This window comes from Panthera uncia (genome assembly GCF_023721935.1).
Source record: "Panthera uncia isolate 11264 chromosome A1 unlocalized genomic scaffold, Puncia_PCG_1.0 HiC_scaffold_17, whole genome shotgun sequence".
NCBI lineage: Eukaryota > Metazoa > Chordata > Mammalia > Carnivora > Felidae > Panthera > Panthera uncia.
In genome coordinates, this window is record NW_026057577.1 from 73657307 (window position 1) to 73729395 (window position 72089).

The window sequence follows — 72089 nt, forward strand, 5'->3', positions numbered from 1 at the left end:
AAACCACTCCAATGAACCACTTCAAGGGAAGTGAATGTCCATTGAAAATGACGTTTTTCTTAGTACAGAAGAAACGATAGTGGGAAAGGCTCATATTTACTTTCCTTCTCTTTGTATCCACCAGGTTGGTATAAATTGCACAGAAATATTCTATCACATAATAAACAGAAATCATATTTCAGCTGTGGTAGAAGAGTCTAAGGTTATTTTTCACAACATAAAATACTTTTCACAAAATAAAATTTTAAACCAAAATTTAGAGATAAATCAATTATAAATGAGACTTGTGTAAACCCTTGGAGGCATACAATGCTTTGAAAAGGAATTCTCCCTCTCAGTCAACTCTACTATGCCCAATAGTTTGGATTTGGATTTCTTGAAGATGAAAATTCAAACATTAGAATATTGGAAAGATTTGATAGGTTGAGCAAGGGAACAATATGAGGTTTTTTTTTAAGTGACTTAGATATAGGTTAAAACTATAAAATTATCTTCTTAGAAATTTGTAGAATTGCATGTATTCAGTAGGAAACTTCTTGATAGATATATTGAAATCTAAGCTTGTAATTTGAAAGACACCTGGGAAGTGAGCAGAGAGCTAAAAACATTAAGAACATATATGCAAGAGACAAACATATAAGCATGTCACACAGTGCCAAGGACCAAGACAGAGGCAGATAGGCAGTATCAGAGAACCAAAAGGATTTTGCCCCATTCCTCCCAGATGCCTACCTCCGGCACTGATCCTAGAAAAGATCCAGAAAAAATAAAGGAGGTTGAAAATGAAGGGGGGAGGGGGAGGTGCACAGAGCTGTTCCGTATCTCAACCCTCATTGACTAATGTCCATTTGATAAAGCTGGTTGCACAGTAAAGAAAAAAAGGAGGAAAGGAGGGAGAAAACTGAAATATCTTTTCTTTGGCTAATTTTTTTAATGACAAAAAAATACTTTGGAGCTAAAAATAAAAAATATCCCTCCAGGGAAGAAAAAGAACAAATCCTGGATTAAAGCTAGTATTTTATTTTAGTTTACCTTCTGTGCTCTCTTTCTAGACATTTCTAAGGTTTTTTAGTCAATAATTAACAGGTGTGAATAATACTACCGGCTCTATGAGGATCTGGTCCCTGACAGGACACTGACTTCTTTCCCCTTCAATTGATATGTGACCTCTTTGATCCTCCTTGTATCTTCTATATGAGTGGAATGCTTATCCAAATAATGGGAAAGGCTTCTGAATATTTAAAAAAATTTCTTTCAATGTTTATTTATTTTTGAGAGAGAGAGAAAGACACAGAATCTGAAGCAGGCTCCAAGCTGTCAGCACGGAGCACGATGCGGGGCTCCAACTCAAGAACTGAGAGATCATGTCCTGAGCCAAAGTCGGACATTTAACTGACTGAGGCACCCAGGTGCCCCTCTGAATATTCTTATAAACAGAGGAAAAGCACTCAAGGTCTGCATCTCGTTGAAAATTTTCTATTTAAAAAATGTGATTAGGGACGCCTGGGTGGCTCAGTGAGTTAAGCATCCGACTTTAGCTCAGGTCATGATTTCGGGGTCCCTGGGTTCAAGCTCCACATAAGGCTTTGTGCTGACAGCTCAGGGCCTGGAGCGTGCTTTAGATGCTGTGTCTCCCTCTCTCTCTGCCCTTCCCCCACTCACACTCTGTCTCTGTCTCTTAAAAAATGAATAAATGTTAAAAAAAAGTAAAAAATAAAATAAATTAAAAAAAATAAAAATGTGATTAACTTTAAAGCACCAACCAGTACGGGTTTAGACGGGAGTCTAACTAGTCAATTTCTAATATTCCCACTGATACAATGAAAGCTAAATACCTCCAAAGCGTAGTTATCCAAGTATCCAAATTTGATTTATTGGAATCGTATGAGTTTTGACCCCTAGTTCTCAACATATCAGAAATCCAAATATATATATAAATCTGATTATCTTAAGTCTGGTTAGTGCATTAGTCTAATTGCTTTTTGGATTGTGTTAATTTACCACAAGAAGTATGTCTGCATAAAGGGTCAGCGGTAGGACAAATGATTTTCTGCAGTTACATGTGTCACCACTAGATGAGGCTACCACTGCTTTTGCTCTCTTGTCTCGAGAGAAATCATTGGCTACTAGATGACAATGAGGTGGAATTTTAAATCCTAGGGTTACTGTAAGTTTCCTTGCTTTGAGGAAAAGGTGACCCATCTATTTTGATAATTTCAATAAAATTCAGAGAGCTAAGTGTTAAAGTACTCATAAATACCCTTAAAACTATAATCCATGACTTCTTTAGTTGGTAACTGTTTATTTTTAAAACATACCTGTCATCGCCTGCTGCGCACTGACTTTTGCACCAATTGTTGGCTTGAGGGAGGTACAAACATAGGACATCCATGGAAAGAAAAACCTCTATTTCTTCTAAGATAAAAATTGGGAAGTAGCTTACTAAACACATTTTTACAAGTATAACCATGAGCCCCCCCCATTTTTACATAGTTTATAGATTTATTAGTGGGTAACAGGTAGATCCAGGATTTCCACAGATGAGAGTCACAGGAACAACAATCTAGCAGGAGGAAGGAAGTGGGGGTGGGGCTTGTTAGTAGCTACATTTTTATATAAAGAACATGACCAGGTGATTCTTTGGATTGTTCAAGGAGAAGGGGGTGGTGAGTGTTGGGTTAGAGAAGACTAACCATGAGCAGAATTATAACTACTCAGTCTTCTGACCATCAGCTTTGTGCAGCTACTGTAAGGGGATCAGATATCTTAGCTGGATTGAAACAGTTCTGGTAAATGAGGAAGGTGTCCAGGCAAAAGCTCTAGTAAGACCCTTTCTGAAGCTTAAGGAAGTCAATAGGGGAGGGGGTGGAAGGGGGGGAGAACTAGGGTAGATGAGAGGGTCCTCTAATTGCAATAATGGTACACGATGTAACTGGACCAGTGCTCACAGTGAATACAACTGTAAACACTGACAAAATACAAAAACATCCTCTTTAAAGCCTCAAAGACTAAGAGTTACCGAACCAAGATTCTAGAGGGGATGGAAATCCAAGAGGCATTTAAGGATTCTTTTTCACCAGAGGCATTTACAGGTTTGGAAAAAAAGAAACTGAGAGGCTGAGCTAAGATTTTGACAGCCTCACAGGACCAAGGGAGGCAAAATCTGAGCCCAAGATCTGCTGAGCATAATGAGAAAGAGAAAAGCAGTCCCTGCTATCCTGGTACTCAAAACCAGGACTGGGTGTTGACCTGTTAAACACAAACAATTTCACAGACCATCATCAGACATACCCACTCCATGGCTATGATGGTTGAAGACCAAAAAAGGCTAACTTCATAATCACGTTTGAACACAGGCAAAACATAAACATTGTCACCACAAAAATTACCAAACACCTCCATACACTGACCAATAGGAGTGACTGCTGTTTCTTTACAAATTACAGCCTTAGCCTTGATCTAATCTCCCCTCCTTGTTAAGATACCCAGTTACAGAATTACCACCACCCTTGAGATCATCTAAACCAAACAGAGCCCGGCTTCATTAAGCCTTCCTCAATCACCTGATACATCCTTTAATAGGTCCTTTCCAACATTTTCCTTCTGAGACGCCCATGTTTCTCCATGGTGGGTGTTCCCCCTTACTGCAATGAGTAAAAACTCAGCTTATTTAAAAAATCACTACTCACCTTTTTACCTAGTTGGGCAGTGGCTATTTTTATCACTGTAATATTCTTGAGCTTTGTGCTAGAACCCAGTTAACTTACTTGAAAACAATTTGATCCTTTTGCATCTTTGAAGATTTGTGAGACAGGCCTGAAGCCATGCTTTATGTACAGCTTATTGCTCCTTCCTACTGAGGCAAGGCCCCTCTGGGTGTTCTATTTGTTGGCTTGTTGATCTTGAGGTTTTCCAATCAGACTGATGGATGCAGGCACTGTTTTCTGCCTTTGTGTGGGAGTCGGGTACCATTACCTCTAATCCTTTCCAGTGGTTCCATCTCTGACTTATGTATTTTCTGCATGCGCATGTGCTGATTGTTGATCAGCTGAATATTCAAGGAGAACCTTCAGCAGATCTCTGAAGCACCTTCTCTCTCTCTTCGCATGTGTGTGTAGCTCTGTCCTCTCAGTATTTTTCCTATGAACTGGAGTTTCCTTGCTTTCCCAGATTCTCAGCTGCATATCCTCAAGATAAAACATTGGCTGGGCTTTGCCCTGGGGCGGGGGGTGTTTCTCCCTCCATGCACAGCTGTGTGGAATCCCACAGGGCAGTAAACTGGGACAATCACAGGGCTGAACTCATTTGTTTCCTTCTCTTCTGGGATTGACCACTGCCTCCAGTTACCGGATATTCTTTGCCTTGCAAACTGTGTTTAAGTGAGAGGATAAATCCCAGTCCTTACTCTATCTTGGCCAGAGTGGAAGTTCTTGTAGACATTTAAGCTAAATCTTTAAATAATAGGAAGCCAAGCGATATGTTTTGTTTCAATCAGTTGGTTTTATCATTTGGAAGCATTAAAATTTCCTTTAAAATAAAGTATTTAAGAATATCAGAACCACTCTGGTTATTTGCAACCATTTTCCTGTTTGAAAATGTGTCATCAGTTTTTTAGACAGTATTTATTTAGAAAACAACAGAAACACCACCATTCTTCATTTGGCAATTAAATAAAAAATTTTTAATGTGGTACAATTTCAGTTGTCAGCTTTGCTTCATATTCTGTTCTGTTTTAGCAATGTAAGATTTTTAGTGTTGCATTATTCTGTTTTTGTTTTTAATAAATGTTGTGGAAGGCATAGTAAAGATACCAGCTTTTGGAAAACCATCTTCCTGTCAGTTACGGATTCAAAATTATGACATTAGCTGTTCTCCTTCTCTGCTGAAACTGAATGAGCTTAAAGAAGCCACCGAATGTGTTTATTGGCTGAACGTCATCTCCCCACCCTCACCTCTCCCCACCCCTTCCATATTGTGCATAGGCCCTGGGTCTCTGTAGTATCAGAAACTTTCTTTTTTTTTTTTTAATTAAAACTGTCAAAAGCATATTACAGACTCTTCTCTTTATTAGAAAATAAACAGGGTCATAACAATAATTCTGTGAAGAGCTTTCAGCGGGTTTTTAGAGATCCTTTGGAAAAGAGATGCAAGGCAGAAAAGAGGAAGTAGTTTTCAAAACTGTAAGTTGGCTGGGTGTTCAGAGTGATAGCATCAAGCAGAGACAAAGGTACCTATCTATGTCAAGGGGAGGAGATTCAACAGCCACACTAGCCAAATGGGAGAAGGAGTTTCAGTAACATGTCCTCTGTCAGGAGGCTATATGTCAGTCTGTTTATCCTGAAATCTCACCACCTGCAACACAGGCAGCATTTGGAAATAATTTTTAAGGCATCTGAGTGCCGGAAAGAATGTCCAACTGGCTTTATTTGTTCATTTTTCAGCTTGCAGCATGTTACAAAGAACAACCTTAACACAGGTCTAGGGTGGTGGAGGTTGGGGATAGCTGAAGGTAGCCATAGGAAGTAAATACAAATTTGATAATAATGGAGGAACTGAAATAAACTTTGTAGAGTACTCACAGGAATTGAAAAAGATATAGCAACACGGGGTTATTTATTACATCTCTTTTGCCTTGAGGGCAGCATTTTTTTAATGTTTATTTTTGAGAGAGAAACTGCTTGGACAGGGGGTAGGGGAGAGGCAGAGAGCTAGAGGGGGACAGAGAATCTGATGCAGATTCTGTGCTGACAGCAGAGAACCTGGAGCAGGGCTCAAACTCACAAACTGTGAGATCATGACTGAGCCAAATAAGGATGTTTAACCGACTGAACCACCCAGGCGCCCCTTGAGGACAGCATTTTATCACAACACAGCATAATCACTGATTATTACTTTAAACGTGACATGCATGTAAACAATTTTAAACTTTATAAAACATTTAGAAGCTTTTTCACATATTATCTCAAACTGATTCTGACAATGACAGTAATCCTCTGTAACAATCATGGAAAGCATTATTGTCTCTAACTTGGAAATAAGGAAGTGACTTAGTTTAAGAAGGTGACATGTTCAATTGCCTTGATTCTAGGTCCAGTTTATAGTAAAAAAAACTTGAGTCATTAAAGTTTAAATCTGTCGAGAACACTTGAAGGGGATGGAAACATTGATAATATGCTTGATAAATTTTCCATTAAAAATTAGCAAAATTCTTTGAACATTTTGACATGTATGCTTCAACTCTTGGGAAAGTTACTTTTAACTCATTCATTCTCACTTTGGTGAGGGCCTATGAGGTAATAACACCCTGTGCCAGAAAAAGGTAGAGGTGTGGTGTTTGGTCCCTACCATTCAGGAAATGATCATTTAAGGAAGAATATGAAGCACAAACCTGTTAGCAGAAGGTAAGGTGGACTAGCACTAACTAAACAAGTCCTTATAGTTAGTTAGGGACTGGAAGGGAGCATGTGTCACTTCCAAGGTGGCATTTGCCTTGTGATAAGTAGGTTTACACAGAGGACACTGAGAGAGATGTATTGCACATAGAGTGCATCTTTAATAAGAGGAGGAAATGCTGGGCACATCCATAAATGCAAAGTTCCCTTGCCTGCCTGAAGCATGGAGTGAATACAGGGCAATCTGAAAAGAAAAAAGGGGAAAAAAACTAAAAATATTGAAAACGCATTCACTCATTCACCAGGTATGAACTGAGAAGCCAGGCCCTGCTCTACGCTCTGGGCATTCATCAGTGAGCAAAGTAGACGAACTTCCCGCCTTCAAGAAGCTTATGTTCTAGCATAGAGGTAGATAAAACCAACAAATCAATACATCATGAAGTATCAGGAATTGATAAATGGTAAGAAAGAAAAAATTAAGCAGGCTGAGGTGATAAACCCTGGGTTGTAGCAAATAGGGGTGCATTCAGGTAGGAGTCCTGTTTTAGAGAGAGCCACTAAGAAGAGTCTGAGTGACAGAGAGTTCAGGAGACCAGAACAAAGTGAAAGAGTGAGATATATAAATTCCCTAGGTCACAAACATCCCCAAGCTTATTCTCTTACCAGAAAAAAAAAAAATTAGAAACCTTTTTTGGTGAGAAATAGTTCTAAGTAATTAGCTCTGAGGTCACCTGGACCTTAATGAACTTTGTCTTACAAGATTTTGCAGATTAATCCCAGAACCTTGTTTCCTCATTCTCCCTCATCACTTCTGTTCTCATGGGCAGGGCAGAGTTCTGAGAAAACACACACAACTGAGCTCAACCCTGTGGCAAGGAGTGTCATCAAATTACCCTCAGCTTCCTACATATCCTTCAACCCTTCCCTCTCTGCTGTAGAAATAGATATCCAAGAGATGACCAGTGGTGCCTCTTGTTCTATGTGCCCTTTCCCCCACTCACCTGTTTCCAGCTAACCTCGCCTCCCCATGGTGCCCCCCTAACTACACTAAGTGCCACTCTGAAAGACCCCATTCAACCCTAGGTATAGGCCACTTCCTTGACTTTTGCTCATTCTGCTTTATCAAATTGTTTATCCAGAATGAAATGATAAAATATAGTAGGAGAAAAAGAAATAAGACTTGAGAGTTAACTAGGATCTACTCATAGCAGTGGTTGAATGTTGAGCCAAAGCACAGGTTGCAAACTCAAATGCACACCAGGACAAGGCATGAATACCAGTATATGTAGAAGGTCTGTGAGACAATGAGAGCCAAGCTTGTTATATTTCACTTGAGAATAACACTTGTATGGCTCTATCACCCTTCAATGCCCTAGGATCTAAACAAAACAACCAGGCAGAACATGAAAGAATCCATGTGGCACATAGGCTGTCAGTTGGCCCCCCATGGTCTCAATATGGAGAGCTGCATCTGTGTGTAAACGGGAGGAAACCATGGAAAGGTTTTAAGCAGGGGGTGGCATGATCAAGCAATAGTGTACAGGATGAATCTGCTAGCTGGCATCATACTAGTAAACTTCCAGACCAGGGCTTGAGGAACTAGGGAGACCTGTTTGTGAGGAGTATTGAGGACCTAGATTGCTTTAATGACTGTGGGAATATTTTAAAAGTTGACTAAAAAGAGATTGAAAATGAGGAATCAAAATGACTTGGTAACGTAGTGGAGAGGGGCAGAATCAAAATGATTATATGGTCTAATCACTGATAATGGAGGAGGGTTTGAAGCAAGGAGGAAATATGGTGCTTTCTGAACTAAAGTTCTTGTCCTAAGCCCCATTCGAATATACAAAAATGAACCAGCCGGTGCTATAATCAGGAAGTATGCAAAATTCTTTTTTTTTTTTAATTTTTTGTAACGTTTATTTATTTTTGAGAGGGAGAAAGAGAGAGAGACAGAGAGAAAGGGAGACAAAGAATCTGAAACAGCTCCAGGCTTTGAGCTGTCAGCCAGAGTCCATGTGGAGTCAAACCCATGAACTGAAAGATCATGACCCGAGCCAACTGAGCCACCTAGGCGCCCTAGGAAGTACGTCAAGTTCTGAGTCTAAACAGAAAGTGAAATTAAAAGTAAATTCTGCTTCATTCAAATCTCCAACAGCGTGGATTAAGGTAACACATCAACATTTCTCTAATTTTTCTTAAAACTCAGAATTTTTCAGTGACGATGACCTGAACTTAGGGTGTAAAACTGCTGTATTGAAATCTTGTAATCTAATCTGAGGCTCTGGAGAAAGGGGATGAATCTGGTATTACTGCCTTGAAAAATATGTGAACTTAAGGTTGGGAATTGATTCAAGAATCCTTCTGTTGTAATGACTCAACTCTTTTTTGGAGATCTAAATTTAGCCTTTCCCAAACACTGGCTGCAATTCCTGTGTCTTCGATGTTTTGTTCACTGCAATGCTACTGAAGGTGGTCAATAATATAAAGGAAAGTTCCCTAGACTAAAGATCAAAGGACTGTATTTTAGTCCCAATTTTGCTTCAAATTCCCCATGTGATTTTGGGAAAGTCACTTCTCAGCTTCTTTATCTGGATGCCAAAGACTTACACTCGCTGGCCTAAGTCCCTATCAGATCTAACATTAAAGGCCATATGAGTAAATAGAAATGCCTTTCTCTTCAGTCTCACCAATAAAATACAGCTTTCCAGGAGTATGTCCATTACAAGTAGGGGAAAAAACTAATCTTAAATTTAGGCCAGAGATTCCAAGTTATAATAATTTAATATTTTACCTTCATTATGTGCTTTGTATATGCTAATTTCAGTGCTATGCCAAATTCTTCATATGAATTATTTCATTTAATTCTCCTAAAGTAAGGATGGTATGATTATTACACTGTTTTTTTAAGGTGAGGAAACTTATGCTCAAAAAAATAAGAAAATTTGCCCAAAAATCATACAGGTAAGTGTGCTGAAACTAGTATTGGAATCTAAACACTCTGATTCCCAAGCTCATGACCTATCAAATAAGCAGTTTCATTTTTTAAGCAATCAGAAATTTAAGCTAATAAACCAATGATGGTTTTGTGTATCAGAGGTTCTTGGAACACTGATGTTTGGTAGCCATGATTCAACGCTTATCTAAAAAAGAGAAAAGTGTCTTTTTTTTAATAAAAAAAATTCCCCAGCTTTATTGAGACATAATGAACATATAACATTATGTAAGTTTAAAGTGTACAGAGTGTTGATTTGATACAATAATGTATTGCAAAATGATTACCACCATAGCATTAGCTAACACCCCCATCCCATTACATAATTACCATTTCTTTTTTGTGGTGAGGACATTACGGATCTACTCTTTTGAAGGTACATTGAGAATCTATTCAACATTCAAGTATAAGATACAGTATTATTACCTATAATCATCATGCTGTACAATAGATCCCTAGAAGTTGTTAAATCTTTTAACTATAAGTTTGTACCCATTTCCCCCACTGCACAACTCCTGGTAACCACCATGCTACTCTCTATTTCTCTGAGTTCAGCTTTTTAAGATTCCAAACATACTTGGTGTATAGTACTTATTTGCCTTTCTCTGTTTGATTTATTTCACTTAGCACAATGTCCTCAAGTTCCATCCATTTTATTGCAGATGGCAGTATTTCCTTCTTTCTCATGGCTGAATAACATCCCATTGCAGAAATACACACCACATCACCTTTACTTGTTGATCCATTGTTGGACACTAGGTTGCTTCCATATCTTGGCTTTAGTGAATAAGAAGTGTCATCATTTGACCATTAGTCTATTCTTCTTTTTGTTTTTGTTGTTCTGGTTCCTTTAACAATATCTGTTTGTCTACATTAATATTACAAATTAGAAAATTAAAATAACTGGATAATTAATTCTAAAGAACTTGTTAATGATAAAAAAGAAAAGGAAAGGAAACCATTCATGGATTGAGTTGGAGCTGGAAGTAAGTAGAGGCAGCTGGCAGGATGGGAGTCAGAGATGAATTATGTAAACTAACCGTATTGTTTGTCCTAATTTTATATTTTTTATATTTTTACGCTTTGGATAAGAAGAAATAATCTTAATTCTATTTAGAGGCAGTGAATTCAGTTTGATATAATTTCATTTTCAAAGGTAGCCTAAGATGACAAGCACCAAAACAATTTTTTAAATATTTTCACTAAGAATATTATAAACTCAAAATTTTATTCTATAGTTTTTGATATATTGGAATTATGCCAAAGTTAAAAACCTAACTTGACCAGCAACTTTTCCACCCATGGCTATAGAATAAGGCCATTCAGAAGATGTTATTTATTGAAAGAGATAAAGTTCAATGCTATTAATAATATCTGGCATCCAAAAAATATAGAGTTTCTTTGTGACTCATTAAGACAAAATAGAGACCAACTGTGCAGCTTATTCTCAGGTGTCCAGAATACTCTTAGAATGATGTAGACAAATGTTAAAAGCATTTAACATGCAATGAATTTGCATACCTGCCTTATGTTCTTTGCATAGGAATATAGAGGGAATTCTATACATGCAATTTTGAGGCAGAGTCCCTTCATATGAACTCTAAATGATTTTTATTTGTAATAACCAAATGATAGCTCAATTTCTACTTTATTGTGTGGTTATTGGCTTGATTCTGACAGAGTGCAGGTTTTCTCCATTCACATATCCACTTTTATTTTTTTTAAGTTTTGTTTATTAATTGGATTCTTTTTTTGCATTCTATAAATGTTTTTGTTTTTTGTTTTTTTCCTTCTAGATCAAATCCACACATTGATCAGTGTGACGTAACTAGAGCTAGGGCAGTGCTGGAGAATATTGTGAGATTTAGCCTGGATATTAATCTGTCTTCTGGAAAATAGATTTCTGAAATGGCCAAATCATGCAGAAAACCAATATTTAATATTTATATGGGATTTTACTGTCCAACAATCATACCCAAAATATGCATTTGTTCTCATTTTTCAATGCCATCTATTGATCAGTTCAATAAGGGCCCTGGGGCTTAGTAGTCACCAACGGGGAACCATTTCTTTGGAATGAGCTAAGGTTCCCCAGCATGGTCATTACCCTTCACTATGATTGGTCCATCCAAATCTTACCTCCCTGGGCTTTATCACATCTGAGAAGATTGGTCAGAGATGCCGCACTATATATCATCTTGCACAGCAAAGATCTTGAAATCATGAATATCATCCTTCGATCAGAGGAAGATTTGAGACACAGGAAACCAGGAAAAAAGCTGAATGTTTTGAGTTTTGCTGCTCATCAACAAATTGCACTTCTGGCTCTAGAGAAACTCATGGCTGATTTGAGTTAACCTGTGGCCATTGACCTCTAGGCCAAGTCAGCCGGTGGTTTCGAAGGGCTTTATAAAAGCACATACAGAGCTTGTCGTGGTAAAACAAGGTAGGACATTGCTCTAGCTGTTTAGTCTCTTGTGATTACTTTCCTAATGGGTTACATCTTTTTGCCAGAAACACATTTCAGCAGTCATTTATGGAAAGCTCAGTAAACTGTGAAAAACTTGGAAGAAGAAGCAGCTCCATCATTTCTTAAGGAAATCTTGGTAAAGATGGGAACACAGAGTGCAGAAGCATAAACAGCTAGAGGGAGAATCACTAGAAGGAGACACCAGTATGTGACCGTAATAAGGTAAACATGTTTATGTGCTGGGGGGAGGATGGTGATGGATGGCACAGAAAGGTGAAATAGGGCAGGCTTCTCAAAGGAGGTGAGTCTTGATATGAGACTAGACAGAAATGCAAATGAGATTTAGGTTGAGAGAGAAGAAGGAGAGTGTGTGTACATTGCCCAAGAAATGGCATGACTCAAATCCAGGAGGCAGGAACAAGTCTGGAGAATTGACAAATATAGTCAATTTGATCAGTTCATGGTTATTGAACACTACATGCTATATGCCAGGCACTGTTCTAGGCATGGGATGTGTAGTGGTGAGATATGTGGGAAGGGACAACCAGGACAAGAAAATAAATTAAACAGACAAGGTAAATGATAAATGCTATGAAGGAAATAAAATACGGTGCTAAAATAGAAAGAAAGGGTAGCTGGGGATTGGAACTAATTTATCTAAGTGGTCAGGAAAGTCCCTGCCAAGGAGTTGCATTTAAACTGAGAATAGTGTTTTTTAAAAAAAGGAAAAAATCATGAGGACATCTTTGGGTAGAGTATTCCCAGAAAAGGGAGCAAGAAGTACAAAGGGTCTGAGGTTTGACTGATTGACCAGCATGGCTTGAGGACAGTGACAATGGATAGAAGTAGAGTAGAGAGGGGTCAGATCATAAAAGACTTTGAGCCTCTTGCAAGGAGTTTAGACTTTTACTCCAGTGCCATGGGGATTCATCAGGAGGTTCTGATCCGATGTATGCTCCATAAAGCTCAAGTGTATATTAAGAATACATTATAGAGAGGGGGACGTAGAGGACAATAATCATTTAGGAGGTCACTGCAGTGGTAGAACCAAGAAATACGGGTAGCTTAAGCCAGGCTAGTGACCATGCTTCTGGAGTGAAGTGATGGAACTTGGCATTTGTTTTAGAGGGTGAAACAGACAGAATTTGGTGATATATTGGTTATGTGAGATTAGAAAAAAAGAGGAATCAGTGGTGCTTCATAGTGGATGATTTGGTTGTCCAGGGCCAGGGTCCATCTGGGAAGGAAGAGGAGTCTAGTTTCAGTGCTTTCCCACCTTTTATCAGGGACATCCAATTGCCAGTTAGAAAAACCTAAATACAATGGCTTAACCACACAGAGGATCATTTTCCTCTTGCAACAAGAAGTCCAGAAACAGGACAGCTCAGGTATGTTACAGCAGTCTTCAGTGTTGTCCAGGACCCAAGCTTCTTCTACCTCTCTGCTCAGCACCCTTGGCATGTGGCCTTCCTCCTAATACAGAATTATTTCTGCACCTCTAGGCATCAAGTCCACATTGTAGGTGGGAAGAGGGGGGAAGGAAAGGGGGAGAAAAAGGCAAAAAGAAACATTCCAACTGAGTGTAATTCCTTTTACAAAGTTTTCTCACCCAAATACTGACCAAGCCAGAATGAGTCATACTGCCCCACCAAGTTGCAAGGGAATGTGAAGAGGTGGTTCTTTTATCTGGACTCACTATCTTCCTGAGTAAAATCAGAATTCCATTGGAAGTGAAAAAGGAAAGTGAGTAGGTGACTTTAGCAATGTCTGCTACATATCACTTCTTCCCCACCTTAGGTGCTCACTACCCTCTGAGGACTCCTGTGACCATCCCCCCCCCCCCCCCTCCCCACCCCCCCCCCCCGGAGGCCCCCCGTGCCCCCCCCCCCCCCCCCCACTTCAAACCCGCCCTCAGTGCACTTCGGACAGTCCTTCCCCAGGCCCAGGTCTTTGCCCCTCCCCCTGGGGATTCTTCATTGCAGCCTCAACTCTCATGGGTCTGTTCTCAGGCCAACATAGTATTGGGTAGGAACTTTATCATCAATTTCTTCTCCCTAAAGTAACATGTGACCAGTAATGGTTTGTTTGTTTGTTTGTTTGTTTTTTTCCATTTTTTCAAGTGACAGAGTCCACCCAAAGGAAATAGTTTTTAAGAATATCATTTTGGGAGATGTGGGAAACTGGAGGGGAGATTTTTTTGAGTAAAGGTGGAGGACTTTTCAACATGTCTCACATAACTAACTTTAGGCTATTTCTGACTCTTCTTATGATTAATTGGTTCTCTTCATACTCAGTCCCCTAGTAGGTCTAACATGTAGGATGATTTTGCAGGACAATGTCAACAGACTCTTATGGATACCTTTTTCTCTCTCTCTCTCTCACTGTCTGTCTCACACACACAAGTACAACTTAACCTAAAATATAAAAATAATCTAGTCAACAATCATTCTTTGAGAAGCAATAAATCACTACTTCATATGCAGAGCTAAAACTAATGGTGCAAATAGCAGAAAAAATATTAGATTTTTTGCTTTCCCCATGTAGGCTTACTATAAACAAAATTTCACAGTAGTGAAAATTATTCTAGGCGTGTGGAATTCCTTTACACGTGGTAGCTGCTACCAAATCCAAATAAGGCCCCAAGTTCCAAGCAAATCGTTTAGATCGCCAGCCTCATCTTTCCAATCTGTATTGTAGATACAAAATAAATTGACTCACAATTATCCTGACAGCCCCTCTTTTTTCCCTCCGAGTCCTTCTTACTCTTTATCTAACCCTAGAGATTTTTTAATTCTTCCCTCCTTCTCCAATAAAAATCTGCTCTGCCAGTTTGTTTCTTAATGGAAGTTTAAAGTTCAAAGAATAAATCTATAATTCAATTTCAAGTATTATCAAGGTGATGAGGTATAGAGATTTGTCAGAATATCTATGTACCTATTATAGTCTGAGAACTGGAACTACTTTGCCGGCAAGCAGAGAGAGCTAGACATTTCTGGGAGTTAGGTCCCCCATGGGGTACAAATGGTACAAAGTATGAAAACTCAGCTCCTTGCCTTCAGTAGGGGAAAACTTAAAAAGGTATAGTTTCCATTCCAGAGCTTCTCCAGAGATCAGGCTGAAGCTGGACCCAACCTGGCTTTTTCCCCTACCCTGTCCTGCTTCCTTCACTCCATACTGGTTTTCTGGAAGCATGTTTTTAATAAATCAGGGTCTGCTTTCTGAGAACACAACCTAAGACATCACTCATATTCACAAGTATTCAAATCTCTGATTAAGGGCCCCTTAGGTTTAAAGACAGTGTTGAACTACTAATATCTTAGTTTCGGTGTCAAATTGATTGGGCATGCCCATGTCAGTTGTTTAGTGGCTAAGGATCCTGGTAGGGTCATTAAAATTCTCTGAGCCTCAATATCCTTGTCTACTATGAGTATGAAGGAGACCATGTAAGTAGAATGCCCAGCACTGTTCATTATTCATGATTGGCAGCTACTAAATAAAATTTTACCCCCGTTTTATTTAAAAAGACAGCCTAGATTCACTAAAATTATAGTTTGGGAAGTTTTAGAAGTCAAATATATCACCTCCAGGTTTGATAAGCTGTGTTCTGAAGGTATAGTTCATTATTTTCTTGGTTTCACTTGTATAATCTGGCTGGTGTCTTCTTCATTTCACAGAATAATTGCAGTAATGGATTTTGAGCCAACCCATTCACGGATTGGTTTTTCCTTGCTTTCATGAATCACTGTATGTATGTACATATATACATACATATATACATATACATATACATATATATATATATATATATATATAATTTATTGTCCAATTGGCTTCCATACAACACCCAGTGCTCATCCCAACAGGTGCCCTCCTCAATGCTCATCACCCACTTTCCCCTCTCCCCCACCGCCCTCAGTTGCAACCCTCAGTTTGTTCTCAGTATTTAAGAGTCTCTTATGGTGTGCCTCCTTCCCTCTCTGTAACTCTTTTTTCCTCCTTCCCTCCCCCCTGGTCTTCTGTTAAGTTTCTCAGGAGCCACATATGAGTGAAAACATATGGTATCTGTCTTTTCTCTGCCTGACTTATTTCACTTAGCATAATACTCTCCAGTTCCATCCACGTTGCTACAAATGGCCAGATTTCAATATTTCTCATTGCCAAGTAGTATTCCATTGTATATATAAACCACTTCGCCTTTATCCATTTGTCAGTTGATGGACATTTAGGCTCTTTCCATAATTTGGGTATTGTTGAGAGTGCTGCTATAAACATTGGGGTACAAGTGCCCCTATGTATCAGCACTCTTGTATCCCTTGGGTAAATTTCTAGCAGTGCTATTGCTGGGTCATTGGGTAGATCTATATTTAATTTTTTGAGGAACCTCCACTCTGTTTTCCAGAGTGGCTGCACCAGTTTGCTTTCCCACCAACAGTGCAAGAGGGTTCCCATTTCTCCACATCTTCTCCGGCATCTATAGTCTCCTGATTTGTTCATTTTAGCCACTCTGACTGGCATGAGGTGGTATCTTAGTGTGGTTTTGATTTGTATTTCCCTGATGAGGAGTGACGTTGAGCATCTTTTCATGTGCCTATTGGCCATCTGGATGTCTTCTTTAGAAAAGTGTCTATTCATGTACTCTTCCCTTCTTCATTTCTTCACTGGATAATTTGTTTTTTGGGTGTGGAGTTTGGTGAGTTCTTTATAGATTTTGGATACTAGCCTTTTATCCGATATGTAATTTGCAAATATCTTTTCCTAGTCTCTCTGTTGCCTTTTAGTTTTCTTGGCTATTTCCTTTGCAGTGCAGAAGCTTTTTATCTTGATGAGGTCCCAATAGTTCATTTTTGCTTTTAATTCCCTTGTCTTTGGAGATGTGTCAAGTAAGAAATTGCTGTGGCTGAGGTCAGAGAGGTTTTTCCCTGCTTTCTCCTCTAGGGTTTTGATGGTTTCCTGTCTCACATTCAGGTCCTTTATCCATTTTGAGTTTATTTTTGTGAATGGTGTAAGAAAGTGGTCTAGTTTAATTCTTCTACATGTTGCTGTCCAGTTCCCCCAGCACCATTTGTTAAAGAGACTGTCTTTTTTCCATTGGATATTCTTTCCTGCTTTGTCAAAGATTAGTTGGCCATACTTTTGTGGGTCTAATTCTGAAGTCTCTATTGTATTCCATTGGTCTATGTGGATGAACCACTGTTTAAAGCCAACTTTTCTCAAATAGTCCAGTGAAGAAATGGGCAGAAGACATGAATAGATACTTTTCCAAAGAAGACATCCAGATGGCCAACAGACACATGTAAAGATGCTCAACATCACTCCTCATCAGGGAAATACAAATCAAAACCACACTGAGATACCACCTCACACCAGTCAGCTAAAATTAACAACTCCGGAAACAACAGATGCTGGTGAGGATGAGGAGAAATGGGAAGCCTTTTGCACTGTTGGTGGGAATGCAAACTGGGGCAGCCATTCTGGAAAATAGAGTGGAGTTTCCTCAAAAAATGAAAAATAGAACTACCCTACGACCCAGCAATAGCACTGTTAGGAATTTATCCAAAAGATACAGGAGGGCTGATGCATAGGGGCACATGTACCCCAATGTTTATAGCAGCACTTTCAACAATAGCCAAACTATGGAAAGAGCCTAAATGTACATCAAGTGATGAATGGATAAAAAAGATAAGGTTTATACATACAATTGAATACTACTTGGCAATGAGAAAGAATGAAACCATGCCATTTGCAGGGACATGGATGGAACTGGAGGGTATTAAGCTAAGTGAAATAAGTCAGTTCAGGGAAAGACAGATATCATGTGTTTTCACTCATATGTGGAACTTGAGAAATTTAACGGAAGACCATGGGGGAAGGGAAGGGGAAAAAATAGTAACAGAGAAGATGGGAGGCAAACCATAACAGACTCTTAAATACAGAGAACAAACTGAGGGTTCTTGGTGGAGGGGCGGGAAGAGGGGGAAATGGGTGACAGACATTGAGGAGGGTACATGTTGGGATGAGCACTAGGTGATGTATGTAAGTGATAAGTCATGGGAATCTACCCCCAAAACTAACAGCACACTGTATATACTGTATGTTAGCCAACTTGACAATAAATTACATTAAAAAATTAAATTAAAAAAATAAAGCCAACTTTTCAATCACGATAAGAAGAGAAAGAGGACACATATGCCAAATGTATTGCCACTTTCGGAAACTTTGGGAGAATCATTCTTAAACTGAAACTTGGTCTTTGTTGCCTTTTTTTTTTTTTAATATTTCTTGTTTCAAGATGTAAGCCATCAATTTGTTTTATCTGTCAACATATTATATAATAACCCCAATCCGTCTAGAATTTAACATCATTCTCTTTAGGATGTTGTTATACCAGAAGCCTTTTTAAAAAAAGAAAAACAAAAAAAACAAAGTGATTTATATTTTATTTGTATTCATATGAAAACAGCGTTCTTTTTAAATCTGTGTTACTTGGCCAATGATGACATTCAGAATCACCTAGAGCAGCACTTCTCAAACTTTAATGCTCCAATGAATCATTTGAGGATCTTGTTAAAATTTAGATTCTGATTCGGCTTTTGAGGTGAGGCTCAACATTCTGCCTTTTTAACAAGCTTCCAGGTGAGGCCACTGCTGCTGGTCCAGGCATCACATCCTGAGTCAGAAGGATCTAGAGAACCCTGCCTGGACCCTACCCTAGAAATTCTGCTCTAATGGTCTGTGATGAAACTTAGAAATCCTTTTTTTTTTTTTTTTAAGTTGTAGGTAGTTCTCACAAATATGTATGAAAATTATTTACTGTAGTTATACAATATGTATAATTGTATTACTTATTGTAGTCATTTGTATTTAGTTGAAAGAGACGTTTGAACACTTCACTTGCACCAAAATTCAGAGACTCTGAAAGATAACGGCCGACCCTGAGCCTTATTTAAATTTCCTCACTAATGATGTGCTTGCCATTTGTGTTGTTGAGCAAAATACAAAATCTTTCCCAATGGCTGCTTGGAAAGTGAGACAAAAATAGAGGTCCTTCTGACAGTGCTTCAGCAAAATGAGCAGCCCAGAAGGAGCCAGGCCATCATACGCTAGCCAGGAGCCCTACTCTGTTTTTCTCTCTGTCCTCCACGGTGACCGGCCTCTATGGCTGAAGAGGAGAAATGGTTCCGTAACACTAGACACTGAAATTCCCTAGATTTCTGCTTAATGCTGGTAAAAATATTTGCTTTGAAATACTGGCAGAGCAGATCGAGGGGGACAAGTGACTACACTCCGCGTGACACATATCCTAGTTTTTCCCTGATCACACAGACAGCAATTTAATTAGCCTACTCATTTCCACTTAAAAATGATCCTCTGCTTGAACTTCAAGTGTGTTTTCTAACTGAATGTTCACTTAAGGCCAGGTCAGTCTCTTTCCTGGCAGCTTTTTGATTAAGGTCATTTTTCATATGAATAATCATGGAGGGTAAAGTAAAAATATAGTTATTAGAGCCTTTTAATTAACATGCGATGCAAGTATAATTGCCATTTCATTCTATTAGAATTAATTTTTTTTATCCTTAGAAACCTCCACCAACTTCTCATTTTTAAGACACATAAGTCAATGTTTCGAAAATATTTTATGCAATCCTTGAATATCTGCATTGCCTCAAGTGACTTGTGCAGTTGTCTGGATCATGACTTTCCCAGAAAATACTGGCTTAACTTTCTGCTTCTCTCTTACATGTCCAACCCAGACTTTCATGGTTGACCAAAAAAGGACAACCGAATTAATGCTACAATCTTACTATCTGCATAATAACTGCAGCAATTAAGTGGGTTCTAGGAAGAAGCAACACATGCTAAATTCTCAATCTGTTTAGTTAAGAATATAAGATTCAAGGGAAATGACATAGCTGGCCAAGCACTAGTAGAGGCAGCGTATCTTTTGGGCATTTCTTTGTCCCCTTCATTTCTTAAAGGAACACACACTTGCTGGTGACACTTGCTATGCAGGAAAAGTTCTGCCAAAATTGAGAAAGCAGCTAAATTCTTGTCTAGCAACAAGTGTTCTGTACTTGGAACTTACATCACCAGTCCTGGAAGAACTTACACTCATACCCCATACACTTCCATTTAAGGCGATGTTAATCTACATGGGTTCTTCCAGGTTTGTGAACAAAACAGCCTTCATGGGCCACATTTTCATCTGGGGGAAGAAATCAGAGGGAATGCCCATCTGTCTCTTAGCCATTTGTACCACCAGTGTCTAGTGTCACAGACTTTCACTCCCTCATAGTCCTACAGCCTTGCCTCCCTCTCCTCTCCTGGCTCTAGCACACTTCACTGAATGATTTTTTTACTGAGTTTGGTCATAAGACTACAGTCATAATGCCCTCTCCCCAGCCCCTACCATGATCCTAACCTCTGTTAGAAGTATGTGCTCATAGAATTCTGGTTGAATCAGACTCCTTAAAAAAGAGATCGTTGTTCTGCAAAATTAACTTGTAGGGTAGAAGCAAAAATTACAGTCCTGTATATACTGCTACCTTCCTTAGAGTGCTTGGCCAATGTCATATGCTTTATTAAAACTGAAGGACTCATTTTTTTTTTTTTAATTTTTTTTTCAACGTTTTTTATTTATTTTTGGGACAGAGAGAGACAGAGCATGAACGGGGGAGGGGCAGAGAGAGAGGGAGACACAGAATCATCGGAAACAGGCTCCAGGCTCCGAGCCATCAGCCCAGAGCCTGACGCGGGGCTCGAACTCACGGACCGCGAGATCGTGACCTGGCTGAAGTCGGACGCTTAACCGACTGCGCCACCCAGGCGCCCCTGAAGGACTCATTTTTTAAAATAGAATTCTGTAGAATTAAATAGCACAAACATTTTTCTTTTAAGTAGGCTAGGCAGTTTCTGGTAATACTTCAAGCTATTTTGTCTCGCCAAAGCAAACTGCAATCTTATCCAAACAGATAAAACATGCTTAACAAGCCCTGGTTAGTGCTGTCAAAAGCCAGATGCTTTGAAAGGGGTGTTAGGAGGGGAAAGCTGGTCAGAGTTGTTACCAATTTAAAGAAAATAGAATTTTCAGATTACTGGACCTGTATCGATTCCATATTTTGGGTCATTGTACCATGGTGGAGACCATCTCTGGGACAAGCCATCCGGAGAAAATAAAGATAGAATTTGGTAATTACTCAGTGAATTTGATAGATGTGGCTGACCAGTCTGTAGGCTTAAAACTTCTTACTTCCTCTGTAGATAGGCAGGAGCTTAAATTACTAATGACCTCCTTGGCCTGCCTGCTTTCATTGCTGAATCAATGAAGCAAAGATAAAATAAGACTATGACTCAAGCTGTCACACAGCGAGTGAAAGAATGAGCAATGTCTTCGGAGTCACACGGTCACATCCACATCTTGGTCTTGCTAGCCGTTGTGATCTTGGGCAATTCGGTTAACATTTTGGAGACTCTGTTTCCTCACCTGTGAAATAACACCTACCTCACACATAAATAATAAGAGGATTAAAAGATAATGAAAAGTATGTCACTCAGTTTTGTTTCCCATTTCCTTCTGCAACAGAGATTTACTTATCATACAACAAACAAAGGGCAAGGAGACATTCTTTGATATTTTTGCTTAGCAGTGCAGAACTTGAATTTATGCCGGTGTTGGAGATTACTGCCTTTCAAGGAAGTAGAAACATCAAAAATGTTTTTATTTTGTCAAGCAACAAAGTAAGATTTGGCATTATTTTCGGATCCCAAAAGTAGTACATTGTGTCTTCAAGGAAGTCCAACGATAAAAGAAATAAAGGGAAGAGTGGTCAGAGAATAGTATGATGGCCCATTGATCTATAATGGCATCAAGTATCCTTCAAAGCATCAGGACCTTCCTCTAAGTTACCTGGCTTAAGTCATAGACATTGTAAAATACTCTGGTTTACAAATACTATTTTTTTGCCCTTCATGTAAGTTAAGATGATTGAACTAAAGGAGGCCTCTTAGAAGATCATTTTGAAACTACGGTAAAAATGAGGACATATCTTATAGCCTACATAGTTTGTGATTTCAACTCTGTGAGTGGCACAACCTCGTCAGGGGTCAAGGTAAGACTGAGTTCTAATTTTATACACAGTCCTGACAGCAATGAGTTTTTCTTTACTTTCTTAAGCTTTCTCCCTTATTATCAAAATATTATGCTTGTTTCACAAAATAGAGATAGGAAAAAAATAAATAAGTTACTCATAATCCCATGATCAAGATATAATTACTGTTAATATTAGTGTAAGCCTTCCAAATATTTTCTGTATGTATGCCAGTATACAAGAGTGTATACAGTAGTTGAATATACCTATGATTTACAAAATAATGTTTAAGATTATTTAACTCCATTTTCACCTTAGTATGCCATAACAATTGAATGCTATTAAATATTTTTCTATAATATTATATTAATAATTACTTAGTATTATACTGCATGGAAGTACCAAAAAAATTTTAATCAGCATCTTATTTTAAGACTTTCACACTGTTTTAAATTGTTTTCTATAACTTTTTTCCTTAATGAGAGGAAGAATTCATACTTTTTACAGTCTTCATTATTTTCACAAATTTATAATATCCAATGATTATCTTAAAGAGTTTTGCAAATATCGGTAGAGCCATCATGATCACCATCATCATCATTGCCATCATCATCATCATCATCTCCTTACCCTGAGGCACCAAATGTAGACATAAAAACATTCAAAGAACCATGAAATATGCCTATGAAAAACATCTATAAAATGGCTATTTCAATTTATACACATATTATAACTACAGATGTGTTGATGTATATTATGAGCGATGCATCTCCATACATAACACAGCGTCTCTGCACACAGCTACAGGTGTGCATAGATATAGATATATGAGAGTTCAGATGGCAGTTTACTTCAAGAGGGCAAGTTCCATTCAGCTTCCTAGGTTTCACATCCCAGCTCTATAATTTTCTACATGGGTAACTTGGAGCAAGTTACTTAATTTCCATGTGTTTCCATCTTTTCATAAGGTTGCTGAGAGGATTAAATTAGATTTCACGTGTACACATTTAGCACTGTGTCTGATAAGGCACCAAAAAATGGTAACTATAAATACATCCTTCCTATAAAAGTTCCAAGGGACTTTAGGTAATTCAGAGCGTGAAAGCAGATCATGAAATGAAAGGGGCGCCATACTTGAAACCCAATAAAAGTGGAATATAATTTTATTTTTTCCACTTAATGACTATTTACTTTGGGGGAGTCAATGAACATATTTGGGCATTTTTGAGTTTAAAGTAAACTAGATGGGGAGGTGGATCCAGTAACTTCTTGAAGGCTTTCCACCTTATAGACCTATATTTTATTTGACTTGTGCTGGTAGTCATAACTCTGGAAGGCTAGCACTGAAGTACTGGAATGCGTGATAGTGATGAGCTAAAGTGGGATCTCATGATATGATTCGTCAATAAAGCTTGAAATTTAAAGATAAGCACCTAGGGAATGGATTATAACAGGAGACACAAGGTTGTTTATTATTTTTAAGACCGACTTTTGCTGTAACACTTTATGGAACATCTTATCGCCTATTAATAGCATGCTTAATTGTATCACAATAATTTCTTTAAAATGCAGTCTACCATCCAGATGGCCAACCGACACATGAAAAAATGCTCAATGTCACTCATCATTAGGGGAATACAAATCCAAACCACTATGAAACACCACCTCACACCTGTCAGAATGGCTAACATTAACAACTCAGGCAACAACAGATGTTGGCCAGGATGCAGAAAAAGAGGGTCTCTATTGCAATGCTGGTGAGAACAAACTGGTGCAGCCACTCTGGAAGACAGTATGGAGGTTCCTCAAAAAATTAAAAATAGAACTACCCTATGACCCAGCAATTGCTCTCCTAGGTATTTATCCAAGGCATACACACGCTGTTTCAAAGGGGCACATGCACCCCAATGTTTATAGTAGCACTATCCACAATAGCCTAATGTGGAAAGAGCCCAAATGTCAATCAATCGATGAATGAATAAAGAAGATGTGGTATATATATACAATGGAGTATTACTCGGCAACCAAAAAGAATGAAATCTTGCCATTTGCAACTATGTGGTTGGAGCTAGACGGTAAGTCAATCAGAGAAAGACAAATATATGACTTCACTCATATGAGGACTTTAAGATACAAAACAGATGAACATAAGGGAAGGGAAACAAAAATAATATAAAAACAGGGAGGGGGACAAAACATAAGAGATTCTTAAATATGGAGAACAAACAGAGGGTTGCTGGAGGGGTTGAGGGAAGAAGGATGGACTAAATGGGTAAGGGGCATTAAGGAATCTACTCCTGAAATCATTGTTGCACTATATGCTAACTAACTTGGATGTAAATTTAAAAAATAAATTAAATAAAGAAAAAGAAAAAAATAAAATATTCAGGCACTGGAATAATAAAAACAAACAAACAAAAAATGCAGCCAACCTTTCTTTGAGTGAGGGCTGTTAGGAATGGAATCGTGCTAAGGATTTGTGACATTCAAAAACTACTTCTGATCAACAATTCCAGGTGTCTGTGTACACATCCGCAGGCAAATGGAGTAAAAAACATTATGCCTTGGAAGCATCATTAAAGCTCCTTGATTTTTATGACCATTACTTTGGTATCAACTATCCACTCCCCAAACTGGGTAGGTTCAAATTCCATGTCATTGTCTTTACTTTTGCTTATAGACCTTGCTTCGATTTCTTTCTGTATATGTGATTTAAATGAGTTACTGAAGGGGTTCGGTTAGCCCAGGAAGCAATAATTTGTACCTCAAAGATGGTTCTTGACTGTAGAAAATAAAGTATTTATGAGAGGTTCAACTAGTGTGAATCATTTTTTATTCTTTTAACAGGTTCCTGTTAAAATAGCTGCATTGGGGGTGTCTGAGGGGCTCACTCGGTTAGGCATCCAACTTAGGCTCAAGTCATGATCTCACTGTTCATAGTTTGAGCCCCACATCAGGGTCTGTGGTGACAGCTCAGAGCCTGGAGCCTGCTTTGGATTCTGTGTCTCCCTCTCTCTCTGGCCCTCTCCCACTTGTGCTCTCTCTCAAAAATAAATAAACATTAAGAAAAATTAAAATAGCTGCATTGCACATTAGATTTAACTGGATGAATTTTCCAGGGGCACCTAGGTGGCTCAGCTGGTTAAGCAGACTACCTTGGTTTTGTCTCAGGTCATGATCTCATGGTTCTTTGGTGAGATGGAGCCCCATGACGGGCACTGTGCTGACAGCGCGGTGCCTGCTTGGGATTTCTCTCTCCCTCTCTCACTGCCCCTCCCAGCTTACTCTCTCTCTTTCTCAAAAATACATACATAAATAAATAAGTAAACAAACAAATAAATAAACATAAAAAATAATAACTGGATGAATTTTTCAGAGCACACAACTTTTTTCTGTACCATATTTGTATAACACCAGTAACCTTTTTAAACATTTTTTATTATGTTTATTTATTTTGAGAGAGAGAGAGAGAAAGAGAGAGCACAAGTGGGAGAGGGGCAGAGAGAAAGAGAGACAGAATCCAAAGCAGGCTCCAGACTCTGAGCTACCAGCACAGAGCCTGATGTGGAGCTCAAACTCCTGAGTATGAGATCATGACCTGAGCCGAAGTCGGATGCTCAACCGACTGAGCCACTCAGGCGTCCCCACCAGTAACCTTCTTCAGAGTTGCCAAAGATTTATGTAAACTGCTGAAAATTGTCTCTCCAGCTGTTTATAGTGCATTTGAGTTTGGAAGATAAGAATGTGACACAGGTTAAAAAAAAAAAAAACACTTGGAGGAAATAGATAATTTGAATGTGCTAGTAGTAGATCTTTATATAGGAAGATACACATAGTCTATCTTGGATTAATTTTCTATCTTAAAAAACAGAAGTTATGATTTTAATAATGTTGCAGAACATACCAAATCATGACTTAAGTTTTATAACATATGTAGATCAGTTTTTAGAATTTCTGACAGTGACAAAACTTTTTCTTTTTCCCTTGGGGACATTAAAGCATACTCCTTACCATGTCTTTGCTCCCTTTTACTCCACTCTGTGCAGTTTTTTCTTTTTTTTTTTTTTTAAGTTTATTTATTTTTGAGAGAGAGGAAGACAGACAGAGCATGAGTGGGGGAGGGGCAGAGAGAGAGAGGGAGACACAGAATCCAAAGCAGGCTCCAGGCTCTGAGTTGTCAGCACAGAGCCTGATGCGGGGCTTGAACTCAAGAACTGTGAGATCATGACCTGAGCCGAAGTCAGATGCTTAACTGACTGAGCCACCCAGGCGCCCCTGTGCAGTTTTTTTCTTAGAGGAGGTAAAAGGGACCATAAAAAGCCACCTCCAAGAGTTTATTCCTCTAGTTCCTGAGTCTCACTGCATTATTACAGTGCAGGTGCTATATACAGATACACTAAATTTACCTGTAATCTATTACTGTCCTTATATCAAAAGTCAAGGAAAGATCTGATAACAACCATCAACAATCTTACACTGTTCTTGAAAAATGTAGCCTTGAAAATTATATGAAATGCATTTAAAAAATAACTGAAAAGAAGCATGTAGTTTAGGAAAAATCAAACTAGATATAAGTATCTCTAATGACTATGGGAAGTAATCCAATGTAAAATCATCAGTGCAATTTACAAAAGGAATTATTCCACATTTGAAGTGCTAATGAATACTAATCTTTACTGGTGCTGATTTGTTTTTGATTGTCTTAGAAATATTTGTTTCCATCCACTAGTATTAACCTGTATTAATTCCAGACAATATAATTACAAGCCAAGTGACTTGGTTTATTTCAAACTTTAAAAAAAGTACCTTTCTTTTTAATCAAACAGTACTTTTTCTGACCTACATGAAATTGATGCCAAATGATATACATGTATACATACACAGATACAATATAAATTAATATACATTGTACCTGAGTTGCTTAAAGATGATTAAATTTGACTTTATTTCCTCAAGACTTTGTTAAGAAATACAGGAATCATCAGGATACCTGGGTGGCTCAGTGGGTTAAGTGTTCAACTCTTGATTTTGGCTCAGATCATGATCTCGCAATTCATTAGTTCAAGCTCTACACTTCTGTCTCTCCCTCGCTCTCTGCCCCTTCCCCGCTGGCACGCGTGCTCTCTCTCTCTTAAAATAAATAAAAAATAAACTTAAAAAAAAAGTAGAGGAAATATCAATGTTGAAAAGGAAATTGAGGTCAGAAATAATTGATATCCACAGCTTTTTTCCTCTACTGCCTTGGAAAGATATTTGCTCTTAATAGAGGCTATATGTTCTTGAAATACTAATTAAAATACTGACCATAGAGATTGCTTTTAAAACACATTTTCCTGAAATTACAATCCTATATCTCTTTTATAGAAATGAGTTCATTATATGTCTTGATGAATCTCAAACATACTGGAAATTATTTGATACCTTTCAAAGTTTTTGACTAGTCTTAATATAAAATACAATATGAATGTTTTTAAATAAATCATTTTCGGGGCGCTTGGGTGGCTCAGTCTGTTGAGCCGCCGACTTCGGCTCAGGTCACGATCTCGCTGTCCGTGAGTTCGAGCCCCGCGTCAGGCTCTGGGCTGATGGCTCAGAGCCTGGAGCCTGCTTCCGATTCTGTGTCTCCCTCTCTCTCTGCCCCTCCCCCGTTCATGCTCTGTCTCTCTCTGTCTCAAAAATAAATAAACGTTAAAAAAAAAATTTAAATAAATCATTTTCTTAGCAGTAATGCACCCAAGGTATTTTCAGAATTTAGCACATGTCAATAGGTTACTTCAGCTACAACCAAAACCATATTGATACAATTAATGCTGCTTAATAATGGGTACTGATTATTTTCAGTGCAACTACAAGATACCATGTCAATGTTATGATGGTCTTAAAGTTTTCAGAAAGTCTGCTTATACATGAAAGGATCACAATGTATTTGAGGAGGAAGCAAATTCCATTTCTGGTGCAGAAGCCATAATGATCAAATATGGTTGTTCTTATTTCTTAGATCTAGTTGCCATTCCTGACTTTGAATCTGGAGCCATGGAAAATTGGGGCCTCATCACATATCAAAAAACATCACTGCTCTTTGATCCCAAGACCTCTTCTGCTTCTGATAGACTGTGGGTCACCAAAGTCATAGCCCATGAACTAGCACACCAGGTACCTGCCACTCATGACTTTCTTTTACTATCAGGCCAAAAAAAGCATTGTTTCAGACACCAGCTGTCTTCCTGAAACAACATAAAATTATATCATTTTACCTTTAGAGGGGACCTTGAAGACTTTCAAACCAAACATATATGTCAAGTAGCAGAGTTCTCAATCTCTAGACTGTGAGACTCACAAAGGAGTGTTGTCACAGGAGAAGTGGCCACTGTGTCCTCTAAAACTCTTCATGACAAAGCCTTCAAATATCTTTTACTAAAGAAGGTAGGGACTAAGCCGATATATGGGGTACAGAATTAGAAACTCTACAAATAGAAATTTCTATTAAAAATATTTCTCCTTAGTACCATGGCATTCCAATCTAGGGCAAAATCAAACCCCCTCAGTTTGAACATGTCATTGTATGGCCACAAAGAAGTACTTCACATCCAAGTACTCATAGGGTGCTGACCCTAGACACTACCCTAGACATTACTTAACTCTCTAAATTTCAGTGTCTTCATCTATAAAATTAAATTAATAGTAGTTCCTGCTTCTTGGAACTGTTGTTAAGAATTACAGGTAAGTGTCTGTACCTGCCATATAGCAGACCATCAGTCAGTGTTAGTTATTAATGATGACAACAGTGATCTCTGCTACTGCTACAATTTCTTGCAGGCTAAGATTTCCAAGGCCCATCTATCAACACTGTATGAGATACAAATATGAAACTATAAAACTAGCTATATAGATATCAGAGACTATTTCTACTCTATTCATTTCTGAAAGTCCCTAGTAGCACAGTGAATTATTAAGGGCCCCCAAATTCTCTCTCACCAAGTAGACAAATATCATTTTATTATAGAAGCTAGTAATATCTTATTAATTTTTAACTTTATCCTTTATCATTATTATAATGATAAGTTGGATTTTATTTAAACAGTAAACTAAAAATCCAATTACATAGGAGCCGTGCTCAGCATTGTACTTTAAGAACATATGTGCGGCTTATTCTGGTTTAGAATTTCCCCACTGGCCCATCTTAGGGGTTTTGATCAGTAATCACTGGTAGCTCTAAAGCACTTGACTGAATCTGGGGATTTCTAATTTTTCTACTGAATGTTCATAGAGGAGTGGTTGGAGAACTCTATCTCTGAGGCTCCCCTAGGCCTTCCTTTAATAACTTCTGTTTCATGGAGACACAGATTCTAGGGCTGAAGCACCAGACAGCATTGGAATTTTTGTCTTGACTATTTTGTATCCCAGTTGATCTCCATATGATCATTTACTCTGACAAAGACTCCCAATGCCAACTGAGTGAGTCAGGGGTCCATAGCATGGCATATAAAGCCCCCAAGATGAAGCCCTTCTCCACCTTTCCAGCCTCATCTCTTGTCAATACCCTAAGTGTTAGCCATCCCAGACTACCTGCCGTTTCCTAAACATGCTAGGTTGTGTTGATCCTTTATGCTTTTTCTTCTGCTACTTGATCTGCCTAGAGTACACATTACTTGCAACATACCTGAAGACCCCTTGCAAGACTCAGGAAATGAGTCATTTCCTAACTAACTTACACACTCTCCCAGCAGAACTGAGTTTTAACTCCTGGAATCTTCTCTATCCCTTGTACAGACACTGATCATAGCGCCATAATGCTTGATTGCATTTATCTGTCTAACCATTGACCTCCATCATTTGTATTGAGGCAGAAGATATATTATATACATCTTTATATTTCTAACATATGGCATGTTGCCAAATAATGTAGTAGGTTCTCTAAAGATATTTATTGAATGAGTGAATGAATAAACCACTCTTATTAACTGGTAAAGTTACCATAATCAGCTCAACTTGTATTTCTCTTACTCATCAATTCTCAAATTAAGAAAACACCTCCATCCATTCTCACAGATGACTTCAGGAAGATCAGTGCCCACTTGTAAAATGATCTGAGAGTTATTAGAAAAGAAATAGAACTTAAACAGTTTCTAGAAGCTACATTCTGTTCTATAATTTTAAGAAGGCTCTTCTGAATCTTGGAATCCTTTTGTTTAATTTCCTATCCTTCTGGAGATTGCAATTCTAAAACAGATAAACTACATGGACAGTATTATGCATATAGGCTAAATAAAATATAAAAGTACATGAAAAAGTAGTAACACTTAAAACTGGTGTTACAGATCAAATATAGGTCAAGGGTAAATTTCTATTTAGATTTCTTTATGGCATCCTTTTAATTTTATTTATATATATTTAAAATCTCAGAACTTTATTCACTTTAGTGTCCAAGTTAATCCCTGGAGGGAAGTCAGAGCAAAAGTTAACAACTAAATGTCCTCATCAGTAATACTGTGTAACAATCTGAGAGTCCTAAACAAAATCTTATGATTCTTAAGTACCTGCTACTTAATGTAATGAGGTGACTTTGCCAAAGATATTTTGGCTTATATTTCCCCAAAGCCCATAAATCAAGGATGAGGTGAGATTGTAATAAGTGTGTAAGAAATAAAAACTACCCCACAAAATGTTTTATTTTCTTCCTTAATATTAAATCTAATAGACAGGAAATGTTGGGAGGATAAAATGGAAGCTGGAGAGTTGGTGGCAATAAGGACACAAAAAAAAGTGAAGCAAGAAGCAAAAATGTGTTGGTGAGAAGAGAAGGCACAGAAATCAGTACAAGGAAGCTGTACAGAGTGAAAAGAGTAACAGAGAGGAAAGGACTTAACTACTGAAAGAAGTAAGTTACCACACATTGCATTTTTTGCTACAGTTAGTAATATTTATATTTGTTTAATTTCTAATAACATTGAGTCTTTGCCTCCTAGTGGTTTGGCAACCTGGTTACAATGAAATGATGGAATGATATTTGGTTCAATGAAGGTTTTGCAACATACATGGAACTCATCTCACTTAATGCTACATATCCAAAGCTATAATTTGTAAGTTTACAATTTTGTATGTCATACCTTACATACAGTTCAGCCCATAACATAAATCCCTCACCCAAAAATCTATGGACAGAAAACTGAAATAGCACAAATATACAGCTGAGTATGTGGGGTAAGAGGAAAGAATATCACTGTCCATATCCAATGATATAGGACAAGAGAGTGCCCATGGCTACAGAGTCTGTACAGAGTTCTTGGCATATAACCTGAAAATTAAGCATAATTTGGGCACACTCCTCCAGAATTTTCAAAAGGCCTATTCACTTCCCCAAAATTTAAGAAAAGATTGTTTTCAGACATGTCTTTTTCCTTAGGCATAAGAAGTGTAAACACTACATATCAAGTTGGTTTGTGATGGTTAATTAGCTCTTTGGGATAGGCATTTGGCCCAGTATAGTATAGACAAATATGGATTCAGAGTATCTTCTTATCTGCTATGTTTTGAATCCTTGGTGAAATCCCAAATATTCATATATTCTCACTTGTAAAACACACGTAATGCATCTACTTTGCAGGGTGTTGAAAGGATCACAAATGATGAATGTAAGGTCCTGACATATAGCAAGTGTTTCACTAAATAGGAACCATTTTATTTTTGTATCCAAAGGTTTGGTACATGGTAAACATTCAAATAATGTCTGAAGGAGTGTTATATTTACACTTTTATGAAGTAGAGAACCGGTAAAAGGGGGATATGTAAGGGGAAAGAAACTTAAAATCAATCGTAAGGAATATTGATTGAATACTTCTAAGAATATCGTACTAAGCCTATTGTGTTTTCTGTTGCTTTGAAAGTTTCAAATTGAAAGTGACAAAATTTTCTTCCCTATTTAGGATGATGCTTTTTTGGATGTTTGTTTTGGAGTGATTGAACAAGATTCATGAAATTCATCCTTTCCTATCTCCAATCAGGCAGAAACTCCTATTTAAATACAGGAAATGTTTAATGCAGTTTCCTATGAGAAGGTAGTAATTGCTGTGGGCAAGTGGAAGCTCTGCTTTTAGGAGAAATATAATGAGAGTCATGAAACCAGCAGTTGAAGTTACTGCTTCCAGGTTACTGCCACTAGTTACACTTTTCTTTTATTTGATGTTCATTTTTCAGACATTACACATGTTCCATAAAATTTAAGCTTTCTTTAAAAATACATCATACTACTTTTTTTCTTTATCTTCTTGTTTTGTTTTCCTCCCTTCCTTCCTCCCTCCCTCCCTCCCTCCCTTCTTTCCTTCCTTCCTTCTTTCCTTCCTTTCCTTCCTTTCTTTCTTTTCTTTCTTTCTTTCTTTCTTTCTTTCAGGGAGCTTGTATTTCAAATATTCTCAAGGATCTCCTGAGTAAGGAGAAATTCCAGGAAGGAATTATTCACTACTTAAAGAAGTTCAGTTATGGAAATGCCAAAAATGATGATTTGTGGAGCAGTTTGTCAAATGTAAGTCATATACTGAGTAACAGCAGACTGTTGTTAAGCCTAAAATGTAACAGGCTAATTATGAACGTTTATAAATAGTTACATTGTCAGTCAACCAATATTTATTCCACTTTCCACATTGTCTAGGTCAATAGAAAGCAGCACCTTCCTTGTTCCTCTGGCACCACACTAAACTAGGGTGTCACACTGGGTTAGTCACAGTATTTGGTATTTGGCCTCCTTCTCTGTGGTTCCCTTCTATGAAAATTCTTTAATGACTTTGTAATTCCATTTTTTATTATTTATTTTGAGAGAGAAAGAGAGAGAGAATGAGTCAGGGAGGGGCAGAGAGAAAGGGAGAGAGAGAATCCGCGCTGTCAGTGCAGATCCTGACTCAGGGATTGATCTCACAACTGTGAGATCATGACCTGAGCCGAAGCTAAGAGTTGAATGCTCAACTGACTGAGTCACCCAGGCACCTCTGACTTTTTAATTCCTACCATAAATACCTAATCTTCTCTGCCCAAGTTTTAAGGTTGAACTCTGCTTGCTCGACTTTATTGTCCAGTATGCATTCTCCATTGAGCGAGACACATTTTCTCCCTCATAAGAAGAAATCCTGCTTAATCCCTATGTTATCATGTCTTCGTTTCTAGTGCCCTTGCTACCTGAACTGCACTTTCTTCTTTCCAAGAATTCAAATGCCATCCATCTTTTGAGTTCTAGCTGAGATTTTACCTCCTCCTTATAGACTACTCCAGCCCTCATTGCTTTGCCTTTCTCCTAAATACCTAGAAGTACATTTATGAATCTGTTCCGTAAAGTGACATTCTCTTTTATTAGTTTATAATGGCTTAAATATAACAATGATAATAATAATAATAATTGCTTAAGAGCAAGAATTGTATCTATTTTTTAATGCCATGCACTAGTGATTAATAAAAAGTTGATCATTGATTCAAGAAATCTTGGTGTCTGTCATTGAGATTCATGTAATATAATAGGCAAGACAAAAAATAAAACATGCAGTCAACTCAGATGATTCTAATAATTATTAAAGTATTCTTAAATGTTCAACTGTAAGTAAAATAATCTTTAATAGAAGTATTGTACTGGCAGAGCTCATGGATACAGGTCGAAAAACTCTAAGCCATTGTAGACAGAAGAGGTCCTCTCTTCCTTATAAACACTTATGTCCTGGGGACAGTAATAATACTGTTAAGTATTTGCATAGCACTTAACAGTTTAAAGAGATATTTCAAATACATAATCTCACTTAATATTTTTTTTGCCCTTATAAAGTCTGGACCCTCATGGTCTAATGATTTATGTGTGTGGTCAAAGGAACAAAGTCAAGTCATTAAACATTTTTTCAAAGTAGCTCAAAGCTTTTACTCACATTTCTTGAAAATTATAAAAGGGACCAAAATACACAGTCCTTACTAGTACCTGTAACAATGCTCTTTATCCATTTACACCACCTCCTGCTGATAATCTAGATGTTCTCTCCACAGTTCCTCCTAAACTTCTCAACCAGCCACACATTGCTTTTCTCTCCCATCTTTTTCCTCCTTCTTTTCCTTTGCAGTGTGTGTGTGTGTGTGTGTGTGTGTGTGTGTGTGTAGACATAAACCTTGTCTTTTTTCAACAACAAACAATCTCTCTTTGGGTGCATAAGGGTGTAGGAGGGCAGGAGGGAGATTAAAGGAGAAATTTGGCCAACAATTTCAGGATTCTTTTAGGCCAACTGTGAATATTTCTATGTTAATTTTTGTCGTATCATGCTTATCAGCCATCTCAAGAAGGTAAGGTAGGCTTTCTTATCCCATTTTTACAGGTTGGAAAAGTAATACCAAGGGAGAAATTGGTGCCAGGTCACATATACACCAAGCAATGATGGAGTCAGTATTTAACATCTGTCTTCCCACTCTAAGTCCAGTATTCATCCTCTCAATTACAACACAGCTCCTTCCCAGTTATCAGGAATGTCTCGCTTTTAACCTTCCCCTAAATGTCCTCAGTTCTAGTTGACCACTTCCTCATGCCAAATGAAACTGTGGTATGAAACTGAAAAATTCCTGAAAATATCTTACTTAGCTTTGTGTCACATAACATCAATTCTAATACATGTCATAGCAACTTGGGAGTTAGAGGCATCCTTTGTTGTTATTTTTCATAAACTTTTTTAATGGCATTTGATAGCCTCACTGTGTGTGTGTGTGTGTGTGTGTATGATTTTTCCATTTATAGTTCCTTTTAAGCACTAACTCCTGGTTATTTAAAGGTTGATTGACAAGTTGTTGATTTCCTTGGGTCTCATTTTAATTTGGAATTCAAAATTAATATGCATTCTCTATATGCTACTGTGGTAGTCATTGGGAATGCTCAGGTAAACAAAGGCATTCCCCCTCCTCAGTCAAGGAATTTGTGATATGATAGGAGAAGGTTAATACTAGACTCAGTTGCCGAAATGCTAAATAGGGGCATGAGTAGCATGCACAATAAAAGAATTAAGTAGGACCTCCCGAGGGGGAAAAGAAGCTCAACTGACTGAGCCTCCCAGGCACTCCTACAGTGTACTTCTTTAGAAAACTTAAAATACATAGATATATTTAAAGCTTATGTATATGTATACATAAACATAAAGTTTACATATAACTTTATGTATACATAAACATAAAGTTTTATATATATTTCATTGGCCTAGATAGACATGGTAAGGAACATAGCAATTCATGAAAATTTTTTAAAAAAGCATCTTCACAGTGACCATAGGAAATCTGCAAGAATTACTCTTTTTGTTTTATGTATGTAAGTAACTTTTGTTACTTGGGACTATCAGTACCCACATGACCATGCTCTTTCATTCTTGTTTTATAGAGTTGTTTAGGTAATTTTACATCTGGTGGATTTTGTTATTCTGGTTCCAAGATGACAAGCTGCACAGTAAGTATATAGAAGCTTACAGAGAAGAGACCTGCATCACGTGACCCGAAGTGAGTGTGTGGAGTAGCCCAACTGTCCCTTTAAATAACTGGAAAGGAAGAGAGACTCCACAATTTTCCTTGAAACAAAGCTGACTGAAAAAATAATGTTCAGGCCATTTAGGGGGATGATGCTATTACTACTCTATTTTTGTTGTTATAATTCAGCTTTCCCACAACCCCACTGCTAGCTAAAAATATCTCAGCTCAGAATTCCTCTGCGTGGTTAGTGCCACATTGGCATCCTCTAGGCTCAGAAAAATGCCAAACCAAATATGTTAGGTTTGGAAATATAGTCAGCGGTTTTCTTGAGGCTCTTTTTGTTTACTTCTGGAAAGTTATTGGAACACTGTAGTAGAGCAGAAAGAAAAGTAACCATGAAAAAAAAAGGAGAACTCTTTTTTAAATGAGTCATGGTAATCCCATAAATTGTAGTTTTTAAAGGAGGATTCAGCATAATCCAGGGATCAGAAATCCTTATGAGAAGCTAGGAAACTGGAGGTTTTGTTCTCCATTCAATAGATATCTATTTTTGTAGTATTGTTCTTTTGGAATATTTAAAGCTCCCCTAAAGATAGACATTTCTTTCCTAAACATCCCCATTGTACCGTTATTAAAATGGAGAGGTGGGTTTTTTTTTCTGTTATTGTCTTTTTTTTCAGGGTGGGAGGTTGAAATGGAGCAGGAGAGAGGCTCCAGTCTCAAGTTCCTGTGGGACTTTGCTACCAGATGTCAACCTTCTCCCACATATCTATCTCCTTCAGTTCACTTGCAGAGAGCAGGCCTGGGGTAGGCAGCCCTGATCCAGTTCCCGCCCTGAGACTGCAGCCTGAGGTCTCCCCTCCTCCTCCATAAGCCTTGTTTCTGGCAGCCAAGGAAATCTGCATTTCTGATCTCTTTGGTTTCTCTCCTCCATTACCAAAGTCACTTGTCATTTCAGCTTGCCTTTCTGGGGGAAGATGTGGAGGTCAAGGAGATGATGACTACGTGGACTCTGCAGAGAGGAATTCCCCTCATTGTGACTGGACAAAAAGGACGTTCACTCAGGCTCCAATAGATAGGTTTTCTGAGCAGGGTTTTCAAAGATGACCCAGAATGGAGGGCCCTACAGGAAAGGTGTCTGCTTTTCTTCTAGTGGTCTAGTTCACCTCCTCTCAGTTTGCTCCTTGTTTCATTAGCTTTCTTTCAGTTTCTGTGGCAACTTTGTGGATGCTATTTCTACCCCAGAATCAGAGGCCTGGACTAACCTTGATAACAGATTTAAAGAGCTTGGGGTGTGACCCAGTCTGTGTTGTTGTACAGCTGTGTTCCTAGTAATTCTGCAGCAGCCACTCAGTTCTGATGCAGACGGTGGTCAGTTATATTTGTTATAATATGTCTTACTCTTTCAGTACTAGATTTCTGGGGCCTAATCATTTGGTGACTAGCCCAAACCTAGGAAGTGTGAGGACAGCTATACATCTCCTCAGAAGAGAAAATATCTTCCCTATGCAATGAATTAGATTCCTGTGAATCTTGTGAATTAAACCTCCTGTGGCCTTTTGTTTTTTGGTAATTGACTATAAACAGGATGTCTTAAAACATGATGTTCTCAGTAATAATGAAAGTAAATTCAATTAACCATACTATCATCTTGCTCACCAGCCAATCTTGAGAAACCTTGGTAAAGGCTTTACTAAAATCAAGAAATACAACACTGGCCACATTTCTCTGATCTATTAGTTCTATCCTTAAGATGAATGAGGTTAATTTTAAATGAAATAATATAAGTGGCTCTGTACTGGGTCTTACGATTGTTCTTCTTTCTAAGGATGTATTTGTCTAATAACAATTCTAGAATTTTTCTCAGAATCAGAAGCAAATTCAAGGTGTTTAACACATAGAATATAATGTTTTTCCTTTTGTTTTGTCTGTTGCCTGTTTCCAATTCAACAGCAACTTTTATGTCACTTCTCTATGTACACATCATTTCATTTTTCTATATGTCCTTCTGAAGTCTGAACCTCAGAGAGCTTAAACAATTTCTAGCTTGACAACATAGCCTGCGAAATTTAATGTTTGATTCATTATTGGGAAAGCAGGATTCACACTCCTGTAACTTATCAAAATGTCACAAGAGACTTCAATAATGAGGGTGGCCCAGAATAACAAATATCTACAACAATGATCTGTATTTTTCCTCCATTTGAGGCAGTATTCAGATTACTTATAAAATTATTACCCTCCAATTCATGCCTATCCAAACTCATGAAATGCTACTCTCCTCTTTTTCACTCCCAGATAGTTTTATCTGAAAAAAACTCCCTTTCCTTCTGGAGCCAAGATCAATCCAGATCATTCTATTAAGGCTTGGCAATATCTGTGTGTCTACTTTTACTTTTTTGTGTAAATTTTTTTATTGCTTTGTTAATTATTGGTACTTTGTGGGTTAGCAGGTAGATTATCCCTTCTGATCCTTTACTAGATAAAGTCTGTGTATGTCATTTGTTTCATTGTTTTATATTTTTCTGAAGATTAATAGGCACGTCTTCAATTATTCTTCTTGTTTTATACCTGTCAATATTTCCAAGCACAAGATTTTACATGTGCAAGAATACTATAGCTAACTAATATGGCCTGATGTGATAGAGGAAATGAATTTTAAAACCTGCTAGAGAGCCAGAAAAAAATAGCTGATTTCTGTTATTTGCCATAGTGGGACCATTGAAAAGTAACTAAGGCTTTTTCTTCTAATCCATTCTGTTTTTCTGTCCTTCGGACCTGGCTAATCAGCAGGTCCTAGATTGTGGCATTGCTGACCACGAACAGTCACTTGGCAGTGGAGGAGTTGGGTGTGGGTAGCTCTGTTGAACAAAAGGATATGGAAATCATACAAAGTCAGATCTTTATCTCTTAGGCTTTTCCTGAAGCTTTTCTTCAGTTATTTGAATTAATAACAGGCTGTCAGAGTTTTTGGAAATGTGAAGGAAGATTGGATTTTTTTTCTCTTCCTTAGAAGTAAGCAGTCAACAGAACTTATGATATGAGATTTGGATAGCAAATAGCACAAGTAAATGTGACAGAGCTCAACTAGGTGTATATTGCTGCACCTTTATAATCATATGGAAGAATTTTTACATACCCAAGGATCCACAAGTCTTAGCCTATAAAATGTATAAGGCCACTGATAGTGTGAAAGATGGGCCATTAGGTGACTTTTACAGCCAATCTGAGTCTGACAATGTGAAAATTAAAATGGCCATTCATTTAGTCTGTAGCAGTCTTTATTTTCTAGGTATCTTTGACATATTCCATTGACCTACTCCACAATTCCTCTAATGCGATTCATGGACACATTCTAAAATCAAGGACAGGTAATGAACTAATTAGCCAAATAGGTGTTTCCGTTCTGAAATTAAACATGTTCTCAGCTATTTGGAGGAAAGATACTGTAAGTAAATCTAATAATAAAACATATATGTTTGGAGAAATTTTCATTTATCCATATAAGTTGCTAAAAGAAGTCTTTAGCTAGAAAGTTTGAATTTTCTATTCAGTGGGAATTCTTCTTATACTTTTAGCATTTAGAGATAAGTTGGTATTTATATCAAGAAATAATGGCTTTCTATCTTATATCTCTTAGTAGCTACTAATTAAGCTCTTATGCCACAACACAAAAATATGTATGAAAACAAAGCATGCACTTTAGAACAAATTGGCCCTGGATTCAAATCCTCACTCCATCACGTATTAGATGTGTGACCTTCAAAAAATTTCTTTACTTGTTCTGAGCTTCAATTTTCTCATCTTATTTTGAATGAGGACCAGGTCCCACAAAACTATTGAGAGAATATGATAATGTTATTTCACATGTAGTATAATGTCTGTCATATTAAAAATACATAATAAAAAATTTTTAAGTTTATTTATTTTGAGAAAGAGAGAGTATACATGCTCATGCAAGTTGGGGAGGGCAGAGAGAGTGAGAAAGAATCCCAAGCAGGCTCTGCACTGTCAACACAGACCCTGATGTGGGGCTTGAACCCACTAACCGCAAAATCGTGACCTGAGCTGAAATCAAGAGTTAGGTGCTCAACTAACTGGGCCATGCAGGTGCCCCATAACATAATTTTAATTTCTCTTTTGAACACCTTACTGAAATGTGAGAGGGTTTCCATCATTATGTCATGTTCAACCTGGAATCCTTATTTCACCCAAAATAAGGACTGGACAAATGGATCACCTACTTACATATACATATTTCAATGACCGATAACTAAACTCTGAGACAAGGCCACAAATAAATCAAGTCAAATTCCAATCACGTTTATCATATAGTTAACTGGGCCTCTTAGACCTGCATAGACTGCTTTTGAGAACAAATTTAGCAGTCCTTTTCCTATGAATGAACTTATTTGTTAATTTAATAAGACTATAATTCACACACACACAAAACCGTCCAGTAGACTATGAAAATGAACATCACCATGACTTTTCCAAAACTTTGTCTTCCCACTGATTAATTAGTAATAGCATGAGAACTAACAATTTTGGAGATGTTCCTGGTACGTATGTTGTTAATAAAATGGCTAATGCCAATTTCCTCCTCCTAGATACTCTGGATTTATCTGAAACTACCAGTTAGGTGAAATTCAGTGTGGACTCAAATGGCTACTACATTGTTCACTATGAGGGGCATGGATGGGACCAACTCATGGAACCAACTCTAACCTGCATCAGAACCACATGCTTCGCAAACCTAAGGACAGAGTAGGTCTGATTCATGATGCATTTCAGCTGGTAAATTTCAGCAAAATTTCATATGATTTCATAGCAAGTAACTGATTCATAATCAAATATGCTAGATTTCAAAATCAAATATTCAGTGTTGGTCATTCATATGAGATAGATCTGAAGGTCAAATACTTGGCCAAAGCCTACCTACTGATAAGGTGTTTTGACCCATACAGTGTTTAAAAATATAACACAACATTTTATTTATTTATTTATTTATTTATTTTTAATTTTTTTTAATGTTTGTTTTTGAGAGAGACAGAGAGAGAGGCAGAGAGAGACAGAGACACAGAATCTGAAGTGGGCTCCAGGCTCTGAGCTGTCAGCACAGAGCCTGATGCAGGGCTTGAACTCATGAGCTGTGAGATCATAACCTGAGCTAAAATCTGACGCTTAACCAACTGACCCACCCAGACGCCCCTAATCCAACATTTTAAAATGTGGGGAAATTTACATACAAATCCTGACTTCTGAAGTCTCTTTTATAAGTGAAAAGATTTGGTAACTGTGGACCTTCATTCCTACAAAGAGGAAGGTGCAGTGGACACATCCTTCCTGAAGCCAGGCCTTCACTGTCCCATGCACCAAGGTCCCAAACTGTACACAAGTGGCCTGCTTCACTCACTTAGGGTGGACCCTCTAAGCATTTAAGCTTTTGACTCTAGATTTAAAATTTGTTTATGTGAGTAGCTTGCTGTTTCACAAAATACCTATGTAATCTGTTGAACAAAAAGTATAATATAGTCTTTACTTTTATGATTTTAAAAGTTAAATCTAGTACAAATCCATTCATCACTTCGCACATTGAAGAAATCAATATGAAATTGAAAGGGAAGTGAAGGAGGAATTGGCTACTTGTGTTTATTCCTCTTCAGACTTTCCTGGAAAGACAAAGTATTTTCTTTCTTTTCCCATTTATCATCAGCAGAATAATACATAGAATAAACCAGGTCATAAAACCACCAATGGGGAAAAAATTTGGAGTATTGTGCATTGTAAGCTTTTCCTGTTCTGAGAATTACTATACTCAGTTTATTCAGTGTGACATATTATTTCCTTTCAGATGTTTATTTAGGTCAAAGTGAGTGAGAGTAACCAGCAGGATACCTCTCAGGAGAAGCTTCTCCATACAGCAGAATTTCTAGTTAGGAGAAACAGAGAGATTGAGAGCTTAATCCTCAACCCCACAGGTTTTAGGAACATAGTGGTAGCAGGGCGCATTGGAGGCCAGGATTGGGAAAAACAGCATTCCACATCTAAGCAGATACAGGGTAGACTAGATGAGAAGTAGGCTATGATTCACTGAAGGAGGTTTATCTGCTCAAAGGAGAAACTCTGACTAGATGGCAGAGTAGATTAAAAATTTAAGAATAGGAAGACTGAAGAATATCGATAGTTTAGTCAATGAAAGCCAATTTTTCAAGTAATTGCCAAGTCTTCTTTGCTGTTTCTAGCCTATACATGTATGCGTTGTCTAAATTTAGCAAAAGGAACCCTACAGTTATCAGTGGAAAACAATCAGTGGAAAAACAATAATAAGATTTGGGTGACAGATTAATGAAGTTAATTAAGAGTACAAATTTTGGGTTAAAATGGATGGGTTCAAGTACTACCTCTTTAATTATTGTTTGACCTTAGGCAAATTATCTAAACTTTTTAAGACTACGTTTTTTAGTTTTTAAAACTTCTCTAGTATTTTAAAATTCCAATTTTAAGTAATAATATCTAATAGAAAGTGTTGCTTTAAGGATTGCATAAAATAACACCAATAAAGCACAAAACGCAGTACCTGCTGAGTAACTGTTAATGTTAGCAATATTAGTATTATCTAATGTAAATTGTTTCAAAGATCATTTGTTGAATAAGAAGAAGTGAGAACACAGAAATGCATTGCAAATAATGCAAAGGTGGAAAACAGCAGAATGTAAATTTATGTATTATTATGTTTGCAACTACATAGAAAAAGTAGTAGCTAAAAAGGGGGGGGGGGGGGGGGAGGAAATATTCCAAAGTGCTATTAGTGAATGTGTAGGGTAGTGAAACTATGAGTCTTGTTCCTCTCCTCTCTAACTTACAACTGTCTCATAATTTTCTTATATTAATTTTATAATAAAATTAATTCAATATGGAAGCGATTTAAAACTCTCATAATATTTTTACTTGCAAAAAATATTTTTATTTACTGCCTTCCCTCAGTAATATTTATCTTGTTCTTGTCTGCTTTATCAAATACCTATTTAAGAGTTAAAAGAAGTAATCAATGATCATATTTAGTTTGAAGACAGAATTTGACCAAAGAATGGATATTTGTTTTAATTGTTTTTTTACACTTACTAAATATAATTTAACACTTGGATCTCATCTGAGTTGACTGGGATTAAAATGACAACTTTAATTTCCTTACAGAAAAACTATTTTTTTCTTTTAGTCCCACACGATAAAAAGAAGACCCAAATTGTTTCCTCGGGAATTTGGTTTTATTTCACAAAAGTATCACTTAACTAAAACTGTATATTAATAAGTATATAACTGTATACTAACAAAATATAGATTTCTCCTGTTGGGTTAAAGTATACACTTATATGTGTGTTTAGTTTTTAAGATGAACAAACATTCAGATAACATTTTGTGCAATGATTGGTGGTGAGGAGCTGGATTTTTATTAAACAATAATTATATAAGAAGAAAAGAAGCCCTCTTAATGAATATTAAGGTTAATTTTTTAAGAAGTAGGTAGGTATAAAAGTAAATAATGGTGTTTGTTTTAGTAAGAAACAAATTATGCTTTACCAAACAGGAACAACAGGATTAATATGAAGTAATTTTTGTGTCAGTATTCTTTATTAAATTGTGACCCTGGAATATTAGACCTAGTTTCCCTGTTGCTGATCCTCTAAGGTATCAGCTGCACCATACATTATGATATTACACATGTAGGAAGAAATAGTGACATTTGGTAGATTTGTGTTTTTAAAAATATAGCAAACCATAGGATCATAGTTCATATGGTCCAGCCCTCTGTCTTCGGACAAAAATTTTGGAAATTTTTCCATAAGTCTGTTTTAAAGCAGGAAATCATTGAGATCAAGAAGAGTCAAGTCACAACAAAAGTTGGTTCTTTTTCATTTCCCTTCTTTCTAGTTTCAATTCCCTCTTTTTAGATAAGAATTAAAATTTAAAAACCCCAAAGAGGTAAGGCATTATGTTAATGAAAAATTCAACAGAGACATTCTTCGTTCTGGAATCTGTTTCCATATCAAGCTATTATGCTTAATCTGGGAGTCTGATGCTGGCATGAATAGTTTACAGACCATGTGCAGACACAATCCTCTCAGAAACACAAGAGAGAATCACTTTGCAAAAATGACTATATGTTGGTTTATTTCCTCTATGGCAGAGACCCTAATGTTTTGGTATTCACAATAGCAGTTTTGTTGTTTGTTCTTCTCATTAAAGGAAAATGCAGAGAAGGCATATAACTGGCTGGAAATCTCTTGTTCCTTGTCATCACCATCCCAAGAGGATCCTATCAGGATTGTGAGCAAAATATTCCTCTTAAATGTAATTTTATCTTTTTTCAATTGATATTCCCTCCTCAGATGGGAAATTAAATCATATTTTTAAAGGAGAAACTCTGTTTAAATATGGTAGGTGGGGCCCAGAAAGAGAGAAGGAAAGTACAAAGATAAATAGTTCTGTGTTTGGGGAAGATTCATGCAGACAGTTTAGAGTTGACCCCGTTTGGTGGGTAGGAGCTGTGTGATTACTAAATTTAGCCTCTCTGTAAATCAGCCTGTGCTTTCTGCAGCATTACCTTCTTTGATATTTTAAGCCGGTGATTGACATGCAAAGCTGGAGCAAGGAGGGCTCAGTCTGGGACAGGTTGCTTGCCTTGACCATCTTAAAACAGGCCTCTTACCTGAACCATGCTTCCTGCATCCAGAAGGCAACTGAACTCTTCTCTCAGTGGATGGAATTCAGTGGAAAATTAAAGTAAATCTAGACATCTGTCCTGTTCTTTGTTCCTTTCACTTTGATGTAAAAGTCTTTGATCAAGCAAGACATTAGATCTAAAACCTTTCAGTGAGGACAAGAGGGAGAAAGCCATGCTGGGAATTACATATCTGTGTCTCGTGCTCCCATATAGTAAGTGCTCAATAGATTTTGTGAGAAGTGAGGTTTAGGTCCTTTGAGAGGGAGAGCTAAAATGCAGTGGCATAGTAACAGAAAGATAGCCAGAGGGTAGAAGCAGGGGGGTGCCCAAGCTTCAAAAGTAATGTCTTTTCAAGATAAAAAGCAATGTGAAATGTACATGCAGTCAAAACACCAGTGATCATTTGTTAAAACTTTTTTTTTAAAAAAAGGGAGGATACCTTTTAAAAAATACATATTTACTTCTTCATTAATCAATACCACAGACCGATTTTTGACCTCAGATCTCATCTTTGATGGGAAACTAATGATTTGGGCCATCAAAAGTGTGTATATATACAATGGCAAAATGGATTACGGTGGTTATTATAATCAGAAAGGTGCTCAGTGATCATATGGATTATGTTGCCATTCAGTTTAGCAGTTTGCAACCCACAGATACTAACACATGCCACAATCTTTTCAATGTAGGCTTTGATTTCTTTTCAATACAAGATTTTATATAGTTATTGTTAAAACTCTCATTCTAGAGTTGGATGTTTTGAGAAATCAAATTTGTATGTGAATTAAGGAAAATTCATTCCTTAAAACTGAAGAAAAATTTCATTATTTTACCAGAGTGTAATGTGATGGTGTCCATTTTTCCTGTGCCACATTGCTGGTAGGCTATCATAATTTCTTTCCATATAACTAAATCTCAGTGAGCTTCTTGAAATCCTATCTTGAATTCTTCTTTTTGAAAACATTAATTCCAGTCTTCTTCTTTTAGTGCTTTTCCGGTCATTGTGATTAAACTCAAAAATCAGTTTAAGGAAAAGGATCTTTTAGCTCTAGTTTTCTCTTCTTTTTGTTAATGTTTGAATGGGTTGTATGAGTGAGGCTAAAATGTAAACATCCTGCTGTCCTATAACATAAAGAGGTATTATTCCATCTCTATACTTGTTAGAAGAGGGATGATCTTACCTGCAGCAACCCACCTATGGGTTAGATATGGTAGCTCAACATGTTTACTCCGATGCAATACTTAGGAAAATATTGTGGGTAAACCTTATTTATGCTTGTAATCAATAATACATAATTAAATATTATAGGTTTTGTTTTCCTAAACATCAAGACTGCTAGTATTAAGCCATAATGAAGAATTTTCTTATATAGATTAATTACTTCATTCATGTATTGAAAAATACTCATTCATGTATTGAAAAATTCTTTGCATGTTGCCTGTGAACCCGCAGTGCTTGTAGGTACCAAGGATAAAGTAGTAAAAAAACCAATGATGTGTCCTACCTTCAAGGAACTTACAATGTATTTGTTATCAATTTTCATACATTTGTACAGTAAATATACCAAAATCAAAACAATGTAGATCATAATTTAATTGCCTAATCTTTGTTTTGTGATTCAACTGGTACTTGGGATACTTAAGCATATATAGTGGAAACAACCCAAGATCAGGATCATGGGTTTAAATCTCATCTTCAAAATGGCTAGTTATGTCACCTTGCACCAGTTGCTTAACCTTTCCAAGCTTTATTTCCACTTTTTAAAAATCAGGATAATAACAATCTCACTAGGTAGCTTTGACAGTTAAATATGATGTACAGAGACTAGTACAATCTCTACCATATGGTCACTGTATGATAAATGCAAATTTCCTGCCCCATCCCTACTTCTCTGTTGTGTTTTTTCTGAGCTATCAAAATGAGTATCAGTTATTATTTATCTAATGATATTTGGAATTAAAAACCATAGACAAAATTAGAATCAAAACTACTTTAATATTCTATAGGGCAATAAAACCTCAAAATTGTGGTTTCTTCTTTATGTGGACAGAAAAAAATTATTATATCTTATTAGTTTTACAAATTATAAAATGACTGAACCTAATCAATTTTGCTAAATTACAATTTTCTAGATCTAGAGAATCAGATGACTTTCAGATAGTCTTGTTAGAAAATAGTCTTAATGTGGGAATTAAAGTGGCAAGTAATCATGTTTTTTTAAAAAAGATCACATAGCACTAATACAGATTACTCAGTTCTAGAATTCTGTATAAACCACTGCTTTTATATGTCAGAAATCATCTCTTGTATATATGGATTCCATAAAGTTTCTATTTTCATCTCTGAGCAAGTTAAAATTTTATGATTATTCTCCTTGCTAATATTTTATTATCAGTAGAGAAAAACACAAATAATTTGGAAAGTAAAGTTACATAAAATAATTTTATAAAAGTTTGACAGAAAAAAAGGTTTAACACATTAGGTACTGAAAATAACTCATGGGTGATTCTGTTATAGCAATTTAAAATTATAATAAGAAAACAAGAGTTTTTTGTTTCATAGGACTTTTTTTCCACTTCTGTTCTTCTTATTACAGCATTCTAACAGATGTTTTAAAGATCGTATATTCCGTGGGTGCTCAAACGGCAATAGGATGGAATTACCTTTTAGAGCAAAATATGGATTGTCACTTTCAGGTGCTGAAAAAACCAAAATTCTGTGTGCATTGTCAACCAGCAAACATCAGGAAAAGTTAATGAAATAAGTGCACTAATTTAAATTGTTAAAAATAAACTGATATAAATTCAATGAAGTCACTAAAATATTGGCCACTAATTCCAAAGGCATAAAACAATTGAATCAGGATTTGATTTGGTTTGACTTTACCTCCCCAAAATATATACTGACAAAATGCAAATAGTGAAAACAGATATTCCCTAGTTATTAATCAAGTGACTGATACTAGACAAATGCCCATGTTTTACTTTTAAAACCTTGGAGAAAAATTACCACAAAATTACATTCTTATATATAAGATGTTGTACAAGATGCTAATCAAAGTTCTTTGAGGGGTGCCTGGGTGGCTCAGTGAGTTAAGCGTCTGACTTCAGCTCAGGTCATGATCTCATGGTTCATGAGTTGAGCCCAGGGTCGGGGTCTGTGCTCTCAGCTCAGAGCCTCAGAGCCTAGAGCCTGCTTTGGATTCTGTGTCTTCCTCTCTTTGTTCTCCTTGCCCACTCATGCTCTGTCTCTCTCTCTTTCTAAAAAATAAACATTAAAAATATTTTTTTAATTTAAAGTTATTTGAAATAATAGGTAAATAAAATTACTGCCAGAAAAAAAAAAATTAAAAGTTCAACTGGAACATTAAAAATGTTAGCCAGTAAAGAATTTATTACTGTTTATGGTAAATTATAATTTTATCATGCATTTCTTTCTTCTATTCTCTTAAGATATTGGTAGCCCGAGTTAGCCTCTATTACATAACACACACTATGAGAAGTCAAATGCTCTTTATTTCTTCAGATTAATTGAACTAAGAATGGGTGGAAAGGTCATCAAGACACAGGAGTTGGTGCCTCTTCCTCATGCAATCTCCAGAAATCCAAAGGGACAGCAATTAGCCTGGAAATTTTTAAGAGAAATTTGGACCCATCTCCTTGAAAAGTTGGTATTCATTTATATCCAACGTGTGTTCTTCCACCTAGATGTGCCTGAAACCACATATTTCGGTCGCCTGAAACCAAGTGTAATGATGTGCATATGAATGTGAATGATCCTATTTCTTCCCAAATAGTTTGATGAACTCTGTTAGTTTGAAAACTTTATAGTCCAAATTATTCTGTCGAGGTGTGAGGGAGAAGAATGAGAAGTGAATGGGAAATAGATTTCTTGCACTCAGCTGGGAGCAAATGTGAGCTGAATTAAGTCCAGTCATCAGCCCCTGTATCACACTCCTCCTAGCTTCCTCACCAGCTCAGAAGAACCCATATATAGTGAAGTGAAGCCATATATAGTGCATTAAACACATTTGACTTGGTTTGTTAATATAGTTTGTTCTAGGGGGAAATTTCAGGAATTTTTTTTAAATTGGCATCAGCCTTATATTTTATTTATTTTTGATAGAGAGAGACAGAGCACAAGTGGGGGAGGGGCAGAGAGAGAGGGAGACACAGAATTTGAAGAAGGGTCCAGGCTCCGAGATGTCAGCATAGAGCCTGACATGGGGCTTGAACTCACAAACTGCGAGATCATGACCTGAGCTGAAGTCGGACGTTCAACCGACTGAGCCACCCAGGTGCCCCTAAATTTCAGGAATTTTGATGAGAGCTAATCCCCTCTCTCAGTTCCCCTGGGGAAGTGGTACAGTGGAGAACTTAGAGGGGCTGACTGGAAGTGTTTGGGGAGCCCCCCTTCAAAACTCCATTGGCTCTGAGTCTTTTCTGGAGTTTCAACTTTTCAGAGAATCAGAGCTCACTCCAGCATGCGCCTAGGCCTAAAATATCCCCCAGAATGAACCAATAATGATTCAGTTTCATTGGAAAGTACAGGATGGCTTTGCTTCCTCTCACAAAAACACCTGCTAAGGCACTCAGCCATTCCTCATTCAAATACAAAATGTCTCTTACAAACTGTATGGAAAATACCCTCAATCCAAGAGCTGTGCAGTTTGTTCTGTTCATCTTAATGTCAGTTTGTGTCTTTGATTCTAGTCCTCCCCAGTTCCTCTTCCCTCCTATTTGTTAGCCATGAAGGATTCAGAGTCCTCCATAAAGCTTTGTGTAAGCAAAAAGAGCATTTTCACCCCTCTCCCAGGCCTTTAAGGGATTGACATTCACATGGGACCAAAGAGAAACTCCATATATATAATTTATATATATAATATAAAATGTGTGTGTGTGTGTGTGTGTGTTTCCTTAAAAACTCTGCAGCAATCATTGGTTGGGGTGTTTGTATGACTGTCAGTTCCCTCTTGAAATGATCAGACTTTTTCTGCAATGCCATAGATTTCCTTTGTCACTAGAAAAGATCCTCCTGCCTGACCATGTGCACAGCCTAGACTTGGACTCATTTCTGGGATGTATCTGTGCTCTGCTTTTCAGCATGAATCCCTTTGACATATGGTATAAATTCTCTATATAAGACACCAGGGTGAAGGATAGAGTCTGTGGCTGCAAATGACAGTTCTACAAAATAACATTGCCCCCCAAAACACAGTGTATAAATGCAGTGGATTTCCAAAATGGGATGGGGAAGTGTGTAAGACAATAAGTAGTATATTAGAGTGCAAGAAGAACGTATTACTGTATATACTAGTTCTAACACCATTAAATTTTCTTTTTAACCTACAACCTAATTGATAAATAAAAATATGTATATTGGGAAGTTCTTAGAAAAAATTCTTTACCAATGGAGTACATAATAAAAAAATATAGACAATGCTGCTTTCAGCATAAACATCAATTTAAACATAAACATTGCTGACAAAGATAGTCACAGTTCCTAAAAAAGGCTTTATCTACATTTTTATCTTATGGTCAAATTTGTTACATTTCATAACTTTGGGATTTTACTGGATAAATAAGTTATTCTTATAATAATTAATAGTGTATATGATAATGTACAAACATCATACAGTGCCACATATCTGTTTAAAAATTTTTTTAATGTTTATTTGTTCTTGAGAGAGAGAGACAGAGCACGAGCAGGGGAGAGGCAGAGAGAGGGAGACACAGGATCCATAGCAGACTCCAGGCTCTGTGCTGTCAGTGAAGAACCTGACATGGGGCTCAAACTCACAAACTGTGGGACCATGACCTGAGCTGAAGTTGGACGCCCAACCGACTGAATCACCCAGGTGCCCCATGAATGCTACATATTTTAAAAACAAATGACATAATAAACACAAGGCTGGTATTTCTATTAAATTTGTGGGTTTCCTTTTTGTCTTCAAATTTGACTAGGCTCATTTGCCATGAGAGTGATCATCTCTGGAACAACATTTCACTCCTCTTCCAAGGAGTTACAAGAGGTTTGTGATTCCCTATTGCTAACAATTTAAAAATAAGTGTTCAGGGGCTCCTGGGTGGCTCAGTCAGTTAAGTGTTGGACTCTTGATTTCGGCTCAGGTCACATCTCACAGTTTGTGGATATAGTTTGTGGACTTGGTTTGTGGGTTCAAGCCCCACATTGGGCTCTGTGCTGACAGCACAGAGTTTGCTTGGGGTTCTCTCTCTTCCTTTCTCTCTCCCCTTCCACAACTTGCATGCATGCTCTTTTTCTCTCTCAAAATAAATAAATAAGGTTTAAAGTCTCATTTTATTAAAAGAAAATAAGTAGTTTGTCCAATGTCATGTAGCAAGTAATTGGAGGGGACAGGTCTAGAACTTCTTAAAATACAGGTGTTTATAGCATTCAAAATAAAAATTACCCATGAGACATGAGTCCTTTCATATTATTTCTTGCATATTACAACATCACTGAAGGGACTATGTTGAAGTTTGGAAGAATACTTAAAGGTATTGTAACAAAACTACTGTTGGTGGCAATTCTACTTCTTTTTAAAATCATTCTAATGTTTTACATATTTCCAAAATAAATATTGAATTGTTTATTCTTTAAAGAAACTAAGAATTACAGAATTTAAATCCTGGCTCATGACTTACTCTATGACTTGGTTTGATCACTTAAAGTTTTTATCCAGTGTGCTCACTTGTAAGATGAGGATTTATCATTCCTGTCTTACATTATCTATTTGAAGATAAAGTGAAATAACAATTATACACAAAAAGAGAGGAATAAAACAACCATTTAGAGGTTGGCAGAGAAATTATTCTGGTGTTTGTATAATTTGCAAGCTGTTTCGAACCCCTTTGCAAGAGCAAGTTTTAATGAACTATTCCAGTGATTTTTTTCTTGCTTATTTTTCAGGTGAAACTGTTCTTTGAATCTCTTAAGGCCCAAGGACGATATCTAGGTACTTTTCAAATTATTCTGGAAGCCATATCCAAAAATACCAAGTGGCTGAAGAAGAATCTTCCCACTCTGAGGACTTGGCTACTGGTTAGTATTTAAATGGTCAATAGGAAGAGCACATCAGATGTGGGCATGAAGTCAGCAAAGCTCAGGTCAAAGTCCTGGATATTTTGTCTAAAACAGTAAGAAGCCTCAACAAATCAACCAGCACAGATGCCTGCTCTCAGCTGTTGTTTCTAGCTGACAGATGTATGATGTTGAGGTAGGGGAAGGCCAGTTCAGTAGGCTATTTAAATGTAAACTTCCTGAATAATGGAGATATGTGGAGATGGAGATATAGATGTATAGACATAGCTGTAATAGATTAGCCACACCACAGACTACCTACATTGCCTTAAATCATGACATTCTTTGCTTCTTTGATGCTTTTTCTAATCTTGTTATGCAAACTGGAGTTTGCTCAGTTTTATCTTCAAGGAAACATAGTCAATTCTTTTTTAAAAATTTTTCATCTGCATCTCTTCATCTCGTTGCCTTCTTCTTCCTTCATCTCAGACTGAATAGTTCATTTGATTTTTACTATTCATGGAAAATCAGAATCGAATTATGAAGTTTAAGGATCAGGAACACAGAGAATTTGTCATCAGATCTCAGATTATTAGAAACTAGATGTCAACGTTTATCAGTGAAGCTGGGAGGGCTGCTTGACTTGAACCTCACACTCCTAAAGAACCTCAGAGACAGCCTTTTGAGGTCATCTCCACGGGCAATAAAATCTGCAGTCACAAAGGTGCAGGAGAGAAAAATGATGCCTCACTGCTTTAACCCATACACTAATGTATTGTTAATACATCTTTGGAAAATTGCAAAATTAGACTGTACTGTGTATATTTCTGGTTAACTCATGGTTTAATGTAAATATTTCGATGAATCATCATATTGTATAACCCAGTTTTAGTGTTTCTTCATATTTTAAGAGAAACTCTTGATCTCTGAAGTGCTTTTCTGGATCCTTCTTTTAATTGTGTTAATAAGGTATTTGGAATGAAAAAAGAAATAACACTCTAAATACAGGTAGTACATTTAATAAATTAATGTTCCCACGTATGAATCAATATGAAGATATAAACACATTCTGGAAAGATTTGAATCAGTATACAGATGATTGACTAATTTGGTCAATTAAGGGAAGCTGGACTATTGAGGCTGGGCTTGTGTGGGGAGGGTGTTATCCATTTTGGAGTGGTAGTTTGAAGCTTTAAGATCTTTCTCTGGTTCCACAGGCAGAGACAGGATACAGTTGGGATGGTCCATGGGCATGACCCAATATACATTTTGTTAAGTTTGTTTTCAAATCATTTCTTGGAATCTTTGAAGCATCTTTGACTCTAGATTTGACTCAGTCATGGTCCTACCATGTGTATAATATGTGATGTCACTCTAGAATTATGTGTACTTTTAAATAAAGAAACTGAAAAGTAAAGAATATTATTCCCCCCCAATAATATGTAAATTAAGCAGCAAGTGTGCATGAGTTTTGGTAGATTTGTGCTGTCGTATTTATTTCCATAAAAGTAAAGTCCTTTCCTTTGTATAGTAAGTTATCTACCATAGGTTTCCAAGTTTTTATTCTCTTCCTTGTAGTTCCTTATTTATATGCATGTGTAACTTCTCAGGTCCTTAACAATTGAGTACAGAAGTAGGTGTAGCAATAGAATTACCAGTTTTATTATTTGTTGAGAATGAACATGAGAATCACTGTGCCAATAATGTTTTAACAAATAAGGAGTTGTTGTTTTTTTTTTTTCAAGAAGTATATTGTACTTAGTGTGGTATTTCAAAATCTTTATGGTAGATGACAAACCCCCAACACAAACTAAGACTTGGCTAAAGTTAGTTTTACTTCCTTTCACCCCAAATGAACAAACAAGTTGCAAAAAAAAAAAAAAACACAAAAAACTATAGACAAGATCATGAATAGATGATGGAGAGAGCATATACAACTCCATACCTCGCTGAATGCCAGCAGACCCTTGGGAGAATTTTGTGGTGTCTGAACCCCACTCAGAATGAGAAATCTCCCAGATCATAGGCGCCCAGAACCAATGTCTTGCTTCCTTTTAGGCTTTGTGTAGGAGGGACTTGAGCCCGCAAGAGTCCAGCTTGCCACCATGATAGGAATTTCTTGTGCTACCTCACGTATATAGTTCTGCAATTCATTCCTTTCTGTGTCATTGGGTCTATTTGAGGTTCCAGAGAAGCAAGCAATCAGAGATCTGATTATCTGAAGGACATTCCTAGGTTTTTGTTTTGTTTTGTTTTGGTTTGAGTGGGGACGGAGTTCATTCCATCCTAACTACAAGAAGGATCTCCAAAGAGACACGGAAGCTAGTTTTCCAGTTGAGCATTGTGTCTACCAAACACAAGGTCATTTAAAATGGCCACATTTTCGGGCACCTGGGTGGCTCAGTCGGTTAAGCGTCCGACTTCGTCCGACTTCGCTCAGGTCATGATCTCGCGGTCCGTGAGTTCGAGCCCCGTGTTGGGCCCTGTGCTGACAGCTCGGAGCCTGGAGCCTGTTTCAGATTCTGTGTCTCCCTCTCTCTGCCCCTCCCCTGTTCATTCTCTGTCTCTTTCTGTCTCAAAAATCAATAAACGTTAAAAAAAATTTTTTTTTTAAATAAAATGGCCACATTTTTACTTCGCAACATCCTTAGATTCATTACTGGCCTTCTTTCTTCCATTTAACCATGTGCCACTGTCTTTTATTTCGGTGTGTAATGGTTTACAACTTTTGTATTTACAGGATTTAAATCATTTATCTGTTATATTGTCTGCTTCCTGAAATCTTGATCTCATCAAAGTCATGTTTCCAAATCATAAGGAAGAAATGGTGAAAAATATTATGAAAGAAGTAGGTTGGCTGGGTTGAAGCACATGCATGTTTTATGTAATCTAATACTTTGATAGTGCCAGATTATCTTCCTGAAAGGGGATGTTAATTCACTTTCTTTTTACCCCTGTATCCTTTGCTTGTCAGTACCAAGTGTTAATCTAGTAACACTTTCCCAGTAAAATACAGCTTCGCCAGATATTTACATAACTATGCCACTAGTCTCCTTTGATTGTTACTTGCTTGATACATCTTTCTGTATCCTGTTACCTTGAATTTTTCTATATTTAATTTCAGATGGGTCTTTTGTAAACATGCTATACTTGAATTTTGTTTCCTATTATGTTTCCCATCTTGGGCAAGCTCAGGCTTTCCCATCTGTCCTTTCCACTCTCAAAGGCATAAAAACTGAAGCTTCAGATGCCCTCGAGGTGAATACTGACTTCAGCCTTCTGCTTACCCCTCAGGGTTCCTGCCTTCAATTAGTTTTTGATCCATGACTATTTCTCACTGGCTTTCCAAGTCATCCATACATTCAAACAATTAAAAAATACATTTTAGTCTACATTTTTAATTATTCTTAGTAAGAAGGTCAGTCAAGGTACCTGGTCTAGCATATTCCCAGAAGCTATAATAATTTATTTTCCCATGTGCAAATGCCTAACACTTTTACATAAGAGGCTCCTTAGGATGGAAATTGGTTTGCAATATTGACTTCATAGTATTGATTTCTCATAAATAAAATTGTGGGATGCCTAACATTGTATCAGGAAGGTAGTAGTATAAACTACTTTGTTCAGGATTTAAATCAGGAAAATCTTCCAATATTCATAGGGAGAAATGGCTGGAAAGTCTGAGAAATGTAAACTTAACTAGCAAGGTAAAAAAAAAGTGTCTATGTTTCAATCACTTACACAAACTTTACTCTGCATCCATAACTCCAATATCTTTTGCTACTTTTTTCTCTTTATCCAAAAGTTTTCATCTTCTACCATGTTCCCAGGTAAAGTCAGGAAGCCAGTTCTCTACTCTTGGCACATGATTAATCTCGAACTTTTAGGTATTTACACATATGATTTCCCACACTTGAAAGTTCATGCCTCCCTCTGTAGAATTATACCATATTTCTTTCTTTCAATACCTCATTTCAGGTTCATGCTTCAGTGTAGGAGATTCCCGTGCTAATACCACCTGACATGTCCCTGTAGTCATCTAAACAATACCTCAGTTACAATACAAACCCCATTTTATTTTTTTTCAAAGTTTATTTATTTATTTAGAGAGAGAGAGCAGGGGAGGGGCAGAGGGAGAGGGAGAGAGAAAGAATACCAAGCAGGCTCTGCACCCGCAGTGCTGAGCCTGACATGGGGCTCCAACTCATGAACAGTGAGATCATGACCTGAACTGAAACCAAGAGTCAAATGCTTAACCTACTGAGCCACACAGGCACCCCTACAAACCCCATTTTATTTTATTAAAAACATTTTTTTAATGTTTATTTATTTTTAACAGAGACAGAGACAGAACGACGGGGGAAGGGCAAAGAGAGAGACACAGAATTCAAAGCAGGCTCCAGGCTCCGAACTGTCCCAACAGAGCCTGACCGGGTTCAAACTCATGAACCATGAGATAATGACCTGAGTTGAAGTCAGCTGCCCAACCAACTAAGCCACCCAGGTGCCCCCAAACCCCGTTTTAAGGTAGGCAGAGTGAATTGTCTATGAAAAGACTTAAGGGATACAAAGAATATTATTTCTTGGTTTTAAAACCGTATTTCTCATTAAAAACTGTTTTCTAGCAAACTGAGCTTAGAAATTCTTTTGTTGTTTGTTTATTTTTGAAAGAGAGAGACAGACACAGAGACAGGGCACACGCAGGGGAGGGGCAGAGAGAGAGGGAGACACAAATCTGAAGCAGGCTCCAGGTAGAACACTGTAACCCTCAAACATGGAAAGAGGCAGGAATGAGGTGTGGGGAACTTTTTCTAAAAGAGAAACACTCTCTTCATGGCACAAGGCTATTAGCATATGCTTTTATTTCCTGTCTATTCATGCTCCAGATGTAGGCCTGAAGACTTAGGTAGGAATTTTAGAAGGACAAACAGAGCTTTTTAAGCTGGCAAGGGGTAAACAGGTACAGATATTCAAGCTGATAAAGATCAAAGAAAAGGTCTGGTCTGAAACAACTATGCACAATTCATGTGAACCAGACAGAGCCCACAGGAGTCAGACCCTATGTCCTGCGCAAATTAATTCAACTTACACTCAGGGACTAAATTAGGGTTATTTAAACAACAATGAAAAAGTTGTTGGTTGAGAGAGAGGCTGGATAGCATTTAAAGGTTTGGGGGCGCCTGGGTGGCTCAGTTGGTTGAGCGGCCAACTTCGGCTCAGGTCATAATCTCGCCGTCCGTGAGTTCGAGCCCCGCTTCGGGCTCTGTGCTGACCGCTCAGAGCCTGGAGCCTGTTTCAGATTCTGTGTCCCCCTCTCGCTGACCCTCCCCTGTTCATGCTCTGTCTCTCCCTGTCTCAAAAATAAATAAAAATGTTAAAAAAAAATTAAAAAAAAAAAGGTTTGTATTTTTTTTATTCTTATTCTACCTTGTTCCTTATCTATAAGGCAACTGTTATGACACTACTAATTAAAAGCACTGTTTTATTTTATTTTTTTCTTTTTCAAAGCATTGTTTTAAAAATAATGTTCTATAGTCCAGGAAAACCACCTGGTAAGAAAAGCGTATTATTCTTCTAGTTTCAGATAACTATTTCTCTGGGTAGCCTAGCTGTTTGGATATTAAGGCCATGGGGAATATACTATTGTCTCCACCATCTCACTGAGGACCTAGGTAGAAATAACACCTGCAGTGTTGGCCTTGCAAATCCAAATCTAAAAAATGCTGTCTAAAAAAGGAAACCTCTTAGACTTTTTTTTCAAAATACATCTTCTCTTACCCAGTTGCCTTTCCTTCTGTAATTTCACCATTACAGATCCATTCCTTTGGGCTAATGAAAGTTAAAGTATTACATTGTAACTCATTAGTCATGCTTTAGTGTGACTTTTTAATTTTTTTAAATTAATACTTAGTTCTTTATAGCTAGCTGAGAAAAGAGCTCTAAGGAGAGAGAGAGAGAGAAACCTGAACCTGGGAGAGAGATTGGCGTGGGTGGGTTCGGGAATAAGGGCACTACTCCAGAAAATACTGGTTTGGTAGGAAGCTCTGGAAGGCAGTATCTGTCACTTAACTCAAGGGTGTGGTATACAGATAGCATTTGATAAATATTTGTTGACTGTGTGAAGCAGCACCTAGAAGTGCTGAAGGAAAATAGAAAATAGAACCTGGTAGAACTCAGAGACACCTACTCACCAATTTTGCCCCAGACTGGGCCTGCTAGTGCATATGTATACTTCTGTGTCATTTGTTATGCATTATGTATATATTCTGTGTGCTTGTCCTGACTGGCTCAATGTATTGTAAGCACCTTAAAAGCGAAACTGTAGCTCCTGTTCTGTTTTTAGTTCTCTTTGGTGTTCTGTGCACCATGGACACTCCACAAATGTTGCTAACTGACAGCCTGTGCTGGCAGCTCTCAGCCAGAGGGAGGAAATAAGCATCTGAGTCATCCCAGAGTCAGCCAAGAATCACAGTAAAGTGTAATTTTCTGCATAAATATTACAGTACCTTCTCATGTTCAAAAACAAACAAAAACCTGAAGGACACATTTAATGGGAATGAACCTTAGACAGGCTCTGTTTTAGCATAGCTGTTAGAAATAAAGAAAGGAGAAGGAAAACTGAAACAGAATCTTCAGGAGTGTAGACATCTCCCTAGAAAGAGGTCAGTCAAAAATTCCAGCTAGAGATAATTTCTAAAAATACCTTTTGTATCTTCTGACTTTTATAGAAGAGGATCTATGATTGGTTTTCATAGCCTGGAGCAGGGCCCACCATCTCTGACACTTCCTAGCCTGGCTACGCCCCAGCTGATGCAGGACTTAGATACCAATATCAAAAACTTAGGACATCATTATTTTTAATTATCAGATTGGAATATATCAGCATTGTACAAATTTTTTGATTTCGCATTACACTTTGCAAGTATAAACTTTTTTTTTGCATGCAATACGCATGGTATTAAAGTTTCACAATTCACATCTAATAGTAATAGCAAATACATCCTTAGTGCTTTTTTGTACCGGTTTCTGTCCAAAGCACGTTTGGTGTGTTAATTCATCTTTTTCTCACAGTAACCCTAAGAGGGTGGTAGCTGTCTCCTCAGTTTACAAAGGAGAAAATAAAGCCCAGGGGGTTAAGCAACTTGCTACAGTCACAGGGACAATGGTTTTTAGGACATTCTCAGAGTGCATATCAACATGGTCAATTCTAGAACATTTTTTTTCACCCAATAACATGCCCTATATTTATGAACACTCACTTCCCATTCCTCTCTCCCTACAGTCTTAGGCAACCACTAACCTACTTTCTCTACCCATTTGCCTACTGTGAACTTTTCATATAAATGGAATAATGTAATATATGGTCTTCTGTAACTGGCTTCTTTGATGAACATTTATGTCGTTTATACTTTTCGGCTATTATGAACAATGCCACTATGAACATTAATGTACAAGTGTTTGTATAGATACACATTTTCAATTATTTTGGCTTTATACCTGCAGTGGAATTGTTGGGTCATTTGTTAACTCTATGTTTAGCTTTTGGAAGAACAGCCAGACTATTTTCCAACACAGCTGTACCATTTTATATTCCCACCAGCAGCGCGTAAAGGTTCTAATTTCTCTACATCTTGGCCAACATTTATTATGTCTGCCTTTTTGATTCTAGCCATCCTATGCCTGTGCCTAGCCATAATGTGAAGTGGCATCTCATTGGGGTTTTGATTTGCATTTGCTTAATGGCTAATGATATTGACCCTCCTTTCATGTGTTTATTGGTCATGTGTATGTCTTCACTGGAGAAATGTCTATTCAGATCTTCTGCTCATTTTTAATTGACTTGTCTTTTATTCTTGAGTTGCAAGAGTTCTTTATATATTCTTGATACAAGTCCCTTGTGAGGTATATGATTTGCAAATATTTTCTCCCATTTTGTGTGTTGTCTTTTTACTTCCTGATGATATCCTTTGAAGTCAAATCTTTCTTGATACTTATCTTCAACTTTGTTAGAAAGATACTGCTATAATGAGTTGAATTGTGCACCGCCCCCTCCTCCCAAATTCACATGTTGAAGTCATAGCCCTCATTACCTCAGAATGTGACTTTCCTTGGAAATAAGATCTTTGTAGATTTAATTAGTTAAGATGAGGTCATACTGTTGAAGGGTGGGTGCCTGATCCAGTATGACTAGTTTCCCTTATTAAAAGGGAAAATATGGACTCAGGTGTGCACACAGGGAGAATGCCACCTGAAGACTGAAGTTACACTGCCACCAGCCAAGGAAGCTAGGACAGAGTCCTGGAACGTATCTTTCCCTGGTGCCTTCAGAGAGAACATGGCCCTGCTGACTCCTTGATCTTAGGTTTCTAACCTCCAGAACTATGAGACAATACATTTCTGTTGCTTAAGCTACCTAGATTGTGATAACTTTTACAACAGCCTTCACAAACAAATATAAATGTCCAATTTATTTTTCTATTTTAGTAGTTACTTCCAGATCAGAATTTGAAGTTTAATAATATACCGTTTCTTGGTTTGGAATCCTGATTACATTGATAAATTATATGCAAAATTACATTGAATTGGGCTCTGTCTTTACTTTTCCTGTGACAAATGTCTTAGGGTTTAAAGAAATTATCAAAATATTATTAAAATATATCAGTGTTCATAACCTTCAGTTGACATTTAGACTGCCTGCTTGATATTTTGGTTGCTTAACCCTCCCTTCACCCTTCTGAATAATAAAAATGATTTTGCCCAAGTCCCCCCACCTCTCCCATATGAAACAGGGAAGTAATCCTAACTCAGCATTCCTAAACTCTACTTTGTGTAAGGAACCACTCATAGTAACCCTGTTTTTATTTCTAGTGATTGGTTTGGAAATGTACAAAATGCAGTTTTGGCAATTGAAACCTAGGGAGAATCTTAATGGGGGATTTTTGAGAAAAGTTTCCTTGCTCTTGAGGAAGACACACCAAAGAAAATATTCCTTCTGCCTTCTCTGATGCAACCCCTTTTTGTCCACATGACACTCAGTCTTTCGGAAAATTGTTCACAGAGTAGACAGAATGAGAAGCTGGGTTCTCGGTGAGGTTGGGAGCTGTGACCAGACACTGTTCTATCTCTGCACTTAACATGAGATGAAAAATTTCCTTGATGTCCATGCTAGTTTGATTCAGCATATTGATTCTTGTAGTTCAAAGCATCTGACTTACTATATAACTGTTCCTTTCTAATAACCTTCTAGTTTATTTAACTGAATCTTTTTGCTAATGTTTAAGCTCTACAAGAACTCTGTTGCATAATTGTTCTGCTTTCCTTAGTGCTCTAAACATTTCTTAGCTTGTTATAGCTTCAAACATCACTAAATGATGCAGAGCATGTGTGTTGCAAATAGGCTACGGATGTAATGAGACACTGATTCCTCTGGTCCTTAAGTTGACTGGGTAGAGTCTGGAGTCACTGGAAACCTCATGGTGGTCACCTTTGTCCTGGAAACAAGCATCATCCTCTGTGTATTCAAGAGTGCTGAATAGGGGCGCCTGGGTGGCTCACTCCGTTGAGTGTCTGACTTCAGCTCAAGTCACGATCACACCGTCTGTGAGTTCGAGCCCTGTGTCAGCCTCTGTGCTGACAGCTCAGAGCCTGGAGCCTGCCTCAGATTCTGTGTCTCCCTCTCCCTCTGCCCCTCCCCTGCTCATGCTCTGTCTCTCTCTCTCTCTCTCTCTGTCAAAAATAAATAAACATTAACAAAAATTAAAAAAAGAGTGCTGAATAAATATCATTTTCAGATTTTTGCACCAAATTAAGGTATTGTTTAGCTTATTTCAGAGTAATTAGAAAAGATATTTAATAATGCTAAACATAACGGTCACATGGAATATTAGCAAATTAAATAGGAATATCAATTAAATAATTAATGGAACCATATTCTAGTAGGATGAAGCTAGCTATATTTCTGTTGACTACGTATCCCTTTTGTGTATTATTGCCAATGACCCTAAGTTTCCTGTGAGAATTGGAAAGCAACCACAAACTCCCGAGCATTGGTTTAGAACACAGATCACCTGACTTCTAGTCTCTGTCTGCTATGGGACTGTGAATAAATCCTCCAGCCTCTCCAGAATTCATCTTATCCATTAAATTGAGACTTCGATTAGTTGATCCATGGCAGACCAAATTCTTTATTTTGATTTAAAAAAATGTTTCTATATCCATTGATTAGCAAATTTGCTGCCTTTTTATAAATACATGCTATTTGTTACTCAGGGAGCTTATATTTTTTCCTTTCATGTTATTTATTATATATTGTATTTAGTCCTCCAAATTTTTGGTTTTCAAATATTAAATGGTAGGCAGCAAGAATTTTGAAAATAGTAAATGGGTATAGAAGATAATGTCACACTATCTCCTCTGATAATGAATAATAACTTCATTATAATTTAAAGTATTATATCCTTAAAGAAGCAACTCTGGGTAGGAGGAGAAGAGGAAGTTAAAGACTGACACATAATCAATAGCAAATTTGTGAAACTGTGTTCCCTCAAAAAGTCTTTACGAAGTCAAATGTAAAATGGTATCCAAATAAATAAAAATACCCACAAAGAAATCCCAGAATACAGCAAAACAAAATTTATTATTATTCTTTTGAGGGTAGGCAGGATTCTGAAATATTTTAGTTGTTCACTTCTTTTACCTCTATTACAAAGCCACAAGTTTTAAATGTCCTTAATGTCTGTGTGTATGAGTATGTGCGTGTGTGTGTGTGTGTGTGTGTGTGTGTGTGTGTGTATGTAGGAATGGGAGGGATGGGAGGCAAGAGGTTGGCAAAGAGGACAAAGAAATTATTTATCTCTATTTCAAAGAAATCTCAGGTAGACATGACCCACCTATATTTGCTACTGCAGTGGTGAAGCATTTTTACCACAAGTCTCTGCAGAATTAAAGTATTTAAGACAAAACACAAGATAACGTGTTTCACACTTAAAAGCATGATAGACTCTAGCTTACAGGTAAGGTGAGATGAGGTGATTTGACACTCTGGGGAGTTTTAAATATCTCTGATATTAAGTGCTTTGACTGCAAAAATAACTCCAAAAGAACATGTCATGACCTAAAGTATAAGGATGAGTCTATTTTTCTGAGCAATATAAGATGCAGAGTTCTTTTAACAAAATTCGGCCCTGCGTATACTATATAATATCTGAGCACTGCGAATACTATATAATATCTGAGCACAGATGGCACCAATCATGTGGTTCACTTCCTGTTTGGGCTTCTGAAGTGCCTGGGGGAGGAGGCAGCCTAAGGCCTCTGATTATCTTTAACACAGTAGGGAGAGAGCAGCTTTGAGGTATCCTAAGATTGACATCTTCTCTGGACTGATCACAAAGACAGCACTCAATACAGAGATGTTCTCTGGCAGAGTTTTCAACATTCCAAGTGAACTAGAACTCTAACTACCATCGCATCTGTTCACAAATTCATTCATAAATTATTTATGGCATACTTATCTTCGGTAGGATACAGCCCTTAAAAGGTAATGACCCTGCAGTCATGGAGCTTACATTCTTGAGAGGGAGTTTGAGAATAATGAAACAACAAACAGAAACATTGTTTCAGAGAGTGATGAGTGCTGTGAGGAAAAGAGAAGAGGGCCCGGTCTTTAGAGAAGACACTATGTGGCTATTTTCCACTGTGGTCAGGTAAAGGCTCTCTGCAGAGGTGACATTTGAGCTGAGACCTAAATGACAAGAAGATACCAGCAGGCGAAGTACCAGGCAGAAGGGATCCTTCTTGCGCAAGGAACATGCAAGAGGAATAGTTAACAATGCCGGGTAGAATTTGGGGACTTCCAGGGACTGAAAGAAGGCCTCTGTGGCCAAAACATCGTTAGCAAGTGTAGATGAGGTTCCAGAGTTAGACCAGGAGTTTCACTTTTATTGTATCCATTGGAGGTTTTAAAGCGTGAGTGGAAAGTGGGTGATTTAGTACAACTGACATTCAAAAATACAATATTGCACATATATTTCACTTCTCTAAAACCTAATTTCTAATTCCGTGCGGGTTAAACGGCACCCCAGGCGTCCTTGTTCGCCCAGGCTGTTTGCGCTCGTCGGCGGCTTGTTTGCACCCGACGTCCTGCTTTTGACAGCCACGGAGGAGTGTGTGACAGTTGGCAGGCGCAGGGAGGCACAGCCAGAGCCAAGTCGCTGCAGGGGCCAGGGCTGCGAGAGTGGAGGAGGGGAAGGAGGCTGTGGCTGCGCGCTGGGAGGGCCGAGGCTTTCGCTGCGAGCGTGGCGGCGATGCCATTTCGAACAAGGGATAAGGAGGCAGGTCCCCACGAACTCGGGGCTCACTGGGCCCCTGGTTCTTCCATTCCGAAGGTTCGTCGGGTATGCCTGGATTTGACATTGAAAACAATGCTGTCTCGGGATTGGAGGCAATGGCGCGAGTAGGAGAGGCGGGACAGGCTAAGAGAGTTTCCGTTTCTCCAACCTTGCTCCGCCAGGCCTGTCCGTGGGCCCCAGCAGCTGCACCCAAGGGAGCCGCAGGTGTTGATTCAAAGCTAGGCTCCGGCAGGCCTTCTGCTCACAAACTGCGGCGCCCGCAGCCCGGGGGAATCCAGAGCCAGGTTTTGTGATCTGCCTGCATGTAGAGGCCGCGCCCGGAACCTGTGGCCTGAGGACTTGAACCCGGGCATTTCGGACCCTGCGGGGGTCCTCGCCCTCGCTTCAGTTGGCTGGCCAACGACCGCAAGGGACCACTCTGTTGTGGGCATGACCCACAGCCCCTACTCCCTCGGGCCTTGGCGAAGTGAGCAATCTGGAACCAGTCTCCCCAGGGAAACCGAAGCTTCGCATTCCGGGGAGCGACCTGCGCCCGCAGGCGCGAGCTCTGCCTTCAGATCGCTGTCTCAGTGGCACCTGTCAGCAAGGCCTCTTTTCACCACGCCGTCTTAATTAGCTCTCCACTCACTCTCCATCACATCACCCTTTAATGCTCAGCGGGACAAATCTTTTAGTCTTGTGTGCCTTCTGTGTCTGTTTATTGTCTGTCTGTGCAATGTCCACTACACGGGGCAATGGTCGTTGTTTTTTGGGCGCAGTGTCCGGCTCCGGCGCCTAAGACTTGGCCGGGCCGGCAAGCAGTAGACCGTCACATTTGCTAAATGACTGACTACTGTCCCCCAGCACTGAAGAGCTCAAGCAGCCCCACTTCCTGGAGGGGCGGGGCCTCGTCGGGCCCCGCCCACGAGGCTGCCTCCAGCTCTAACCTGCTCCTCCCCTTCCTCTCTCGAGAGGTGGCCTCGGGCGGTGCGGTGTTTTTCCCTCTGGCCTCCCTCGCTGTTTCTGCAGCTGTTGCAAAACCCGGAGCAGCGGAACCTCAGAGCGGCGGAGCGGCGCCGCCCCTCGCTGCACCTCCCCGACAGTCCTCCGCGGCCGCGCTGGGCATGCTCAGTCGACAGGGCCGCTTCAGTTCTTGGAGTAGGAAGCTTGGGCGCTTAGGCTGTAAGGAGCCGCGGCGGGGGGAAAATGGATCCCTTTACTAACGGTGAGTAGGCAGCCAGAGGCGTCGGGGCCGGGACTCTCTGGGGAGCAGAGGGACATTGGCTGTCGTGACACGCGGGGTCGGTCGGGCTGCAGTCGCTCTCCACCGTGGGCTTCTTCCCACGAGGGTTTAGGGGAGGTGGAAGCCGACTGGGGAAGGCAGCTAGAGGCTGCGGTGGGTGGGTGGGCGAGCGGGCAGAGGCCGGCGCGGGACTAGGGGCTGGCGTGAAGGTCAGTGCCATCGCCTGCCGAGGATCAGGAGGCGTCGGGTGCCGCCAGACCCGCTGCGCGGCCAGGTGGGCGAACAGCAAAGTTTGGGTTGCTTTGCGCAGAGGAGGGGAAAGTTGGCCGCCAGGGTTTGCCCCTGGAGAAGACGGGTGTCGGCCTCGGCTCTTAGGCAGGAAGGGTTAAGCCTCGGTCACTGCCAAACCAAACTTCTGTGGTGCAAGGAGAGAGGTCTCCCCTGTCCTTCCTCGAGTTGCCGGCGTGACTTTTCCTAATGGGGCGGGGTGGGGGGTGGGGGGCTTTGCAGGTTAATTTAGTGGAAGGAAGGGAAACTTGCGGAAAGGCTTGCATAGTCCTGTTCTGTGCCCAGTAGGTGCCCGCCCGCATTGGCACCCTCCCCGCTGTTGCTGAGGCACTCCGCAGGGCGTTCAAGCTTCCCTTCACGGGTTTCTGATAATACCAGTGTTTCAGTGTAAGGCTCATGAAATATCAGGGGTCCGTCATGGTGATATCACAATGTGACTTGAGGGGAGAGTCAAAGCAGGAGCCTGCAGGATGCCCTGCAAACAGCCACAGCTCTGTACTGAATGGACAGAATAAATCCCACCCTAGTTAAAACCGATGGCTTTTGTTTGGACCAGAAGTGCCAGAGTCACAATACAGGGGTGAGATGCGTTACCATTTTGTGGCGTTGAGTATATGGATTCCCTTTTGGGGCAGAGAGTAGGAATACTGCCAGTAAGGGAGAATTCACAGTGAAACTAGACGATTTAGTCCCTAGTTGACATGTGTTTTCTTGCGGGTGGTTGGTTACTTAAGGTAGACAGTTTGTCGCATTAATAGAAGCCAACATCTACTCCTGTTTAGGTGGGTCACTTGCCACTCAAGAGACAGAGACATTGTCCACTATATCCCAAACCCTAGCCAGACTTTGTCGTGTGCTGTGCTTCATTCATGGGACTGCGAATTACTCGAATTACTCGTTCTTTTCTCCTTGTCCTTAATTCAGAATGCTTTATTCTACTGCCATCTTCCTGTCTGTACTAATTAGGCTTAAAGATGACAACTTTATTTCTGAATTTTTTTTTCTCGTTCAGGTTCTATTTGTTATTACTATTGCTCTAAAAATAGTCAGGTAAAGTTACCAAGAATTAAGGAAAATTTGAGCTAAAAGTAAACTTTGAGACCATCTAGTATTTTAGTGTAAAATATGTTTGATACAAATCATTAAATCCTTTCAAATGACTATTCCAAGGATTTTTCTTTGTCCTGGTTAGAATACTTGGAGCTTTCATGTTTGTAGGATTTTAAATGTGAACTTTCACTTAAAAAAATTCCCCACAACAAGGCTGAGTCACCCATTTGGTTAAGATTATTGCTAGCTGATGTGGTGGACCTGTGCCTCCAGAATTAAAGTACATTCTCAAGTCTTTGAACTAGGGCCTTTTTTCCGCTTAAAACATGTTCCTCTAGATGTGAATATTTGCCAATTGTCACATTTGAGAGGTGAATGGAAAGTCCCAGAGAGAAGAACAAAAAGGAAGCAGTGCTTTAACTTTTATGTAGGAAATTGGATTTTTAATCCTTTTCCTATCAGTCTTCCAGATTTCCAGAATCTGTTGGAGACAGTTTGACAGTGCATCATTTTAATATGTTAATCACTCCTTGGAAGCTTATCTAGTGTCCTTTACAAAGAAATAGAAACTACAATATCTAAAGTAAAAAAAATTAGCTCCTAGCCATTTAAAGTGCTTTTCAGGTTTAAGCACTGGACTGGTTATTTATTTCAGAACTTTTGAAGGATAGCTGTACAATTTTCTAGTGCCTTTAAACAGGACTTGGTATAGTGGAAAGTATGTTTATCTTTGTACTTAATCCTGTTGAGTACAAAGGATAGGTACATCTAATTCTTCTCCCCTAGGTCTGGGTGTCTTGGTGTAGAGTATTTCATTATCCATTGAATTTATAATCACAGGATTTACTGAGCTTGATACTGGCTTTTATTGCACATTCATTCTCTTTTAATAAAATCTTCACCACTTTTTGATATATCCCTACATATATAGAGAGGTGTGAGAGCTTAACAAAACCATTTTCAGCAGTTCAGAACCACGTAGCTTCCAATTAAAATCTTGTCAATGGTTTCACCCTCTGACCTAGAAATTTGTAAAGGAGGCACATTTAGTTTGTTTTGTCATTTTGACTGTCAGTACGCATCGATTCCAATACGACTTTCTCTGCTTTCCCAGTTTTCTGTCAAAACTTGCTGTGTGTGTGGTTCATTTTTCTTGGGCACTGCTCTCTGCCTGCTGATAATGGGTTCATTTGATGAGTATCCTATGTTAACCTGTCCAGCTAACATACTGCTGTAATCTATTTAATATGCTTACCTACAGAAAGGGCTTATAAGAAGGAATCCTAGTGCCATTAGACTCAGGAGATATTTTTGATCTTGCCCTCGGAAGGGACTGCTGACAATTACATTGAAGACTGGATATCCAGTTTGGTTTTGGATTTTTGGTGACTTTTTATGGGGAGAAAGATGCACTGGACCAGTACTAAAGATTATTTGGCAGTAGCTATTATGTCCTGTTAGGCAGTTAGAGGTGAAACTCTTAAGAAGTAGTAATTTATATATTACCAAAAACAAAACAAAAAATTGCTGGCAATTCTCTAGGTCTTTTGATAGATGTACTAGATTAGGGCAAGTGATTATTTGGTGACTGTGTAGCTTTATTTCTCTTTATTTCTTTATTCTCATTTACATGTAGGATTTGGGTATTTCAAAATAATTTAAATTCATGTTAAGGAATGTAAATGCCAAAGCTCACTCTTAGAATATGATTAAGGAGGTCTGAGGTTGGGCCTAGAAATGTACAACTTAATTTTGAAGATACTAGAAGTATTCACCAGAAGGGAGCTTTTGAGAACTTTATTAGGTAGGCAAATTCAGGATTTAGATGTGTACTGATCGAAAAGGACTTCTTTTCCTGCCATATATATATATATATATATATATATATATATACACACACACATATATATACACACACACACACGTTTATATATAAACATATATATAAACATACACATATATGTATATGTTTTTGTGTATATGTATTTATATATTTTTCACCTTTGCTTTCTAGTTTGTGGTATCTAGAGGATGGAGAAGCATTGATATTTTGAAGTCCCAGAACTGAAAACATAAGTTAAACAGTTTGTCTTTTTTTCTTATGAACAAAGCCCCAAGGAATCACTTTGGTACTACAACCTGGTATATGATCAAACAAGGGGGATTTACCTGTCTTAGAAATGGTTTTGTTTTTGTTTTTAGATTGGCATCCAATCAAAAATATTACCCAACTTCCAAAATGAGAAGTTGGACAACAAATTAGATATTCATAGGTTGTAGTATAAAATTGTGATTTCATCTTTTTTTTTAATGTTTATTTTTGAGAGAGAGCGTGAATGGGGAGGGGCAGAGAGGGCGGGGGGGACAGAGGATCTGAAGCAGGTTCCACGCTGACATCAGAGAGCGCAATGAGGGGCTCGAACCCATGAACCATGAGATCATGACCTGAGCCAAAGGAAGTTGGATCATGACCTGAGCCAAAATTGGCCGCTTAAAGGACTGAACCACCCAGGCACCCCCATCTTTTTATCTTACAAATAACACTTGTCCTATAGTTATGCATTTCTTTAAAAAAAATTAGCATCATCTGTCAAAAATATGAGCTTACCATATGTATGTGCATATATATATATATATATATGCACACACACTTTCTTTTGTGAAAAATAACCATGTTGAAAGAAAATCCTTAATAAATGGAAGATCATAGTTTCTCTATGTGATTGAAGTTAAAATATGTTTTTATCCTCTGTCTTGAATGTTCTGTTTCATTTAAGTGAAATAGGACTGTATAGGAATCAAGTATTAACATGATTTAATATTCTAGGGTTGAGGCTATAACTAGAAACTATCCAGTTTTTAAGGAAAACAGTGGAGGCGGGGGCATAGTCCTTTGCTTTGTAACAATTTCCAAAAAAGGAGTGTCTTGAGACAAACAGCATATTTTAGGAGCAATTAAAATAAGCTTGTCTACAGATGATCCTTGAGAATTGAAAGATATATAACTAGAGAGATTGGTTATAAGGAAATTACCATATAGAAAATAAGCCAGGGGGTGATTTCCTCTTCAGGAGTTCATTCAAACACTGTTTTTTGAACGCCCACTTACAAGTAGATTTTCTGCTGGGCACAGTTGCAAGAAACCCACAAACCTGTTATCAGGTAATGCTGACCTCAATGAGAGAAATGAAATGGAAGAATCTAGTTTTGCTTTCATACTAATATAAAACTAAGAAATCTAGAAGAAACAAACAAAACAATAAAATGTTAAGATAGTTTTCTAATTATGAAATAAATGTACAGAATTGTATTAAAACCTGTTCATATAACATTTGCCACCAATAAGTTCACATTTCTGATGATGTGGTATGATACTCCTGTTAAGGAATGAAAACATTTTCAACCCTTTCTGTGAAAGTGTTAGGAAATTGAGATATGAAGGAATTTATCCAAGGTTACCCTTGAAGTTGTGATGTAGCTACATTGGGCCCATGGCTTTTGGCAGTAGAGATGAGGACAGTGTAGCCATGTTCTGTCAGGTAGTTACCTCATGTCTTGAAAACTGTAGGAAGTCGGAGCTGGAGCTAATAATACCAGTAGATCTTTCCATAATATTATTGGAGCAACCAGAGAATGTCTTTTTTCTTTTCTTTTCTTTTCTTTTCTTTTTTTTCTTTTCTTTTCCTTTCTCTTTTCTTTTTTCTTTTCTTTTCTTTCTTTTCTTTTCTTTTTTTTTTTTTAATTTGAGTCTCTAGCTATATACCTTTTCTGAGCATTCACAGGAAACCAGGAATGAGAATGGAGGGAAATTTTGGAGGCTTTGTGGTGGTTCAGCTCCTTGTATATCTGGTGGCCTTTGTGAAAAAAGCTGCTCATTGCCCTGGTGTTTCTGTGCAGTAAATATGACAGAAACAAAATAGTTCTTGTTCCTGAGTCTATGGAAGGATGGTCAGGATTCCCTTGCAGCCTTATTTGTTGTTGTAATCCATTCATGATTGTCCTGGTAGCACCTGTAGGACTTTGAAACCAAAGATCTTTAGGGAAAATTGAGACTTAAGAGAATTAGTGATGAAGATGAGAGAAATGTAGAGATTTAAGGTAAAGGGGGAAACTGATAAGGCAGAGATTTCCAAAATGGTCATACCTTGAGCCTTGCAAATCTTTGAGAAGTTAGTTTAGTTTGGGGAGCAGGACACTGATGTATGAGGTCAAAAGATGGAGGAGTTGGGTTTGGAAGGGGCAAGTAGACAAAAGGACTGATTAGACAAAAGGAATTGAGGAGTAAGGGGATGAGTGAGTTAAGAATGGCATTTGGAAACCTTGGAAGGAGATAGAAAACATTTGACACAAGTTTAATCATGCTACATATCTCTCTCTATCATAGTCAGAAAATGCATAGTCACTTGTGAGTTAAGACTGTTCTCTCTACTGAATGTGAAGAATATAGAGCCATTGACTTCTTTTTTTAAAGTTTATTTATTTATTTTGAGAGAAAAAGAGAGATGGGCAGGAGAGAGAATCCCAAGCAGGCTCCACACTATCAGCATGGAGCCTGAGGTGGGGCTCAGTCTCATGAACCGTGAGATCATGACCTCAGCTGAAATCAAGAGTCAGATGTTTAACCTACTGAGCCACCCACGTGCCCCTAGAGCCATTGACTCTGTAGGACTATCATGAAAGTAGTCACTGTTTTTTATTACCTGTTTTTGCTCCACTTTTGTACTGATGCTTATGAGTGAACAATGAACCAATTTATATTTTTAAAATTTTTTTTAATATTTTTATTTACTTTTGAGACAGAGAGAGACAGAGCATGAGCAGGGGAGGGGCAGAGAGAGACGGAGATACAGAATCCGAAGCAGGCTCCAGGCTCTGAGCTGTCAGCACAGAGCCCGATGCAGGGCTTGAACTCACAGACTGTGAGATCATGACCTGAGCTGAAGTCAGATGCTTAACCAACTGAGCCACCCAGGCGCCCCTACTTTTTTTTTTATTTTTATTTTTATTTTTTTTAACGTTTATTTATTTTTGGGACAGAGAGAGACAGAGCATGAACAGGTGAGGGGCAGAGAGAGAGGAAGACACAGAATCGGAAGCAGGCTCCAGGCTCTGAGCCATCAGCCCAGAGCCCGACGCGGGGCTCGAACTCACGGACTGCGAGATCGTGACCTGAGCTGAAGTCGGATGCTTAACCGACTGAGCCACCCAGGCGCCCCTACTTTTTTAAAGTCTTTTTTAATGTTTATTTATTTTTGAGAGAAAGTGAGTGCTAGTGGGGGAGGGGCAGAGAGGGAGACAGATTCTGAACTGAGCTGTCAGCACAGGGCTGGATCCTGGACACAAACCCATGAACTGTGAGATCATGACCTGAGCCGAAGTTGGATGCTTAACCCACTGAGCCACCCAGGTGCCCTATGAACCAATTTATTTTTTAAAAATTTCAACCCTTGCATCTAAACTTGGAGGAAACCAGTTCATTGACCAAATAAAGAAAATTCAGGCTTCTAAGGGAGTTTGAAAAAACAATGGAGAAGTAAGTTCAGTTGTACAAGGCTCTTTGAAGTCTTTTCCTTTAGTGTGTATTACTGCTTAATGAAGGTCTCCTGGGCATTCCTTCCACATATGTCAAGAATGCAGTCACCAAAACAAAATTTAAGCCAGTTGTCTGGACTTTTGTGGATTGGGGATTGGACAGACCAGAGTTTTCTCTAGCCCCCTGGTGCTGTCAGGGAGGCCAAACCAGTGATCTGGGATGAAGGGAGTTAAAGGCTTCCTTATGCTTCTCTGGGGAGAATTTCATAAACTGGGTTAAAGGAGAATGACAACTACAGTGAGAGAACGGGTATTTTTGTGGGTTGGGTGTGCTCCTTTCCTTCCTAGATCTTGCAGCAGCAAATAATGGCCAGGGCTCTGTGGTAGTGTTTCGTAAACAACTGTCTTAGGCATTCACTGTCCTAGACCAACTTTCAGGTGGGCAGGGAAGCTTTGCGGGGGGGGGGGGGGGGG

At 38.2% G+C, this 72089-nt stretch overlaps 2 protein-coding genes across 5 annotated transcripts in view; both read left to right on the forward strand.

The window, feature by feature from the left end:
- Positions 1 to 11166: 11166 nt before the first annotated feature.
- ERAP2 (endoplasmic reticulum aminopeptidase 2) lies at positions 11167 to 51559 on the forward strand. The gene is given in 26 exon segments (XM_049648896.1): positions 11167 to 11428; positions 11431 to 11505; positions 11508 to 11553; positions 11555 to 11833; positions 15532 to 15571; positions 15573 to 15609; positions 18004 to 18045; positions 21598 to 21648; positions 21854 to 21963; positions 24459 to 24579; positions 27941 to 28095; positions 30909 to 31022; positions 31866 to 31997; positions 32330 to 32461; positions 35321 to 35386; positions 36365 to 36540; positions 38699 to 38730; positions 38733 to 38777; positions 40017 to 40120; positions 40123 to 40203; positions 44006 to 44190; positions 46729 to 46807; positions 46810 to 46913; positions 47658 to 47800; positions 50087 to 50163; positions 51063 to 51559. Coding segments are annotated over 26 exon segments (2703 nt in total). The 5' UTR covers positions 11167 to 11295; the 3' UTR covers positions 51207 to 51559.
- Positions 51560 to 64608: 13049 nt separating this feature from the next.
- LNPEP (leucyl and cystinyl aminopeptidase) overlaps positions 64609 to 72089 on the forward strand; it is a 102098-nt gene continuing 94617 nt past the window's right edge. For 3 of the 4 annotated variants that reach the window (XR_007461316.1, XR_007461315.1, XM_049647636.1), the window contains exon 1: positions 64609 to 64727. Coding sequence is in view for 1 of the 4 variants with exons in the window: in XM_049647636.1 (XP_049503593.1) it covers positions 64709 to 64727 (19 nt within the window). In the remaining 3 variants the exon portion in view is untranslated. Of the gene's footprint in view, positions 64728 to 64945; positions 65614 to 72089 lie in introns of those variants that run through there. The other variant, XM_049647637.1, reaches the window with a different exon arrangement.